Genomic DNA, 72,089 nt, shown 5'->3' with positions numbered 1-72,089 from the left:
CCATCAGTGTCGAGCAAAAATCACAGGAGCCACCACGAGGAGTATGCACAGATAGCTCCCCCTTCCCAGAAGGAGCGTCACTTGACCCCATGGGGAAGGAGGAACAGGAAGCTGTCAAGAATGCACTCCAGATCTCCAGAGCTATGCGGGCACAACTCATGACGTCTCTTAACAAACGTGTGCTGACCTTTATCCTGTTCCAGGACTGCACTAGGGCCACAGAGAGACACCCTCCTGGTTTTCCAAGAGCCAAGAGTCAAGGAAGATCTGTTAGTAAGTTTTGTGTTTCTGTGATGAATACCTGAGAAAAGCAACCGAGAGGAGGAAAGATGTATGCAGACCACTATTCAGAGGTTTACGTCCACGTCAGCTGACTGCACTGCTCTGGGCCTGAGGTGAGGCAGGACACCATGGCAGAAGGGCACAACTCAGCTCATGACAGTCGGGAGCAAAGAGAAACAGAGAGAAAGAAAGGGACTGGTGACAAGAAATCCCCTGTCAGGGCCCGCCCCCAGCAACCTACTTCCTCCGTTGTTATCCCACCACCTACGATTTTCACCACCACCTCGCGATGACCCATTCTGCTGCCAGTGGATTAATCCATTGAGCCCTCATGAGCTCATCCCTCCCAAAAGCCCTACCTGTGGACATCGCTGAAACTGAGACCAAGCCTTCAACACATGAGCCTCTGAGGGAATGCCAAATCCAAACCAAAACAGAAGAGGGCAAACCATGGAACATCAGCTTACAGAATTCTTGGAATTCTTCCCTGGGCCCTGCGGGAAGTTGGAATGACTCCAGGTGGGCCAAGATAGGCCTACGTGATGGGGAGACAGAAACTTCCCTGAAGGCCCACCCTCTTACAGGATGAGACCTCACCAAGTAGAGGAGGAAAAAGTAGGTTTGTCATAGAAGTAGAAAACATGGGTTGAGGCTCCAATGGAAGAAAAATCATGTTTAGGCTGACAAAGGGCTGGAAGTTACTGGCCCTGGCTGGAGATCCAGTGGGTCCCAGGAGAAACTGCCTTTGAGAAGAAAGAAACGCAAGGAGGAGGTTTCTGAGAAACTCATTTTCAAACTTGGCCGTGAGCCACAGTAAGAGATGTATTTTGTGTCAAAACCGGGTCTGTGTACATGCTTCCACATGTACAGAAAACATAGCATAAATTTCCTGAGATGGTAGGTCTGCTTAGACCTACTTAGAATGCATTCTACAATTTCCCATTTCAGTTTGTCGTAGTTTTTATAAGTTGCTGGTCTTAACCCACGAAACTTGTTTTGTGTCCCACATCACTGTCACTCATGGCATTTTGATTAACACTATTCAAGATATACTCAGATTTTTAAATTTGATCTTGAGGGTACAGGAGAGTTACAGTCATGCATCATTTCACAATAGGCAGATGTCCTAAGAAATGTGTCATTAGGCAATTTTGTCACTGTGCCAATGACATAGAGTCTCTTCCCTCCCTGGAAGAGCATCTTTTGACCCAATATGGGGGATAAAAAACAGCAAATTGTCACAAAGTGTTCTTAAACTAGGACAGCTACAACCTCAGTAGGTGATATGGAACATCTTGTGGGACCACCATCCTCCAGGTGGTCTGTCATGCCACGTGTAACCGTAGTGTCCATTTGAAACTGGATGGCCACATACAATCTTATCAAGATCCTGTGGTAAGGGTTAGGGAGTGGAGCAGAGACACACACCCAGAGTACCCTTAGAAATGCTCTAGGATTAAGAGGGTAGAATACTCAAGACCAGGAGACAGAAGACAGGCAGAGAGGGAGGGGAACATTAAGGAGACTAGTTTTCCGATGGACAAGACGTGGGAAGATGAGATCTGGTGGAGGAGGTCAGCAGCCTGGGACACGCTGGGCAACCATGGACATCCTAATGGAAGTGGCAATAGGGTGAGGGTGCTGGGGAGAGGTCGTGCATTGGACACCCCCAAAACCAGACAAGAGCATGGGTGTATGCCAGCTCCCCCAGAAAATTCAGAGAGGGGAATCAAGGGAAGAAGCTCTGAAAAATTAACGTATCTGATATTTTGCTTATACTGGTCCTCCACCCAGGGCAGCTGTTCTCAAAGTACAGTTTAGTGAACTCTGAGTATCCCTTTGAGGGTCCGTAAGAACCTTTTAGGTGGCTTAGAAAAGAAAACTTATTTTCATCCTAATGCTAGGGCGTCATTGTCTTTTTCACTCTAATTCTTTCATAAATATGCAATGGAGTTTTCCGGAGAGTTCATAATGTGTGTTATCACAATAGATCGGTTACAGAAACAGATGTGAGTAACTGGTTGGCTGCTTTTAAGTTAGACACTAAAGAGATTTGTCATCATGTAAAGTGGGGCCACTCTTCTCACCTAAATTTTGTGTTTTTGGAAAGTGTGTTTATTTTTCACAAAATACTATATTATTGATGACCACAGGTAATGCGTCTGTTATGTTTAAGTGAACTAAGAAATATTTTTAAAACACAAGTGTTCTCAGTTCTACCTTCGGATACAGTAAATATCCGTTGATAAAACACATGAAATCAAAAGCTCTCTGGAGTTCTCAATCATATTTATGAGTATAAAGAATTCCTGGAACCCAAAAAAATTGAAATTTACTGGTCGAGATTATCCCCTCCCGCCATGTCCTCTTACCAGACACAGCTACCATTGACCTAAATCCTCCTCCTCCTGCCAGGTCAAGTTCAGGTGTCTTCCCTGTTAAAACTTCGCTAAGCCCATCAGGCATCATTAATTACTATCTCTTGTGTGCTCATCAAATTTTGTCTGTAAACTTCTACAGAATTCTGCCATTTAAAAAAAAAAGTATTTGTTGTTTTAAAAGTTTTTAGTTGTTTTATTTTAAATTGAAACAGTAATTTTACAAATGTGTGGGGTATAATACGATGTTTCAGCACATGCAAACACTATAATGATTATATCAGGGTAATTAGTATATTCATCACCTCAAATGCTTACTACTTCTTTGTGGTGAAAAATTTGAAATCCTCTCTTGAGTTTTCTGAAATACACAAAGTATTACTGACCATAGTGGCTCTCCTGTGCAACAGAATATCAGAACTTATTCTTCCTACCTAACTGTAACTTTGTAGCCATTGGCTGAACTATCTCCATCTTCTAACTCTTCCAGCCCCTGGTAACCACTATCTTATTATCTATTTTTATGAGATTAACTTTTGTAGTTGGGGATGTAGCTCAGGAGTTGAGCACTTTGCTAACACGTTTGACAACCTGGGCTTCAGTTTCTAGCACCACTAAAATAAAATATAATAAAATAAAATAATAAATCAGATAAAATAGTCCTCTGTGTGTCATTACATGATTTAGCCTTCAAATGAGGAAGGCTTTTCCAGTAGATACACCTTTTATTTTTTCCAATTATAAATTCTCTCAACATTGGAAACCAGAAGTACTATGTCAGAGTCAAATAATATCTTACTAGTCCCAAAATGGTGAGACTCTATCTCATAATTAAAAGATTATTCATTTTGACCAACTACCATAGCATTAATGTCTGTGGATTTTGCTTAAGATAAGCTTATGGTTCTGAGACTATCATTAGTTGCAAGAAAAGTACCTATTGCTGTTCAATTTATTTTCAAAGACCTATCTAGGAATTCAATATTCGACCTCAACATTTGGAAAATCAGTGTGCAGTGTCAGCTAGTTCCACTTAGGCAAAGTCAATTACTTTTCCAAGAACAAAATGACTTTCTGGTTTGTTCTAAACTTCAAATTGAGAAATTAAAAGATACAAGCTTATTTAGGTGGTGCACACACCCAGTGGCTCGAGAGGCTGAGGCAGGAGGATGGCAAGTTGAAAGCCAACCTCAGCAATGGTGAGGCACTAGGCAACTCAGTGAGACCCTGTCTCTAAATAAAATTCAAAACAGGACTGGGGATATGGCTCAGTGGTTGAGTGCCCCTGAGTTCAATCCCCAATACCAAAAAAAAAAAAAAAGATACAAGCTTATTTAAAGCATATTATGTATTATTGTTCTTAGTTACATCTTAAAGTCCTGAAAGACCCTCAGTGTAGCATCATAGAGCAAGGAAGGAAATAATGTATTCAAGATGTATGCAAGTGCCAACAAGCTTCCAAACTGATCATCCACGACAGGCAGGGACAGTTGGACAGTGGAACAAGGGGGCAGCCCACTCCATATACCAGGACACTAAAGTATAACTTCAGAAATAACACTCTACTGATTCTCTTCATAAATATCCTAAGTCCTAAAGTTTTCAGGCAAGTTCCAACACCTTTCCTGAAAATATAGGTATCCCTCAGTATCTATCTGCAGGAGATTAATTCCAGGATTCCATATTGATACCAGAATCCATGGATGGGCAAGTCCTTCATGTAAAATGGCAGAGTTTTTGCATAGAACCCACACACAACCTCCCATATACTTTAAATCAGCTCTATGACCTATAGGACCTATCATAAGTAAATTCTCTCTGTATTAGTCAGCTTTTTATCACTGTGACAAAAAGCCTGAGAAAAGCAACTTAAAAGAGATTTATTTTACAGTTTCAGAGATTTCAGTCCAGAGTCAGGTGGCTCCATTGATTCTGGGGACATCATCGGGGAAGGGTGTGTCAGAGCAAAGTGGCTCACCTCGTGGAAGTAGGGAAGCAAAGAAACAGAGGAAAAGGGCTGAACACAGGGTAAACCTTTCCAAGGCACTGCTTCAGGGAGCTGCTTCCCCAACCAGGCCCCACCTCCCACAGTTCCCATGGCCTCCCAAGAGACCCCACAATTACGACCCCAACATGGGTCAATCCACTGATGAGATCAGAGCCCCTGTGACCAATCACTTCCCAAAGTCCTACCTCTCGACATTGCTGCACTGGGGACCAAGCCTTCAAAAATGAGCCTTTGGGGGACAATCCAGATCCAAAACACAATAGTATGTAAATAGTTATTATAGTGTATCATTTAGAGAATAAGGCCAAGATAAACCATCTGTAAATGTTCAGGAGGGTGGGTACTGGGGATTGGATTCAGGGGTAATCTAACACCAGCAATCCCAGCCCTTTCTATTTTTTTTTTAATATATTGACACAGGATCTACCAGCAATCCCAGCCCTTTCTATTTTTTTTTTTATATTGACAAAAAGGTCTTTCTAAGTTGTTGAGGCTGGCCTCAAACTTGCAATCCTCCTTTCTCAACCTCCTGAGTCAGAGATTACACACATGTGCTGCCATGCCTGGCTAAGATACCACACCTTTTTTTCAAATATTTTTGACCCTCAGTTAATTAAATCTTCAGATGGTGGAACCTATGGGTACAAAAGTTCAATTATAATTAATTATGTAACTAAATGCTGTTTAATGTCCGTAGTTTTATGACATTTCATGTAAATAAACTTATAAATCTGAAAAATAAATTTATATCAGACTATAAGTCTCAGCGTGGGTTCCTAAAAAATGTGATCGGCATTGATATAAAAGGACCCTCAACCTCATGAGTTGGAACCCATCTTCAATACAAGTGCTGTAGGAAGGTCCCACCTGCTAACATCTTCCTATAGGCTTTTTGGGGTGTTATCTACTCAAAACAAAAAGAGCAGTTTGCCATTCCTGTTGCAGTAAATAGGCTGGGGGTGGAGCTCATGCTAAGGAGCAAGCTCAGCTTGTACAAGGCCCTCAGTTGAATTTCCAGCATCAGTTTAAACAAACAAACAAAAATGTTGTAGTAAGAAAGTGACATATTTCCTATCGAATGTTCTCACCCTTTCCGCTTGAGCTCATCAGAAGATTCTGGATCAGGAATGGACAGATGACACCCCACAGATCAGTCCAAGCTAATCCCCTTCCTTTGTAGGTAGCCTGAAAGATAAAAAAGCAGTTTTTACATTCTCAAATAGTTGTCAATCTTCTTGAATTTCATGACACATAAATCTTAAAACTTCAGATTGTCCTGTCCACGGTGAAGTTTCATTGGACTATTGCAGAGAACACACAGCCTCACAACCTCCAGTGTTTACAACCTGAACTTGGATTGAAGAGGGTCCAGCTCCTGTGCTACACAATTCTACGACTGAGTTACTTAAGCCTTCCTCACTCATGCTTCTGAATATTGGGAGGGTGTGTGAAGGTACTCCATAAAATCTCATTTAAAAAATGCTCTCCACAGTAACCAAGATACTCTACACCCTGACAGATACCACCTTCTGCCTCTTTTGCATGACATTTACATTGTCCAATTTTTAAAAAACAGTCTGATGTTCATAGACAGTAATAACCCATATGAGTCATAAATGGAAGAGCACAAGCTTTCTGTTATGTCTCTCTTCTTTTAGAGCATTTTAGTTTAGAGTTTGACACCTTAAGAGATAGGTAGAAGGTTGGAGAAGACTCAGAGGATATATGGGGACGACTGAGTAATTAATAAATCGGACAATCCCTACATTAATAAGGACCAGGAGAGTTCATGTGAAAGTCTATGCAGAGTGGGATGTTTACTAAGGATATAAAAATCTCTTCGGCAAGCAAAGCATGTGACTTATCTCTTAAAACATAAAAACCAGATTGAAACAAAACTAGGGATCCAGGCAGAGTGAGAGACAGACTCCAAGGGACAGAATCTCCCGAGAGTGACAAATGTTGAAACAGGATCTAGCGTCTCTCTGTTGGTTTCTTTCACGGGGAGAAGTCTTTCTGTTCTCAAGAGCTGACCTGAAGGCAGGGAGACAGGGTAGGAGCTCGCTTCCTGCACAGGCTGGACCCTGATTTTAGGATGAAGACTGGGATGGGTTCTTTTCTTTGGGTTGGTCCCAGACATGGTTCTGACACCTCCCCAGGAGGGGTGGAGAGGAAATGCAGTGAGGAGCACACAGGCAGGCTGTTGTGGGAAAGAAAATGAGACTGTTCCTCTGCTTCCCGTATGCTGTCCCTGCTGGATATATTTAACCTCGGCTGAGAACACCCTCCTCCTCCTCTAGAACGGGTGTCTGTGGTGACTCAGAAGACAGGAAGTGCACATGAAGAAAGTGATGTTTGTCTTCTTCCTCTGAAACCCAGAGGTATGACTTCTTCTCAAATCTGCGCTTCGGCTCATGCTTTGAGACCATTATCAAAATCTGTGGAAGGGATAGGAAAACTGGATTCTCTAATCCAGGTGAGGGTAGAAAAACCAGAAGGGAAATGGAATGAGGGAACATTGACCATGAGTTGATGACCATTGCAGCTTGAAGAAAGTTTCACCAGGCTGGTCCTAGACCCGTTTCTACCGCTAATAACACAGCACCACAGATAGTGGGGTGGTATGGAAAAGAATTCATGATCTGTGGTTCTGTTCCGAGGTCGAGGGGCTGTATCTGGTGATGGTCTCTAATCAGTAGAGTTCCCAGGAGGCTCAGGGCACCACCTGGCCAGAGGCAGGAAGCATGTAGTAGAGACCTAACTAAACTGACTTTCAGAGCAGACCCATGCTCAAGATAACCCATCAACCCGCTAATACAATAATCGCATTAACGGGCTAAATAATTCATGAAGGGAAAGACCTAATGACCTCTTAAAAGTCTCCACCTGGTTTCACCTCTTCATCCATCATACTGGTGATTCAATTTCAAAATGAGTTTCAGGGACTACAAACCATGTCCAAGCCACAGTAAGGTTCATTACTGTTCTCTTCACTCTGCTATGTCTTGGTGCACCATAGAGTCAGTCATCTCCTGATTCCAAAACACTTCTTTTATCAGATGATTTTTTTCCACCCCAATGCTCAGACCTTCACACACTTGAGCAGAATTTGATATTCATGTTTCAGTTTCATTGGCTCTTAAAAATAGCAAAATGTAAGGTTTCTCTTTAAGAGTTATTAGATGTCCCAGATGGCTTGGCTCAGACTGACTAAATCCTCCTTCTTAGAAGCAGGAAATCACAGCCGCCAACCTCATGTGAGTTGGAACTCTCAGATCCAGGAGATGCTTCTGGAGCCCACAGCCATTGCAAGATCATGCAATACCCAGCTTGTGCAGGTAAAATACAGCAAAGGCAAAATTCACAAAGTGTTCAACTTGTCTTCCAGACCCACAGAAAAAAGAGTGAACATTGTGCCAACATCTTCACAAGAGAAGTGTGTCCAACTGATAAGCCAGTGAATTCTCACCTGTTTGTGTTTCTGGTCCTTTCTGCTCTTGGACTCTCCGAACATGGGTGCCCACCTGCATCAGATCTCAGGTCAGCAATGTGCATCATTTATAATCAAGATGTTCAGGACAGTCATACTTTTTGGATTTCTGTGCACCATGAAGACTTTATATTAATTTTTATTATAAAGATATTCCAGTTGTACACTTGTCATTTCCAAATAATCCAGGGTGATTTAGTGTTGTCACTCCCTGGCTCCCTGTGATTTCTGAGTTACCACCAGCTCTTCCATACCACAAGAGAGTGGTCAACACAGGCATCCACTCTCAGGTGTTGAGAAGCTGTTTAAAGACCGAGGTCAGATATCTGTACACCCCTCCTAAAACACTTTCTATAGTTTCCATTAAAATGCTTCAACCTTAAAAAAAAAACAGATCAGGGAAGATTTGGATCATGTCTATATGGTGCATCACCTATTTGGGCACATAATTGCCCAGATTTATTATCTCACATTCTCAGGTGTTAACTGTCAAGGCAAAGCCTAGCTGCGTCCTGTGCTCAGAGGGTACAAATAAGGTGTCAGTGGTCCCATCTCAAGTTCAAATTTTCTTGGTCAAATTTGTTTCCTGGCATCTATAGAACCCCTACCAGCTTTCTCAAGACTAACAGGAGAGAAACTTCTGCTCATTGACTATTTTATAAAGGGCCTAATTAGGTGAGGTCTATCGAGAATACTCTCCCTTTGATTAACTCCAAATTACTATAACATTGAAAAATTTGTCTGCTATATATGGAAAGGAAGGAGTTAAAAATATGTTCCTCTGAAACACACCACTCTGAGACTTTAGCCATTTGAGTCAAAGGCATTTAAAAATCAGCAGGTACAAAAAAAAAAATATCACTCTGATCTTCCTTTTCTTTCATAAAAGCAGAAAATGCATTTTGGTGCAAAAGCTGTTTCCCCTGTGCCAGAAGGAAAGTGTCATTCTTAACATCAAGGATGAGAAGTTGAGCTGAAGGAAAATCAGTACAAGCAATCCCTATTAGACAATCGGGTCCTCCTAGCCATTTCTCCACCCAGTTAGCAACCCCAGCTGAAGTCCTTCTGCCTCCTCATGCTTTCCCAGTTTATTACTTTTTATCTAATCCAGGATGTAATTTTTCATCTCCAACTACATTTTTGGTTCTTCACGTCTTCATGTGTATCCCATGCCATTTGAAGCTGTGTTGGATGTGTATGTTTTTCTCCTGTTGATCTGCCTAATGCCCAGTGAATTCTTGGGCTCAACCAAAAAAACAAAACAAACCTTGAAGAGGGAAAATTTTTGCCTGCCCACTAATTCAGCTGAAGATGATACTAGCAGGTCCTCCCACACCCAAGAGGAGGGCACGGTACAGGGGAGTCCATAAGGTGGTGGGTGATCTTGAGGGTCATTCAGATTTCTCGTTCCATCGTAAAACACTTCCAAGAGGCTCTAAGCTCTTGGACTATGAATTAAGAGAAGTAGAATGGAACAGGTTCTATCTGGAGACGGGCCAAGACCAGTAGTTGTAAATCCTAACTTCTCCTCCTCTGCAGGTAGCCACGAATATGATAATCATGGGGTCTAGACCTTTACAGTTTGGTAAATGCATAATAAATCACATTTTTCCAAAACCTATCTCAGGTGACACTGAGAAAGGCCATCAGTTGGGAAAAATAATTCTTCATGCTACATTTTTATTTTAAGACAAAGAGATGTAACTCAGATTTCGTCAAGGTCACGGAGCAGCTTAGTAAAACAGCCAGATGGACATTCACCTCTCGGTATTCAGAGGCTGTGTGACCTTGGGGAAATTGCTGACTCTCTCTCCTCCTCGGTCTCCTAGTCCGTAAAATGAGGTCACTATGCTGCATAGTTCGTCGCCTCATTGAGAAGAGTGAGCGGCTTTGACGAAATAGTGGTTTGAGCCCCCGGCGGATGGGAACGTGCACTAGCCAGAGTGCAGGAGAGAAGGAGAACAAGCACCCTCGGGAAGTCCAGAACCGGTGGCCTATCTTCAGAATTCGAATTAGGGACTAGACTAGATTTAACTTGAGAACAGATTGAAAGCTATCAGGTACTTTTTTTTTTTTTTTTAAATTAGGGTTGGTTCTCGGCAAAGGTTGAAATTGAATGAGTCTTGGCATCCAGCCTTCCCTGGTGTGCCTTTTAGTCCCCTCTGGGGTGCCTCTTTTTCACCCCTTCCCACTGCATGTTTACGTCTGCACCTCACTGCTTCCTCTGATGATTGATGGTCTACATCATCCACGCTGGCCCCCAGGCTCCCTTTCCCTGCACTTCTTCTGTAGGCCATCACTGGATTTAAATATCACTTACATAACTAGTGTTTGGATCATTCCCATCTTGAAGCTCTAGTCCTGGGTTTTCGATTTCATGCAGGATGCTGTCCCTCAGTCTGCCAGCATCTCAAACTCCATGCCTGAGGTCTCCCTGTGCCCTTCTCAGCCACCTGCTCTCTCTCTCTCTCCTGGAGGCTAAGCCCAGCCTCCGGAGTCGACCTGGAATCATCCCCCTTCCCACCCAGCGTACCACTGGGGTGCCAGCTCCGTGGAGTCTTTCAAAATCAGTTCCCATCTCCTCCCTCCCCAAGGCTGATGCCAATTTAGATATTCAGTGAATCTCTGAAGTGCCACCTGTAGTCCTTGGCCCCATTCACTGCCACAAGTTGCCTTTCTGAAATATGAATGCGGTTGTTTACTTCCCTCTTTTGAAGGCTTACTTGAGACTCTCATGGCTCATTCCACGCTTTCGGTTCTCTATAGGATGATGGGACATAATGGGTTGTGCAGATACTTCTTCCTCTGGAAGATTTCCACAGCCCAGTCCTCAGAGTGAGTTAGCACCCCTCGCTGTGTTCCCAACCTCCTGGGCGCAGCACTATTACCACCCTGACCTTCACTCCATGCTTGAATTCTGCCTCCTCTATTAGGCTGCAAGCTACTTGAGGACAAGCAGTGTACGCTGCTGAGAATAGGACCTGCCTATAATAAAGATGCAGGGAATACTTGCTAAATTTATGACACTCTAAGACCAAACTTCTCCTTGGGGTATCTGTGTTTCAAGCCCTAATCTTCAAAGGTAATGACATATATCGACTACTGAGCTCCAGACTGAATTAAATACCCGCATCTGTTCTGCAGTAAGATACCACTGTCTACAGATGGTCCTTGACTTGTGACATTTAGGCTTCTTGTTGGTGCAAAAGCTCGCCCATACACCATGCTGTTTTTCATTTTCAGTATAGTATTCAACAAATTACATGGGATTTTCAAATTATAAGACAGGCTTTGGGTTAGATGGGTTTGCCCCGTTGTAAGCTGGTGTAAGAGCTTTCAGCCTGTGTAAGGTAGGCGAAGCTGAGCTGCCACAGTCAGTAGGTTAGGTGTGTTAAATGCATTTTCCAGTTGTTTTCAACTCACAACAGACCACTCCGGTAATATTGTCTCAATTATTTGTAAAAGTCTTCAAGGCCATTATTGCTATGGCTGTTTAACATCTGGTGAAATTAGGGACTTGTGGATCATGGCTCTTGGAGGAAGGAAGTGGCTCCCACCATGATAGAACCAGAGAACAGAAAGCCAAGGTCCGTCGCTGGCTCACCTGGTGTTGACAAAGAGAAGAGCCCATGGCAGGGCACCTTCACCCTAACAGAAGGCCAGTGAGCACCAAAGCGTTTCATCCCGTTATGTTTCCTCCCATTGAAAATGAGTAAAAAAAATTGTTTTGATCATTTTTTAAAAATCCCTTGAAAAACATCTAGCTTTGTTTTTGGAACCCCGGGGGAGGTGAGGGAAGGGGTGGACGTGTCTGGGAGAACAGGAAAGATGCAAAGCTCCCTTTTATAGTGATCCATCGCACCCAGTCCACTGCCTCGCACAGTGAGATTCTGCAGAGGCAGGTGACTACGATTCTGCCATCTGGCCGCGTCTCTCCATCCTGAGTGCTTTCGGATATAGAGCAGGTTTCCGAAAATAAGTGCCCTAGATATTTCAGGGCTGGTGACTCTGCTGACAGCTGCAGAGCATCTGGGCAGGCACTGAAGAGGTGAAAACAGCAGCAGTGTCCTGTCAGTGGCCTGAGTAGCTTAGCAGCTCCAATTTCTGCATTCTTCCAGTTTCTTACCTACTTACTGAGCAGTTCATTAGGAGTCGAGGTGGGCGGGGTGCAGGGTGCGGGGTGCGGGGCGGGTATGGGCAGGATCGCTCTGTAACATAAATCCTACCACCACATATTTGCCTATTGTGGTTCACCCCAGCAAGTAGAATCACTTCCAAAGGCTTCTCTGCAGGCACCTGCCAGGGGCATCTTCTGGCGGTCAGTCTCACCCGAGGGCCAGGTGAGGGCTTTCTGTTTGGGGTGTCCTGAGGGAACATCTCTTTCCTATTAATCTCCAATTAGCTAACAGTATCCAAAAAAAAAAATCACTTTGGATAGAAAGAAATATGACAAAGGATATGAGAAGGAAGTCAAGGAGGGAGATTACTCGGGAGCCTGAGGCTTCCCGCTACAGGCCTGGTCCACAGGTGGGCTCTGGACACCCAGAATGACTTCAGGAAGGACCGGAAACGACTTTCCCCTGACGTCGTCTCTCTGGATCTGCTCATCCCAAGGCCCAGCGCAGAGCCATTTGTCTTCGTTCTGACTTGTATTGTCTTCCATTTGAAGCCACCCCCCCCCCAGGAGACTCGAATTTCCTGCAGATGTCGATGTGCCCGTACCTGCAGTGACAAATAAGCTAGTAACTTATTTTTAAGGATCCTGTGTTCACACTGCAAGAAGTGACTTTTTTAAAGAGGGAAATAAATTACAAACTCGCTCCTAGTCATCTCCCTCGACTGTGCAGTGTCAAAAACGTGTGATTTATTGCCTTGTTTCTCTCCCACTCTATTATATCTCCTTGAGCCTCCCCCCAGAGCTGCTTGGGGCTGGATTAGCCCACAGCATCACTGCAAAGTACCTCGGGTTGAAGCAGTTCCTAGGTACCCCTGGGCTCCACCGGGGAGCCTCAGGGCCTCTGGGAGCTGAGGAGGAATCTGAGAAACAGAAGCTGCTTCAGTGACGGTCACAACCCCATAAACAGCCCCCCTCCCCTCTGGGTCCTTTTTCTGCGTCCACTGACCTGGGCCTTCCCTTTGCAAGCCCAAGGAGCGTGGGTACTAAAGAAAACCCAAGGTCTGTGGTTGAGTGGTCTTCTAGTGGAGAAGGCACTCTGGACAGCTAGCTCCAGAAATCTTCAGAGGAGCCCTTTAATTGAATAAAAATAAATCTGCGTGAGCCCTTGGCAGCTCTACTGTATTTCCAGAGCCTAGAATAGTGTCTGGCTCACCCACGGCGTAAGAATCACTATCATGGATGTTCATTGGTTGCCTGCTCTACGTCGTGCATTATCATTATGGAAATGATGACTACACATGGCCCTTCATCCCTTCTCTTATTTTTTTTCCCATTCATTCAATAAATATTTATTGAGCATCCTTTTGAAGCACCAGTTTTTGGTTAAGTCACAGGGTCTCTGATGATGAATGAGATCTGGTCCCCAAGTTACTCACAGATTTGTGGGAGATGCAGATGTGAATGAATATGAATCATGTGCAGAATCCTGAACAGTATTATGCAGAAAATGTTTCAGGAGTGGCTGGATAAAGAATGACTAACTTCCAACAAGAGACATTTTACAAAGAGAAAAATATTTAAATTGGGCTATGGCTAGTGTATTAGTTCGGATTCTTCCGAGAAGAGAGGGATCTATTATAAGGAAATTGGCTCACTCCATTCTAGGGGTTGGCAAACCCCAAATCTTCAGGCTACCAGACTAGGATCCCCTGGAAGAGTAACACTCTAAATCCAGTCTTCTGACACAATTCCATCTTTCTAGGGATATTTCATTCTTTCTCTTAAAGTCTTCAACTAATGAATGAGGCTTATCCATATTATAAAGGATCATCTGTTTATTCAAAGTCCACTGATAATTCCATCCAAAAATAAAAGGCCTTCATGGAAACATCTAAAATAGAATTTGGACAAATAACCAGGCATGATGATCCAGCCAAGTTGACACACAAAATTGTGTCTATCTTTGACACACTTCAAAGATAGAGATAAGAGTTCCAAAGTCAGAGAAGGGAAATCTGGACTTAAAAGTACCTTCACCATCCCTCTAGTCATCCAAAGAACCTCCAAATTCCTTGAAAAAAGCAGTTGTCTTTGCCTATTTTCTGTTGCTATAATAAAATCCCTGAGGCTGGGAACTTTATAAAGAAAAGAAATTTGTTTAGTTCACAATTTTGGAGGTAGAATATCCAAGGTCAGGCAACCCTTTAGTTCAGGTTGTGATGAAGGCCTCTTTGCAAAGATGGTGTCATTGTCAGAGTACAGGTGACAGGAAGGGATCACATGTGCCAGGCAGAAAGGGAGATCCTCAGAGTTCCCACTTTTACAACAATCTCTTCTTAAAGGAGCTAGTCAGTCCCACAGCATCTACAGTAGAAGACAACACCCCCAGCAATCTAATTGTCTTGCTCTAACCAATCTCATAAAGGTTCTACCATCTCTGACCATCAAGCCTGCAGAATATAATTCTTGGGGAGCACATCCAACCATGGTAGCAGTCAAGGTCAATACTGGAAAGCTCCTCCGATGAATGCTCCAGCCACACATTTCCCAGTTCCACATGTTGGATACACACACTGGCCAAAGCCACTGCCTGTCATTCCCCAAAGGGGCCTGAGCCTTTGTACCACATGGGAGCCCTGTGCACGGCCAGCCCAGCCCCATCAGCCTGGATAACTCCTGGGTCCTGTGCAATGAGAACCCCACCTTCAGGAGGTTGACCCTGCTCCCAGCCAAGTCCTGACCTTAAATCAGGCATTTAACTGCCAGACTGCAGCATTTCAACTTGATCTCTGGTCCAAGGGAGCCATTAAAGATTTTTAAACAGACCAGATTTTTAACTCCGATCAGGACTGACTTTCTGAGAAACTCACTGCGGCCATCCAACTGAGATGGATTAGAAGAAGAAGAGGCAGGTTCCGCTAGAGGCAGAAACCAAGTAGGAGGGTAAATGATCCCAGAATGTCTCCGGGAAGATAAAAAGATGATTAACCAAGTAGAAAAAAAATATATAAAGGTCAGAGTTAAGATCACAGATTTATACCAACAGAGATTTGATGAGAGAAAAGAAAATGAGCAATTATTGAAACCCTACTATGGGCAAGAATCTCACACTTCTTATTTTATCCTCATCATAACCCTTTCATGCAGTGCAGTTCTCAACCTTTAACTCCTAAGAAACCAAGTCTAGAGAAGAATTACTCTCAATCCCATGCTAGAGTAGATCCAATTTCTAGGATTGTACAATGTGTAGGCATTATAATAATATGATACAAAATCATAATATAAAACCATAACTGCATACATAGATGTGACAGTGAATATTTATTTACAATTAGAAAAATTACAAATTTTTAAAAGCAAACATGAAAACATCCTAAAATCCAGTAAACTGACACATTTTCCTGACAACTTTCGCAATGCTTTCCCCCAATATTTTTATCCGAATCTTCTTTGACCTCCCCTTCCTATCACCATAGTTTCATAATTCTTTCTTTCAAAATAATACAGAATTTAATATAGTTCTCTATATTCTTCACAGCTTGATCGATCAAATTTATTTTTATCATGGATGGTTTTAGAAAATTTCTTTCACCTTCATGACTCAATATTGGTAATGTCACGTAAAGTTTTGAAGCTAGTCATCAAATTCAGGGAAACTTTTATCAAGTTACTTTTTTAAGTTTTTTGAGTTTTCATAGTCAGTGATTAATCTTAGATTCTCTTTGAACTGTGCATGGTTGGTGCTTCTGGCTCTGCTTTTGCATATTTTCTAAGCCAGACTCCCTAGACTCTTTTTGACTGATCCTGTTCTTACCCCTCCCGTTACTTGTATCTTGTGACATGAGTCATCCCAGAGAGCACTCCTCAGAGTCAGTCCTATATGGGGATGGTTAGCAGCTGAACAATAAGCACAAAACTGACTGTAAAAGCACATGAACATATCCCTCTAAAACTAAATTAAACATATGCCTCATTCAACTTCTTGTCTGCCTCTCCACACTGCCTTCTGCCTCTCCAATGTCATTTGATCTGAGTGAAAGTATAACAGAGGGAAAATTAAAAGACGAAAATAGCCTCATCGACTGAGATGAAAACAGGTTATTTTGCAAAATTTTAAAAGCATATGACATGGTAAACACATTGCTAGAGCCTCTCCCAGAACCTTAGAAGTGTCCTGTCCAGTAAAGGGGCACCAATCAAAGTCAAAGCAGAGAATTAAATGTCAAACCGAGATCCAGTAACACAAAAATCCATTCTATAAGATTCTGAATAAGCCTCAAAGGTACCTTTATAAATTTTACCATTTTAGCCATTTTTAAAGCACAATTCAATGGCATTAAGCCTATTGATAATGTTGAGCAAATATCACCAACATCTGTCTCATTCTTCACCTACCCATTCTCCACCACCCTCTGTTCCTGGTCATCTCCATTCTAGTTTCTCTATATAATCTCTATGTAAATTTGACTATTCTAGAGATGCCCTGCAAGTGGAATCATACAATATTTACCCTTTTTTCTGGCTTATTCCACACAGTGTTTCAAGGTCCCTCCATGCTGTGCAATGTCAGACTTCTTCAGACTGAACAATGGTTTGTTGCAAGTATAGGCCACACATTACTTATCCATCCATCCAGCAGTGGTCACTTGGCTTGTTTCTCATTTTGGAAACTGTGAATAATTCTGCTACTAACATGACTATATGAATACTTCTAGTACCTGCTTCAGTTCCTTTGTATAAACTACCCAGAATCCAAACTACCAGATCATATGGTAATTGTGTGTTTAATTCACTGAAAGTTCCAGTGACTCATTTTGCAGAGTCTGTATAGTCTTTTACATTCCTACCAGTACTATACACAAGAGTTCCAATTTCTCCACATCCTTGCCAATACTTGTGGTTTTCTATATTTTTATTTTGTTGGGGTTTGATAATAACCATTCCAATGGGCATGAGTTGATATCTCATTATGGCTCAGATTTGCATTTCCCTAGTGATTAATGATCAACATTTTCTGTCATCCTTTATTGACCTCAAAGCCATTTTACTAGAATTATCCTATTAGTTAAATTAAAGTTCTCATTAGAAAAACTTTTTTCTTACTCATTTGTGGGTTTTTTTGCATTTAATAAAATAGGTATAACTAACTTTCAATGGGTCATACAATAGAAGATTCACCTGGAGTAAGAAGGATGGTTTTTTTTTTTAAAGAGAGAGAATTTTAATATTTGTTTTTTAATTATCGGCAGACACAACATCTTTGTTTATATGTGATCGAACCCAGGCCGCACGTATGCCAGGTGAGAGCGCGCTACCGCTTGAGCCACATCCCCAGCCCAGAAGGATGGGTTTTAATCAACAAAAACAGAGTCCTAAAATTGGCAGAAGTCCAGAGGGTGTCTAGACTGCAGGCACACAATTCAGGCCAGACTGTCAGTGTGCTCCTGGGTTTCCACCCTCAGGGGTATTTCAGAAAGGGGGAAATGCCTGCTATCTCAAAATTTTCACAACTAGAGTTTTAAAATCTCTAGATCATTCTGGCTTGTTCTAGAATCTTTCCAATCAGAACAGTTTATAAATCCTCCTGTAAATACGTTTGGTTAGCTTTAAATAATTCTATCATCTCTTTTATGAACGTGGGCCAGGTTGGACAACCTTTGCTGTGAGGAAGTGTTAGGCCAAAGATGTTTATATTAGTCCTCTTCCAAACATGGCGTAAAGCCAGGGGCAGGTCACAGTTCCCATTGACATCTTTTGATAGAAAACACATACTTATGGTCATGTTTTAGTAGCAGTCATCTGTAGACCTCCTCTGTTTCCAGCAGCTTCACAGAATGAATCAGACACCAGATGGGAAACTGTGTAAATTAATTCAATCTGACCTGATGTCTAGCCATCCATTTGGCAGACAGGATCAGTGTCTGGACTAGTTTTGCCTCTAATAGTGTCACAAAGGAAGAGTATAATAGGCAATTGCTGATGCTGTGACAATGGGTACAACTTCCTAATTAGCCTATAAATTACTTTATACACCTAAAAAGTGGAAACTCTTACTCAGTCAATAACTTCAAATAGCCTAATGGAAATAGTGCAACTTAACCTTGAATGTCTGCAACAAGTTAATTGACAACATTTAGGCAATGAGATACCACATAGATCAGCTGCCAATATGATGGTCAATGTAAAATTCAGAGAATATTGCTATTCTGGGGGCAAGGGGAATGGTTTACTTTCTTCCGGAGAAGGTGTGCACATTTAACACAAAAGTTGCAAATTGAATGCTGAACTTGGGTTCAGGAATATAAGGCCTGCCAGAGTATTCTAAATCCTCTAACAAGATTTACTAATGGAGCTGTGAGACACCAGAGCTTGTTATATATGGCAGGATCTTGTTGATGACTGGCTGTTAAAGTTGAGTTACTGTGGTGCTTATTCCAACTACCACTTTGAAAAGAATTATTTCTCAGTCCATTTGTGACACTCAGAACCAATCCTGTTCATGGCCACAGCTGGAAAATAATTTTATTTATAATTTTTAAAATTGCCTTATTCAATATTAAAAGAGGGTGCCTACAAAGAGTCAAGTTTTAAGTAATTTCAGAAGAAACCTCAAAAAAGTTTTACTTAATGTAACGTATTACACTTTAATACAATTGCTGATTTTAAATATCTATTTTTAATATTGAAAACAGTTACAAATTTGCTAACATTAGCAGTTGCATAAATGTCAAGTAATGTCAATTCAAAGAAATGAACATCACTATGATTGGAGATTATTATAAACTCAAAACGTGCTACTGATTCTTATGGCAGTTTTTGAGACATACTCATGGATTTATAGCAAGAAATGAATCCTTTTTAGCTGAATGTTTCATTTGAAGTGATTTCTCCAATATTCATAATTAATAATAATAGCTACTGTCTTGGAGAAGCAGCCAATGACTTTGCCATCTTGGCCTTTGGTTCTTGAACACTAAGATAGAAGTAAACCACATGTTATGGTTTGCATAGGAGATGTCTCCCCAAAAGCTCACTTGTGAGACGATGCAAGAACATTCAGGGATTCAATGATTGAATTATGAAAGTCGTAACCCAATCAGTGCATTAATCCCCTGAAGTGAATTAACTGGGCAGTAGCAGAAGAAAGATAGGGTGTGGCTGGAGGAGGTAGATCACTGGGGGTGTGCCTTTGGGGTTTATATTTTGCCCCATGTAAGCAGAGGTTTCTCCCCTCCCCCTTTTCCCCTCCCCCCACCCCCCCTTCCTGATTGTCAAGTCCTGAGCTGCTGCTTTCCTTCCCGCCATGAGGTTCTGCTTCATTTTGGGTGCATCAGCCATCTGTGCACTGAGACCTCTGAAACCTCAAGGACCAGATAACCTTTTCCTCTATGTTGTTCCTCTTGGGTCTTTACTGGTGGAAAAGCTGACTACCCCGTGCTACTTTGTGTTAAATGAAAAAATGCTGATGGTGTTCATACTTCCTGCAGTACAAATTCACTGAATCCTCCAAAACACAAGACATGCAACCAAACGAAAAAGACGGTATGCTTTGTCTGAATTTCCCAATCACACATTCCTGGGCTCAAGTATTTCGGATAATAATCTTGTCACCTTGCAAAACTGGACAAGACCTGAACTCCAGTGGAAAATGGGTGACTTAATTTTGTTTTCACCTCCTTGATCAATAAATCAAAAACTTACATGTCCAGTATAGTTCAATTGAAGATAAATCCTACAATTCTCCTACTTACCCCTGATTATTATAAAGATAGTTCAGATCTCTTAGGTTAACACGCCAACATGTTAAAATTGGAGGAAGAAGAGCTCATACCAGGAATAGGAAGAGCAAGGCTTTGAGCCTAGGATTCAATCAGCAATCTGCTCTTATTTAAAATTCCCTGTGGTGGAGAAGGTGAAAGCAAACTTCCTTATGCAGATCTTTCTCAGCAAGACTCCGCTAGTTAAAATGGGAGCAGTGAATAAAAATGGGAATGATGGGGGAGCAAGTCAAAATCACAAAACTGTCTTTGCAATTCTTTAGAAATGCAGGCAGAACTTTCCCTTTGAATTAGCAGACACCATGGAATCCCAGCAGAGAGACAGCCAAACCTTCTGTACTTTTGAAATCCATGGGGTATCTTTGACCACCTTCCACCTGAATCCTGACAGGTAGAACCAGTTGCTCCTAATGACCTGAGATGGGGTAAACAAGAGATGTGCCACTTTACTTGCCTTCCAGTTCCATCTGGTAGAAATGAATGATTTCCAGAAAGCCACTCCTTGCCTCGTCTTAAAAGAGTATTTGAGGTGAAGAGAGGTGACCACCGCTGCTCACCTGAGCTCTGGTATATGTTTTCCTGCCTTTCCTTATTGCCTGCCTAGTACCCCAAGCCATGTTACAGATTATTCCTTCCTATTCCTTTACTCCAGTCCAATCTTATGCCTTCTGCAATTTTTATTATAGACCAATACTCTTAGCTCTGTCCAGTGGACATGATTCCAACGGCTACCTGGCCCTGCTGCTGATAGCTGCAGGCACTTGTCCCAGGACCTGGTCTTTTTCTGGATAGTCTCGCTAATGGCTCAAGAAAACCTTACACTTCAGAGATCTCTCAGCCTCAAGAGTTCAGGTTTAACAGGTTTTGAGATCACAGACTCTCAACACTTAGTACTGTTGTGGTTATTTCTTATGCCCTATTTTAGGTTCTGTCCTGTGACGGGCATTCCACAACAATGACTTCATTTAATTTTCACCCAATAATTTTTAACAAAAAAAGAGCAAAGTACTCTATTCTAATTTTTATAAAAGAGGAGATTGCAGCCGAGATGGCAGAACCAGTATTGAAACCCAGTCTGCCTCCAAACCCCATCATTACCCTTTTCCATTCCTCCAGAAGGGTTCAGAATTAAAGTGATTTAGGAGAGAAATGTCTTTGGTTCTGGTCAAAACCTCCTTAACTCTTCTCATCTGCCTAATGAGGTGGGTGGATTAGTATTACATTTTTATGAGGGTTGTGGGGAAGTTACCTGGATATTCTGCCTGAATATGGAAATTTATATAGAAAAGAAAAATGTTTGAGCTCTTTATTTGCCACTAGCTCACTAAACTTGGGTTTTCTACTAAATTTAGTATTTGTTACAGTTTCCCCAAACTCAATGATGTCAACTTTTCTCTCTGGCCCTGGATTTTAATTGTATTGCCCAAAGTTGTCATTCCTTTTATATTCTGCAGTTGAATGTGGCTTCCAGCTGGCATCTGAGCCCAATTACAAGCATTAACTCTGATCTCCAAGCTACATACTTCCATTCCCTGAAATATCTTCAAAGCACGATCTAGAAACCAATCACGGGAGCAGTCACCCAGCTCACACAAAGAGGGCCAAGGTAATCTTGGGATTCCCATTTTAACAATGTATTTGTCTGATCTGAATTTGAGAAATTAAATCCAACTGCCAGAGAGTAAAGAATTGCTCTGGAGAAACCAAATTTAAAATATCCTGCATCAAAAATTCTCAAATCCAAATCATGGTCTGCGTATGTCCAAGAGTGCTATAACTCTGTGCCTTCCACCAGGAAGGAATTGATACCCACTCAGTAACTAACATTGATGCGTGTATGGCAGGGGCTTCATACACCAGAGACAAGTACAGAAAGTGATTGAGACGCCTCTGATAAAGAGCACATTCTTCCACAGGAGCCACAGAGAGGAAAAAGAAACTAGGACAATGCCATACACACCACTGTACAGTATGTTACTGACATTTATTCAACTCCTATTTTCTCCAAGACCATTTGCATACTTTTCAGATAATATGCACATCCCTAAATCACAAAATACAAAAAAGATGCCATAAATTGCTTACCATGTTAGTCAAAGCAGAGTTGGTTTTTTTAAAGTCCCACTGAACCATTTCCCCTTGTGTTTATTATGCAATAAAAAAAGAAGTTAAACCAACAATGGCATTAAAAGGCATTAAAACTCATAAAACAAAACGGATTCTAGAAAGCTTTCAAGTTTTGCCCTAGGTGGCGTATCTATGAGGATCCATCCTCCATCTGGTTTGCCAGTATCCCCAGATGTTCTATTTGAAAAACACTGCCATTAACATCATCTCATAGATAATTTTTTAAAGGCAATGATACTACCACTAAATATGTTTTAGGCAGGAAACGGAATTTTAAATCTAAAGTGTCAATGACTATATAAAACCAGCTATGATTTGGGATTCCAAATTGTTACCTAATAGGGAGAATGTATTCTCTGATTGTATCTGTTTGTACTTATATGAGAATAGGTTAAATATCATTTTTGAAATATTATTTTTAAAACAAAAAATCCACATGAAATGAATAATCAAAATCCAGATCTGCTTAAAAGAGGAAGACAAGGAAAAATAAGAGGGTAAAGAGCACCTCACTCGCCATCTTCTTCACCTAGTCAGAGGTAAACCTTTTTGAACAGACAAACCTTAGAAAAATTATATAATTTTTATCTGTTAAAAGGCTTAAAATAAGTAGACATGGTGGCATATGCCTGTAACCCTACCTGCTCGGGAGGCTGAGGAGGAGGATGGTGAGTTCAAAGCCAGCCTCAGCAAAAAGCAAGGCTCTAAGCAACTCCATGAGACCCTGTCTCTAAATAAAATACAAAATAGGGCTGGGGACGTGACTTGGTGGCTGAGTGCCCTTGAGTTCAATCCCTGGTACCCCATGCCCCCTGAAAAAGAGGATTGAAATACAAAATTCCTGGCCTTGATGAAGGACAGATGTGACTGGACACATGGAATTTTCAGGAAGTGGGTTTATTAGTCGCAGTGGTCCAGATCAGCTATCACCTAAAAAAAGAACATCTGGACCCTGAGTGCAGGAATTCATTGAACTTTATACAGTGGGAAGAGGGGTTTGAAGCTTTACATGAAAATTGCTTTTTGTTCCGATTTTTTTAGACTAAATAGAGGTTTCACACATCTTTACCACAGAAAGCAGAAGTAACGGTTCTTATATACCATCAAGTTAGCAGGCAAATTCAGCTTTTGCAAGACAGAGCAACTCAGCCCTTACCAAAAAAAAAAAAAAAACAGGAAGTCTCAAGCTACATTGAGTTCTTTGTAGAAACTTTTGCTGACAATAAGAAGAATTGTGTCGAGGGTCTCTGGGGAAGCTTAATTAAGACTCTTTGGTGGGGGAGGGGCTCTGCTACCGCCTGGCATTCAAAGATCTCCACCGTCCATTGTATCTGATCTCGCCAACGCCCTGTCTCACTGTGAAACTCCTTCGCCATTGTCCAGCTACATCTTGGTGATTTTGCATTTCTCCAAAAAGATTTTGTTCTCATTTCCACCCTGCATTTCCTTCAGTGTAGAAGGCTTTTGTGAAAAGTCAGCTCATGGATCTCTTCTGCCTTCTTTTCCTCTTTTTTTTTTTTTTAACTTTTTCCAATTCCCATCTGTAGTGTTAGGTAATATGTATTTGGTCTTTGTTCTCAGTTCCTGGCAGATGGCTCCTAAAATACTTGAAATTCATATTATACGTGATATGGTATGCTCAGGAGTTGACTGGTGGCCCAAAGTATAGGGGCTGGTCACGGAAAGACCACTGTGAGACTAGAGGGTGGAGACTTTCAGCCCCATTTCCCCCAACTTCCTGGAAGGGGAGAAGAGTTGAAGATCATCACCGATAGCCAATGGCTTCATGAAGCCTCCATAAGAACCCAGTGGGAGAGAATTCCCAGAGAATTCCCTGAGAATTCCCAGCGAAGCCCAGGGAAGATCTTGGAGAGGACAAGGCAGCCTGCTCCCCTTCCCACTGACCTCCTGTGTGCATCTCTTCGTCTGTTTCTTTTGTGGTCTCCCTTGTAATTCCCTTTTAATAACACAGTAAATGTGTTCCCTGACTTTCATGAGCTAGTAAATTAGTCAGACCCCAGGAGGAAGTGTGGGACCCCAATTTACGCCTGGCCTGTCAGAATGCTGAAGGCTGAGACCTGCAACAGGCATCGGCAGTGGGGGGCAGCCTTGTAGAGCTGAGGGCCTCACCTCTGGAATCTGATGTGACCACCAAGTAGCCAGTGTCAGACAGCCGTGTCCACCGCCACACCATCGCTTGCTTCCTAGATGGGAACATCCCTACACATCTGGAGGGAGGAATATATTGTAAGAACCGAGGGAGAAAAACTGAGTTGGATTTTTTCCTCTTTCATAACCCCTTCACGAAATTTCCCCTTCTAAATCCTCACAAATCATTTGTGATTTTCCTCTGAGAGTCTGTCACTTTGCCGTGCCCCGTCACAGATGTTACTTTGGTTGTTTACATATCATTATCAACTCCCTTGAACTGTGAGCCTCCGGGGACAGGAGCAGGAGATGTCCAGTATCACCCTGGGATCCCCAGAGTCTAAGATGAACTCAGCGTACCACCTGCGTTCAGGAACTCATGAAAAATGAATGAGGAGAGATAGAAGGCAGAAGAGATCGATGAGCTAACTTTTCACAAACACTGATCCAAAGAACTTTCTCTCAAAGAAAAGTTGTGTCAAAAAAAATAATTTAGAACCATAGTTATTGATACTCGTAGTTTTAATATCAATAATGCATGAGCTTTGAATGCCAAAGGACATATTGTATTGAGCTTTAATTCAACATATACATCTGTAGTGACAGTCAGAATGCCTTAGATTATAAGCAAAAAAAAGTGACTTAAACAATACAGAAATGAATGGCTATTTCAGGAATGGGTTCACTGAAGTCATCAAAGACCCAGTTTCTTTCCTCCTTCAGCTCTGCCATTAGTTACTATTCTTTTCCATTAGGCACCATCCTCCACGGTTTCAATCGGGCTGCAGAATTTCCAGCGTCATAATGAAATGTCACATCATTCTCAGTTTTTCACGGAAAGTCTCTTGCAATGGGAATCCTCTCAGTCCTGGTAGAACAGCAAGGTTGCGTACTCTACAGTAAACTCAAGACCAATGACAAGTCTTCCCACACAAGTCTTACAAGCTCAGAAAGTACCTATTGTGGGAAAGGAATCAACCACATGTTTTCCTCTCATTTCAAAGAATGCCTCGTGTGTTAGTCAGCTTTCTGTCACTGGAACAAAACACTTGAGAAAAACAACTTAAAAGGGGGAAAGGATTTATTTTGGCTCACAGTTTTAGAAATTTCCGTTCGTGGCCACTTGGCTCTGTTGTTTCTGGGCCTGAAGTGAGGCAGAACGTTGTGGAAAAGAGGGCACAGAGGAGAAAAGCTGCCCACTTCATGGCAGCCAGAAACAGAGACAGGAGAAGGAGGCCAGGAACAAGACACACCCTTGAAGGACATATCCCCCGTGACCAACTTCCTCCAACAAGGTCTTACCTCTTGAGGTCACCACCTCTCAATAGCATCACCAGATTAGGGGGGTCAGGGAAGAAGGGTCTTTACAGTGAAAAACACTGGCAAATACTACTTTCGCCAGGTGGTCAGGGTCAACATCATCAATCGTCAATAAATGTTGAAAAGCAGACACTTTTGTCACAGTGTGGTAAAAATGGCTCTTTACCTCTGTAGTCATTTCCTTAAAAATCCGTAAGTCCAATCAAATGAGAAAAAAAATTATTAAATGAAAATTAAAGGAAAGTCTACAGAGTGTCTCAGCAGCTCTCCTCAAAACTGTCAAGGTCAGCAGAAGCCAGGAAAGTCAGAAAAATCATCACCCGTACTTACCATATGACCCAGTGATGGGTCCCTTAGGCATTTCATCAAAGAAATGGAAACTCAGGTTCACACAAAAACGCAAACACATTGTTCACAGCAGCTTTGTTAGTAATTGTCCAAAACTGGCAACAACTCAAATATCTCTCCTTGGGTGAATGTCTCAATAAGCTGTGGTACATCCATACCATGAAATATTTAGCAATAAAAAGGAATGAACCATTGATACACATAGTAGATGGCTCTCCAGAGAATCATGCTGAGGTTATTTTAAAAAGCCAGTTGCAAAAGGTTATGTGATGTATGGTTCTATTTATATAGCATTTTAGAAGTGAAAAAATTATACAGATGGAAAACAGATTAGTGGTTGCCAAAGAGTCAGGTGAGGGAGGAGGAGGGGAGAGCTAAGTCATAGCTTAGTCATGGCTAAGATTGGGGGGAGGGACCCTGGAATGGTAACACAGGAGATCCTCGCCATGGAACGGTTCTGCAAGTTGACTGTGGTGGTGATCTCATGAATGAATAGATGTGGTTAATTCCAATAGAACTAAATACACAGGTAAACAAGTGAGTACATGTAAAGCTGGTGAAATCTGAATGCAGTTGATCAACTGTGTCCATATCAGTTCCCTGATTGTGACATTGTAGTATGATTACATAAAATCTATCAATTGAGGAAATCGTGTGAACACTATCAAAAGGAGATGAGGGATAGGTGCAGAATTTGGGTTTTGCACCACTGTGAGAACCTGAGTTTGGAACGTGAGTGAAATTCTAGATAGGGAAGAGGGGTGGGAGGGAAAGGAAGGAGGCAGGGGATTAGCAAGGATGGTGGAATGTGATGGACATCATTATCCAAATTACATGTATGAAGACATGAATTAGTGTCAACCTACTTTATATACAGAGATATGAAAAATTGTGGTATATACATTATATACCACAATTTATTTATATATATATATATATATGAATTTTAATGCAAAACAGTACATGTATAAATACATGAATTGGGCTGTATAACCAATGTGATCCTGCATTCTGTACACGTGGGAAAAATAAGAATTCATACCCCATTTGAATCAAATGTATGATATATGATATGTCAACATCATTGTGATGTTTTGAGCAACTAATAAAAAAAGAAGAAATAATAACTGGACAAAACAGGGAAAAAAAGACATGAATTGGCGTGAACATACTTTATATTCAAAGATCTGGAAAATTGTGCTCTGTATGTGTAATAATTGTAATGCATTCTGCTGTTATGTATTTAAAAAAATAAAATCAATTAAATAAAAAAGAAAGAAATACTTAAAACAAAAGTTCCCTCTGTCTTACTTCTTACTCTTACAATTGCATGTACATTTACACTGATATGAACAATCAGAGTTTAAAAAGCAATGTAAACAGCATAAGGGAAAACACCAATATAGGGCTACTTTGACAGATAACCTTTTTTCCCTTTTTTAGTTTTGAAATATCTAAATCATCACAAAATAATTTTGTTTAAATGATTCAGGAAAAAAAATACAATTGTCCTAAAATGGAGTCGCTATATAACTAGTTGCTTCTGTCACGTCACGTCGTATCAGTATGATCAAGAGACCACAGGCTCAGCAAAGGATAGCTCTGTTATCCAAGAAGCCAGGACCAGCATTTGTACACAGTCATTCTGCTGCTGTCTTGCAGTAAGAGCCATAAGGAAGACATTTTCTACTTAACTCCAGGTAGGACAGAGCCAGAATCCTATGCCACAGCTCAAATTTCCTGTAAGCTGATGTGGATTGATTAACTTCTACTCTACAGGCAAAATTGTTGAACTAGTTATAAATTTGCCTATTGTTGAATACACTTTTTCCTCTCTAGTTGCAAGCATATCCTGTTTCAGAATTTTAAATGTCTCACTGAAATCAAGATATTCTCCATCGACAGCATTCATACCCTAATCTATATTCATCATATAGAAAACTTTCTAAGACAGAAAATGTGATTAATCTGGCAGAGCCTAGTCTTATATAATCCACTCTAACTTGACAAGATTCCTCTCTTTCTTTGACATCCTCTAGGGGAACACTTTTCTAATCTATAAGCTAAGGATTTGCCTTTATTGTATAGTTTGATGATTGGAACAATGGTAAGAGCCTTTCTATGCTAGCAGTCCAGAAGGATGGAGAGACAGAAATAGAAATGTACCCAGGGGAAGACGAGAAAGAGCAATACTTTTACCCTGATTTAGAGAGCTGACTATTTTAGGCTTCACAGTACAGGTGAGTTTTAAGACATTCTAAAAAATAAAAATTGTTTAATATACAGCTGTTGCATGAATGACAAGTATAAAAATAAATAGGAAAATAAACCTGTATTTGATAAAAAAAAATGTATATGCAAGTGTGTTCTTTATAACAGAAATAAATTCTAACATTTAAAGAACATTTAAGAGTAATGGGTTAAATAAGGCCTTCAGCATATACTTTATGCTATGTTAAATAAAGGAAATAAGCTTGATGAATTAATATGGAAAAATGCCCATAGTTAGGATAAAATGGTAAAGATATATACATATAATTGCGCACACACACACGCACACACACACGCGTGAATATATATAGCCAGATACCACATAGCAATGTTTAAGTCCTTAATAAACAACATGTATGATGGCAGTCCCATAAGGTTGTAATGGAGCTGAAAAATTCCCATCATCTTATATTGTAGTGTACCTTTTCTACGTTTAGATTCACAGATACTTGCCATTGTTATAACTGCCTACAATTTTGATACAGGAAATACCATACAGTGTTGCAGTTTAGGAGCAACAGGCTATAGCACACAGCTTAGGTAAAATAGGGTATATCATCTCAGTTTATAAGTACATTCTATGATGTTTATATAATGAATAAATTTTCTAACGATGCATTTCTTAGAATGTGCCTTCATCCTTAAGCAACTAACTCACATCTGTATACAATGTCATTTTTAAAATACAATAACAATAATCGTTGGCATACACATATAAATATAAAATAGACCACAAATTGTTAATAATTGTCTAGGTAGAGAAGATAAACAGATGTCTCTATATTTGATTAATTTCTGTAATGTTTGATTTCTTGACATAGCATCATACAGAATGAAAAAAGGATCTAAAGGCAAGTAGTCCCCAGAACAGCTTCTTGAGAATCACGTAGGGTCTACCACGTCTCTGAACACATCTCAGGTACAGAGTAAGAGCTGGAGGCTGAAGAAGGAGTCCCAATTAAATCTCAGTGTGAATAATTCCTACAGAGAATGGGATTTTAAGAGAGGATAATATCATCAGGCCTGCATCTCAAAAGACAGTTCACTCATCATTTTCATACTTTAGTGGGATTTCTTCACTCATCTGGAGATGGTACTTTGAAGTCGCTTGAACCAGGCTCATTTTTTAATCTTTGTCTTCTTCATATTTATTTTTTGTCATTTTTACTTTCCCTCCCATTGTCTTTCTTTTGTATATTCTCTCCTTCAGCCGCCACCTCTCTGCCCATTTCTTCTCTGCTCCTCATCTGGAATTGTGCAGGGAGAACCCTGATTCTGAGAGCCACACAGTCGTCCCTCTCGGGCCCTGTTCCGTCTGAGTGCTGGGACTATCCCTTTTTCTCCAAATATTTTTAAATCTTTATCTTCGTTGAGTTTGCAGGGCCCCTCTTCGCTCTGCTTCTGCAGTTTCTACGGTAACATAATCACTTTCCCATTTTCTATTATGTAGACATCTCGAACCAGTTTGTGCTCATCATCCAAAGTCACTCCAAAGTAGGTTTTCATTGATTTCGCCAGTTCCCAAGGACTCGCCCCTTGACTGAGGACACTGATGCCCCACACGAGCCTGTGCCCAGGCTCAAGGTCCAGGGCCAGAACTGGCGTACGGCACCTTGCTCTGACTCTCAATTTGGCGTCTCTGCTACGGTGAATGATGCTCAAGGGAGGAAGCTGGTGGAGGGCAGAAGGAGGCTAAGAAGAAGTTTTCTTCTTTGAAAGGCTGCTTTTCTCCAACCTAGGGGTATCATTATAGAAGGTGAATGTGAATGTAGAAAAGTAATCATTTCTTATTTTTTTAATTAATTTAACTCCTAGGTACACTCTCTCCCTGTCTTTGCCTTTGATTCTAATCCTCGAAAGAGACCTAGTTAATATCTTGTTACAACACAATAGGAGACTCAGTATTTTAATAGGCCTCAACTTAAGTGTCTAAATCCTACCAGTCTTGTTTTTTGAGCTTTATTTTTCTACCCTGAAAAACATAAACTGAGGAAGATCTGCCTTGGAATATTTCTCCCTACTCTCATCTGCCTGTCTTCCAGTGCCCAGCAATAGTTGACTTCCTCATATGCCATCACCACTGTCATCGCTGAAATATTAAGACTTTTACAGGGAAATAGCAGTAAAAACCAATTTTGCCCACACGCACGCACTTGGGTTGTATTAATGCCTTCAGAAAACTCAGCTTTGCCCCATGCAGTTTAGAAAATGAGTAGAAATCTATGAAGCATGCCTGAAACTTGGAGGTGGAGTTTTTACCAGCACGAGGGCTGTGTGCTCTCACAACCTGCAGCCTCACCAGGTCATAATGAGGTCGTAGAAGAAACCATCAGCTGGGAGAGGGAGCCTGAGAATCCATTGTCTGTCATGCAGGGCTCTTTACGTCCTGCCTGAAGAAGACATCAGTTGCTGAGGGCAAAGTCCCCGACCGCACAGAAAGTCCCGGCAGGTGCTAATGATGTTTGTGCAACAAGGACAGCCAGGAGACCTGTTGTTGCCTTTTGGATTAAATGTACTTTGAGTCACAAATGGCCTTGATGCAGAACACTTCAGAGAACAGAGTAGCTCTCAAACCACCTGGATATATTCTAGTTTGGAAAGTCTTGCAGGTAAATAAGTATCTCACCAGCCCCCAATGTCACATGGTCTGTCTTCTTGACCATAGGACACAGATGATGTGGTCATTTAAATACCATTCTTCCTATTTACCTGAAAGAGATTATTTCTTTCCTTTGAAGAAACATGCAATGTTATTACTGGAAACTCAGTGAAAGCCAGTGCCCGTAATTCCACGGCACACAAGTAGGAGTGTGGAACCCTAGTATCCCAAATCCTGAGAAGCCTGGCATTCCACTGCATCCTCTCCACACGTCACCTCCGAATTCCAGCATCTCTTCTCAGCGCTCTGATCAGGAGCTGTGACTTCTACCATCAGGCTCTTTGTAGCAATTTTCACCTATTTACTGCCTGAAATTTCGACTGTCACCCTTACCGAACAACCTCAAGTTCACCCTCCCCGGAAGAGTTCCCAGAAACCCAGACACATGTAGGCAAAGTTGCTTCTGGACTTTACTGGGTTTTGTATATATCTTTATTATGACACATAAAACACAGCACGCTAGCTATCTATTTACCTGCATTTGGTGCATATTTTGTTATGACATAAAACACCATATCATATTTATTTATTTACCTGTCTTTCTCTTCTCCCAACTCCCATAAAATAAAACAACCCCCCCCCAAGGTTCTAACTTATTTGAGGGCCAGGACTTTCTCCCATACATTTTTTAAATCATGGGTGGAAGCAGATGATTAAAGGATAAAGAGAAGGGAAGATTTACGTTATAATGAAATCAGGGTAGATGTAAGCAATTATGTCTGTATACACACATGGGAACTGATTCTTTATACACTTATCTTTGGCATGCTTTTATGTGGGTAGATGTTATTACATGATTAGGGTTGTTATTTTCAGACCTTCACAATACTGTTTAAATAGGGACTTATAAAAGAACAGGGAGGTTTTTTTTAATTCTCTCTTAATCACTGCAAAATAAAAGAGGAAAGGTAATCATGTGGTTTTACTGAAAAGGCTTCTCTGCTTCTGCAGCGTTTGGTCTAACACGGCTCCTGAGAAGGGCTCGCTGGCCCTGCCTCTCCCTTCTTGTGACTTCAATCCTCAAACACACATGAAAATCACGATCCCAGATCCCCCCAAGTCCCTGAATATGCAGCCCCGAGGACGGGCCACCCACGTTTGATGCTTGAGCCATCTGTATCCTGGTCTTCCTCAGTCCTGCTGCCTTCCACCCACCCCCAGTGACACCGAGTGTCCCTCCCCTTCCTCACGGAGCCAGTGCCTGAAGCTGTCTGCTGTGGGATCCCTGCAAGGCGAAAGGATGCTGCTGGAACTGGCTGGAATCAAAGAGCAATGGAAGCAGCTCAGAGACGGAGGTGCAGGAAGCTGGGTCCCAGAGCCGTATGTACGCGCTCAGCTCTCCTCTCTCCTGCCTCTCCCCTCTCTCCTGACAGGCACCTCCTGCAGGACTGAGGAGCCCTGACGCTCAGTCCAAAATCTTTTTGATGTCTCTTACAAAAGGAGATTTTTCTTACGACAGAAGACTGCGTTACAAGCAAGAATTACAGAGTTTTCAAATAACTAGTTTTAATGACAAAATTTTATAATATATATAAAGCAACATGTTAAGTGAAACAAGCTAGGAGTATATAATACAATCAACTTATTCAGAATATTATCATAGAAGAAATAGTGGGACTCTTTACAATAATTATTTGCTAAAAGGTGATAGTATTAGGAATCATTTTTACTTTTTTTTATTTTTTAATTCCCACATTTCCTAAACTTCTGAGTATACTCATATATCACCCTTGCAAAACAAAAATAAGCCAAATTTGTTTAGCATCCCACTTTTCTTTTAATCTCCACTTTGCTTTGACTTCCACCTTCATTTTCCACCAGGGCGAGAGAGAGAGAAGAGTGACTAAGCGTTCACAAAGTCTCTTACCCTCTTTGATTCATTAGCTTTCCATCTGTTTCTCATTACTATTGCATCTATTATCATCTTACCCACATTTGGAGGCTTATGAAAATTATGTAAGAATTTCAATTTGTTTAACCTGTTATCACTAAGTAAGAATCGATTTGCCTTTCTGCTTTAGCATGTGCAGTGACCTGGGGTGAAAGTGCTTCAGTGAATGGAAAGTTGCTTAGTAATGGAATCACAGTAAGATTTATAAGGACTAGAAATATAAATGTCTGGGCAGAATTACTGTCAGTTCTACATGTTTCTCTATATCTCTTGTAATTGCTACCTTAGAATTCCTCTGTGGTAGAAATATGCTGTGCTTCCTGTACAAACATATGAAGATAGAGACATTGTTAGTATGCCATTATAAAACCTGCCATCAACTCTTCTAATCCTTTTCTCTCACTCCTGACAGGTGGGTTTTTCTAAAGAAAGAATGCAATCATGTGAATTCCCTAGTGTGAGATTCTTTTAGTGGATGCTGTGCTGTGCTCCCCAGGAACTTCAAGACTAAGCATTTCTAACTCTAGCTGCTGGCAGTGTTGGGGGCTCATGGCTCTGTACAGAGTGAACCCCCAGGAGTTGCCCCAGGCCAAACAGTGGCCTCACCCAAGGCCACACCCTCTCCCTGGAACAGCCAGGGCCTTGTTTCTAGTAAGAACGAATCTGAAGGACCATCCTGGCTTCACAGCTCCCTGTAGGATCTGCTCTGAAGGTCATTCCGTTCCTCTGTCCACTTCTACTTATTTCATTTCTCAACACATGTCACCTCCACAAATATTTCTTCATAAATACCTGCCTGCAGGTAATAAATCTGTCTCTGTGTCTGCTTCCTGGAGAATCCCAGTGAAGACTTGGTCCCAGGAGTGGTGTGGGGAAGCTGACGTTTGGATAAGGATGATTCCAGCCAGCTGGCTCTAAACAGCCTTGTCACTGCCACCAAGTAGGGCATGAATGGCCACAGGCACCCTGTGGGCCAACTTGTGGAAACTTTCCCCAGAGGGGAACTGGGACAGGAGTACCCTGGGGTGAGATTCATCTCAGTGCTCAAGGAGTTGGAAAGCAGGGATCACAAAACTGTGGGATGCCGCAGAGATATGTGGATGCAATCAATGCACTAAAGAAAAACAGTGAAATGTTCAAAGTGATCAACTAACTAGTTTAAGAGGCAGAGGTCTTCTTTTGTATGACATAGAGTGAGTCCCATCTTCCATAGCTAAAAAGCAAAACAAAAAAATTAAAAAATCTTAAAAAGCCTAGAATCAAGCCAGGAACAGGTTTATTAAAGTAGCAGAGCTTCGGAGAATGTTGGATTCTCAACCCCTGCAAGTCTTCTATCCCAAAATCAGGGCCTTCGGGAAGGAGTGGGGCCATGAGTCATGGGATGGGAATATCTAAGTGGAAATCCCAGAAAATGAGGTCTCTCTGAAATTTCTGAGCCTGCCAAAATAGCTTTCGCTGTCCTGTAGAGGCCCTCCCCCTTTCTTAAAGACAATGAGCAAGCCTCTGCCTGGCACGACACAGGTACCTCCTCTAGTGCCTGTCCCCACATCTCCTCTTTGACATAGACCAATAACTAGGAGAGAAGTCATAATGTCAACTTACCAAGAAGGCACTACACTGACTAAGAGAAGAAAGAACTATTCCTCACAGAAGCTGCAGGGCTATCCCACAGAAAGAGCTGATCTATCGGACTGTGTCCAGAAGGTACGAGATCAAGGAAGGCAGAAAAGTTGTATAGGAGAATATTCACCGATATGGACGTGCTCTCCCATGACGCAGGACTTAGCACCCCCGCTAAGATCTCAGAAGCCAGGAACACTGAAGAAAACAATGACTCATGTACATGAAGCCAATATAACAGAAGGACCATGGTAGACAATGCATTCGGAGATCAAAGGCCCAGGAAATGGGTAGGGGAACGGGAATGTTCACAATGGCAGAAGCCCACTTACATGTTCTGTGAGCAGCATGGAGGATACTATTTACCAAAGCAGAAGAGGTGAGACGGGCCATGGCCTACTGAGAATCTCAGAAATGACCATGTTCTGCAGCTCAGCCTGAAAGCAGATGTTGCTACAGAAGTGGGCTCACTGACTGCCGATAGGATGATAAAATCCCAAATAGCAGAGGTTGAGAGGTGGACTTAAATATCAGAAGCAATAGGGTTTCCTTTTCATAACAAATGCAGGACGGTTACAGTAGCCAAAAATCCCCAGAGGCAATAGAACATGCTGTGGGGATGAGGCAGATGGCTAGACAACCAAGGTGATGTTCACTCTATACAACCAACATGCATCAAAGTTGGATGACCAAAGGAAGGAGGAGAGCTGTTCCAACAAAACATCACAATTACTTTTCCAGTTCCTAGACCTCAGCGTGAAGACTTAGACACTTAGGACTGCAGGAAAGCTCAGGTTCACGGGAAGAAGAACCCCGCAACACTATGGCCACTAGGTTCACTGGTGCTATCTCCAGTGCTTTTCTCAAAGTATAAAGCAGCCTTTACTGGAGAATCGTACAGTGGGAAAATATTTCCATGACTATGATACACATTATCCAAGTTGTCAAGAGACCGAGAGACTGGAGGCCTCCCTGTTAGAGTGGGGGTATATGAGGACCAAGTAATCAACGTGGTTCTGGGTCAGAGCTGACCTCCAGGAGGTCCAGTGGACCCCTGACCCAAACAGCAGTCATGAGGATGTTTATGAGAGCTGGCACACGTTGGCCTTTGAAATACAGTGCACAAGGCCAGATGAAAACCTCTGACTCACTCTCCTGCCACCAATAGCAAAAGCGTTCTGCACTGTTACGGTTTGAATGTGAGTTGTCCTCCAAAAGCTCACGTGTGAAGCGATGTGAGAGGGTTCAGAGAACCTTAACCCAATCAGTGAATTAACTTAGCGTGAATGTAGGTAGGTGGGGTGTGGCTAGAGGAGTGGGCCATTGGGCGCCTGGCTTGGGGGCATATATTTGCATTTGACAATCTCTCTCTCTCCCTCTCTCCCTCCCTCTCTCTGTCTCTCTGTCTGTCTCTCTCTCTCTCTCCCTCTCCCTCTCTCTCTCTCTCCTTCCAGATCATCCTGTAAGTTGCTTCCCTCCTCCACTCTCTTCTCCCACAATGTGCAGCCTTGCCTCCAGCCCAGAAGAATGGAGTCTGCTGTTTATGAATGGAGACCTCTGAATCCGTGAGCCTGTAAATAAACCTTTCTTCCTCTACAGTCGTTCTGGTTGGGCCTTTCAGTCACAGCAGTGAAAAAGCTGACTAAAACATTCTGGGAGAATTTGAGACATGTACTACCCTTAGAAACATAAGATGTAGCAGGGATGACCTCACTATGGCCCTATTAATTGCCAGCTTAAACCCACAAACTCCAAATGGCCATACCAAATATGGCCATTGTCTATACACAAACTCAGCCACCCAATTGCCATCTGAGGCATCTTTGCTAGAGCAGGGCAACACTCTTGTGAGTCTATGTTAGGCAACTATTGACCCAACAAATGCATGGTTTGCCTCCCTCTTCATAAGGAAAATGAGACAGTTTGCATTCTTCTGTGGCATACAACAGCGTACACATACAGCCTGGCTCCAGGGCTATTAACTCATGTTCTGAGGAGACCTGACCATCTGGATATCCCTCCCACCTTCCTGATGACATTGTATTGATCATATCGCAGAAGGAAAAGATGGCAACCGCGTTGGAGACCTGGAGTGGATGAATCATATCATTCCAAAGGATGGAAAACAAATCTCATGAAGATTCAGGGGCTCAGCACCTTAGTAATATAGTCTGTCTGGACATGCTGAGCCCCTCATGGTAGATGGAAATTGCTGCATCTCATACTTCTTCTCAGAAGACAGGAAGCTCAATGCTTAGGGAGCCCCTTCAGGCCTTGAGAATGGCCATACATGGGTTCAACTCACTGACCAGGTGTACAGTCAAGGTTCTTCAGATAAACAGAATCGTGTGTGTGTGTGTGTGTGTGTGTGTGTGTGTGTGTGAAGAGAGAGTTGTTTTAAGGAATTGGCTCCTGTGATAATGGAGCCTGGTAAGCATGCAGGCTCCAGACCCAGAGAAAGCCTGACGCTCCAGTTCAAGTCTGAAGACTGTAATGGTAGAATTCCTTCTTGCCTGAGGCAGTTCAGTCTTTGTTCTATGTAAACCTTCACATGATTGGATGAGACCACCCATATTATGTAAGGAGATCTGCTTGAAACACTTCACTCTCATCCTAAAATAAAATGCTCATAGACATTCAAAATTACCTTTGACCAAGTATCTGGGCATCATGGCCCAGCCACATGGACCCATAAAATTACCACAATCACACATGGTAACACAAAAATGTTGTCTGCTTTCACAGGGGCCCAAGCAGGAAGTCCAAACTGAAGAGCAAGAAATCCTGCCCCATAATCTTCCAGACGGGCAGTGGTCCTTAAAGGTAACGGTGTTAGGGAAAGAGGTGCCCAAACATGGGAACCAAGTGACACTGCAGATAGAAAACTTTCCAAAATGACCTGGGTCCTGTAAGACTCCCAAAGTCATCATATCAGGGCACAGCAGAAGAACCCTCGTAAAATGAAAGTGATACTTGTGGGTTCAGGCCTAGGCGGGGCTAGAAGATACAAATAATCTGCATGAAGAAGCGTTCCCAACCCCGGTGTGACCACCCCTGTTGCACTGATGCATATCCTCCAGCTCAAAGTTACGGCCACATAGAATATTCCATATGACTCACACAGCAGGAGAGGGTCAGTTTTGTTTTATGGATGAATTCATTCCATCTGTGAGAATGAGTAAGAAACTGACCGCTAGGACTCCGTTTCCACTGAGAGAGGTTCTGGAAGGGGAAAGTAAGGGAAACCCCTCCCAAGGGCCAGAGCGTAGGGATAGCTCTGTGGGGAAAGAGAGTAGCTTAAGGTAAGAATGTGCATAAACACCTAGGAGGTGCCAGAGAGCTTGGCTGGTTATTGGCGCCTAGAAGGGAAAAAAAAAAAAAAAGATGGAAGACAAAGAAATCCAAAGAAAAATCACATGTGGCGAGATGAATGGCAAGCAAGAACACAGAGCTCTCCTGCCCTGTCCTCTTGGACGGGCGTACTACTCTCTCAGCACTTGAAGTGTTCGGGAACCAGAAAGCTGGGGTTTATCATGTGGGTGTGATCGACTGAATTGTTTGTCATTTGTGTGAGTTCAAGCTCAGTCCCTCTCTCCTCCCTGGAGATGGGGCTGGCCCCATGTTCTAAGCCTCTAATCACACAGTTGGTGCTATGATGTGGATATGGTGTATGTGCTGAATGCTGGGTGCCTCTAGAACCGTGTAAAGATGCTGAAAGTTGTGGGGATCGTTAGGAGGTGGCACCTAGTAGGATGTGATAAAAGCATCACTACCATTTTGGAGGGATTAATACTGGTCACTCAGAAGTTCTCCCAGGAGTGGATGAGCACCCAAGGGCAGCTAATTATAAAAAATTTAAAAAAAAAAAAAAAAAACGTGAGCCAGGGGTCTTCTTGGTCTCTTGCTTCCTCTCTCTCTCTGGCATCCACATGGCACATCGGCCATATGGATGTTATCCTCAGATGAGACTCTCACCAGGGCTGATATCAGCATTATATTCTTGATATTCTAGCATTATCAACTAAATAAACTTTTTTTCTGTACCAAATTCCCAGTCTCAAGTATTTCATTACAGCAACACAAGATAGATGGATTAAGACAACTGGATTTTCAGGTGACTAGCACCCATCCTGAAGCTGTCTGGGGGACCACCAAGAATCACTTCATTAGCATAACAAGACTTTCCTATCATTCCTATCTTTTTTAGAGGCATCAAATAAATTTTGGCACACGTTGTGCAAAACTGGTTAGCTGATGATAAATTGCTGTCATAGCTGGAAACACCAGTAGTATTCCTGACGGTGTTGCAAAGAGAATCAGTTTCGATGACATTGACACATGCACTATTGATTCCTAATTCCAAGAGTTTGAAACTCTTTGCCAGAAAACAAGAACAAACACCTGAAATAGTCATCGTACCACCCAACATAACTGCCCCTGCTTGAGGGCAGCATCCTCTAACCACTGGCCAGTGTAAAAGTCAGGAGTTTGGTGTTAAAGTGTGACTCCTGGATCCATAGATCCTCTGAGATGAACTGTGGCTTCAGTTTAAGTTCTCCCTTCAATCCCCAACAAATACTGGTCCTCTAAAGCAGCCCTCAAGAGACGTTCTCCATGCCTGCCTCTCATGAGTCTACTCCCGGGCAATCTAACCAGATCTATTTTTAATAGCTGCCAGGACAAAATTCAGACATCTAAACAGGCAAGGTCATTCGCCTGCTGACTACCCTGTTCTTTATCATCAATTTGTACCGTCTCTGAACTTTATGTTCTACCATATTGAATTTCACTGTAAAGGCCTTGAATTCCTTCATTTTGCTGATGGGTTGGATTAACTGTTGCAGGGGATTAACTGCCACTTCCCAGCCCTCTGTAGTTCCTGCTGACTTTGCTGCCTGCTCATCAGGAAGTCCACAGAACTGCTCTTCCCCGATTGTGTTAGTGATTATCTCCAGATATGCTAATGCTCCTTGTCATTGCTGCAGTATAATTTAATTAAAAACTATATACATCAGAAAAATGTGCAGGCAAAAAAAATGTGTTTTCTGTGACAGCTAAATTCTATGCTTTGAAAAGACATGAAAAAGGTGAGTTTTCAATTATGGCTCTCTAATTTGGATGAAACCATAGGAGAAGATTGAGAGGGGAGGGAAATCCCTAGAAATTTTCTCAAGAAGACTGTTCCCAAGCAACTTCAATTTCTCACCCCACTTGAAAGAGAAACAAGAATTGGGAGGACACATTAAGGGTGCATCTTATGCAAGAAGGAAAACATGGAACCATATGTCACCAAGAAAAGGCATTGGCCTTTTATTTTAAAAAAAATGGGCAAAGGTAAGTGCATCTCCATGTTTTAATGTAAAATGAAATGCTTAAAGTGCATGTGGTTCTTTTTTATAGTAACCTGTATTAATCAGCTTTCTACACCTGCCAATCACCAATCTGGTTCACATCACAAGATCACATCTCCCGTGGGTATTGGTTCCCTTGCTGTGCCCATGACTCTTCCTTTCTTCCTTCCTTCTGTAAATGTCTTGATTTACAAAGACATACTAGGGCCATAATGATCCTCATTTTCCAGTTGTTTATACTCAAATTCATATAATTGCCCTTTATCGATTAAGGAAGCAAATTATACTTTGTTAGGAAGGTAGCTAGCTGATCACTGCCCTCGGAAAGAGAGGTGCGATAGATTTGTGAATTACTGTGACACTAGGAGCAAATTGCATTAATTAATCTACCTTCCACACACATCATTTCACTCCTCCTAGGGGCATCAAATGAATCTTGGCGCACGTGGTGCAAAACTGGTTAGCTGATGATAAATGGCTGTCATAGCTGGAAACACCAGTAGGACTCCTGACGGCCTTGTAAAGAGCATCGGTTCCGATGACATGGTGCCCTCTGGGTTTCAACTGGAAGTTTACCCGAGACTTCTATCCTTGGGACTCCTTGTTTGCTATCGACAGATCCCACCCGGCTGTGCTCCTCCCCTCTGCCAGCAGGAGCTCCCCACTGCAGAGGCTCTGAGCAACATCCCACCAGCTACCTGTTCTCGTCTGTTGATGAGAGTCCCAGGTGGCAGCTGTATCCAGCACTTAGTGCAGAGAACAGCATCATAGGGTTTCTTAGAGTCTGAGAGAAATGCTCAGAAGCCTTCTGTGTTTTCATCCTAGAGTTTCCAGTGTGAAGAATCGATGGAGATTTGCAGCAGAAGCAGCCTGTCCCTTTAGTGTTACCTTCCCCTGCCTCTCCCTCCACGGCTGGCCTCTGTCCTCCCAGGAGCGGCTGCCTTAGGGGCCACCAGACTCACTTTGCCCTTGGAGGGAAAGTCAAAGAACCTGGGAATTTGGAGAACAGCTCCTCAGAAAGACTGAGGGTTCCAGAAGCATAAATAACCAGCCTCTTGTTGGGCTCGGTGACACACAACCCTGACCCCAGCCGCTGTGGAGACTGAGGCAGGAGGGTCATGAGATCAAAGCCAGCCTCAGCAATTTAGTGAGGCCCAAAGCAACGTAGCAAGTCCCTGTCTCTAAATGAGATATAAAAGGAACTGGGGATGTGCCTCAGAGGTTGAGTGCCCCTGGGTTCGATTCCCGGCAGGTACCCCAGATACACAAATCAATAAGCAGCCTCTTCATCCCGCAGGGCCAAGCCAGCCACCGTCCCATAGACCTTGTTAGTGGCACATGTTGGTTGCTCTCCTGCCCTTCTCTCAGCTGGGTGACCAGCCACCGCTTGCCAGGACCGTCCTGATTTTCACACTGAGCGTCTCACATTCCAGAAACCTCTGAGTCCTGGACTGAATGGGAAAATCCCCACCTTCCACTGCTGGGAGTTCCCGAAATACTCCCCAATCAATCACCTTCACGTGAACCCTCCTCTCGGGGATCTGCCTCTGGAAAATCCAAGCCGAGGTAATAGATCTTAAAACCACGGGCTGCCTAAGGAGTCTCTCTGACCTTTCACTTGTCCGCCAAGGCTAAAGCAGGCCACTTGGACAGGTCGGCCCTGGGAACACTAGGAGGTGAGACGGCTTTCACGGCGCTCCTACACCCGCACTGCTGCCTCCCCCTGAGCCAGTTCCGCCCCTCCCCACGGAGGGGGAAGCCACAAGTAGCCTCCTCCCATGTCTCCTCCCTCCATCCCTTCATTGATTCTCAGAGCGATTCAGTTACGATATGAACCAGGCCAAAACCCCTACAGCCAATCTCCACCTCACTCAGAACAGAAACAGAGGTCTCCACCATGACCCCAAGCCTCCATGATGGCCAGTGCTGACTTCTCCCGTCCTCCTGTCTCACGCTGGCCCCTCTCTCTGTGCTAGCTGGACCAGAGAGTTGGCTCTCTCATTGGTCTGCACGATGACTCACTTCCTTCAGGTCTTGACTCAAAGTCCTCCCCTCAGCGAGCCTTGCTCTGGTGTCCCCTGGGAGAGGCGAAGATCTCCAGGCCACAGGCACCCTGTCCTGGCTTCTCCCCCATTTCTCACAGTTCCGCAGCCCAAGCTGCACGGCAGAGCTCCAGGAGGGCAGAGGACAGGCCTGGTCCAGGGCGTCTCCGACAGTGCTGGCTCCAGGAGTCTCCACCCCCGACTTGCATGCAGCCTCCTGAGACCAGGACCAGGTATCGGAGTCCCCATTATGCTACTCACCGGTGACCTGTCACTTGGCCGATGGCACCCCATCTCCTCAAGACTTACCCCTCCCTGGGGAAAGGTATTGGGAGAAAAACCACCTGTTGGAGCTGCTCCCATTCTTTCTCTTTATTGGGACGGTAAACGGATGCCCTTTGGTGTCTTGGTACTGTGGCTGCTGCTGTCTCCCCGGTTGCAGACAATCTGACAACCCAGGGAACCCACGGGCTGCTCTCCAGACACCCCGCTCCTATCCAAGATGACTGGGCTCACCCTTTTATCTTGGGACTATAGTTAGGAAACAATAACCCAATAAAACAATATCTGATGAGAGAGAACAAAGCCTAGTGTTGGACCCCTTCAGGAATAAGACTGCCTCCCTTCGCAGTTCCCAAAGTGGGGTGCCCAGAACAACAATGCCAACGCCAACGGGGACTTGCTCTTGCAGCTTATCGTCCCTAGACCTACTGAATCAGAAACTCTGGGGGTGGGCCCAGCCACACGTGTCTTAGAAAGAGACCCAGAAGGTCCTGCCACACGATCTCTGAGGACTTCTGACCTTCTTTTACCTAGAAACATTCTGCTGCGAATCGTTTCATTGGAATTCCTTGGACCAAGGCTTCTTAATCTTGGCACTATGGGCATTTTGATAATATTTTTGGTTGTAGAGAACTGCCCTGTATCTTGGGATACTTAGCAGCATTCTCGGCTTCTAGGCACTAAATGTCAATACTTTCCCCTCTCATCTATCAGTTATGAGCAGGAAAAATATCTCCGGGCATTGCCAAATGTCCCTTGGAGGACAAATTTGCCCTTGCTTGAGAATCACTCCCCTGGACAATTCCTGGAAGGCCAGAACAGCCTCGTATTGCAACAAAGCCGAGCCCACCAGCCTTACAATTGGACGACTGCCTCCTATTTTCCACAGTTGGATCTTAGAGCGTCTGTGGCAGGCGGGGGTCCCTGAGAATAGACTTTGGTTCCGTGTGCAAGAGGTTTATAGAGGCCTAACTACAGGAACAACTCCTGTGGTGAGGTAGGCAAGCAAGAACAGGCAAAAGAAGAGGCTGAGCTGCAGCACAGTTGACACGGAACATCCACAACTCTTAAGCAAAAGCTCTGACAGCCATCTCCCACTCTAGTTGATCACTGTGGCTCCTTCAAGTGAAGTGAATCTCTTCACTGAGTCAATTCCCAGAGAGGAACTGCTATGGTTTGAATGTGCTCTGTCCCCCCGCAAAACTCAGGGACTCAGTGGGAGGTATTTGGGGCTTGGGCAGGTACCCTCCTGCATGAAGTAGTGCCTTTCTGATATTAGTTCTCAGTCTCATGGAACCAGATTCTTTATCAAGAGAATAGGGTGTTATAAAAGTCAGTCCACCCCTCACCTTTGTTTCTTTCCCTCATGCGCCACTTGCCCTTCTGCTTTCCATCATGCGTTGAGGTAGCCCAAAGCCCTTACCCAATGAACTTGGACTTCCCAGCCTCCCAACCATGAGCCAAAATAAACCTCATTCCTTTATAAATTTTCCAGCCTCAAGCATTCTGTTTCATCAACAGAAAACACACTAGGAACTGAACTGTGAGCTACCAGAATCCAGCACTCAGGAATAAGCACACAGGTCTTGAGTGCTGACCACAGAATCCACTCACGACAGTATCTCCACGACAGTATCCTATGTTTTCACAGAACCAGGACCTTAAATTAACAGAAATCCTGTGATTCCAGGCATGCGCTTAAGTGTTCAAGTTCAAACTTGAGTTCAAAAAGTTATCTACACACTTGAACTAAGAACAGTTATTGAGTCAAGTGATATCCTAAGACATTCTGTGAATGGACCCACAATCCTCACTGTCCATCTCTGTTCTACTGGAGCACCATTTGTTCACACACACACAAAAGTGCTCTTTGGAGTTGTCCTTCTGCATCTTTACAAGAAGCCAGTGGGAATCAGGCCAAGAGATGGGTCATCTGCCTCTGATATGATTTTTCTCAGGAGGATCTGATTATAGACGAGGAGAAGGTTCTGGGGGTGTGCCAAGGCTCATCTTCTCTTTGGTTTCTGCTCAGAATGACAAATAGGAATTCTCTAGCACTTGTCAGTTTCTACCAGCTCTGTGGAGCGTCTCAGCCTGCAGAGCCAGCACTGCCTGTCTTCAAGTCCATCAGGACTGACCCCACAGTGTCCTGAAATGTGTCTGATCTGTTGCCTTAACCCAGATCTCTGCAGACAAGTCCTAGGGTGACCTGTCCATCAAACCATCACCTTGCATTCATTTAGTATTTCTGTAATTCCAATCAGGACTCACCTTGAAGGCTGTCCAGCACCTCTCTCTTATCCCCAGGCCTGTCTGATGGGAGGGCCTAGTCAACTCCTCAGCAAACAGATCTACCTCACAGGTGAGTCCTCTGGTTGCTAAATATCTGGCTTGGAAACTTCATGGTAGACTCTTCAAAATCACCTTATTTCCAGGACTTATGATCCTAAAAGGAGTGATATCAGTAGAAATACTAGAAAGAAAAATGTCAAATGTTTCAAATTTGAAGTCTGACTCTCATGAATCATCTGTAAGTAAAAATGTATATAAATCAAAGCTGACATAACTGTGCGAAGGAAGAAACATCTTTTAACAGATTCTTTTTGACCTTTAAGAATTTGCTACACACACACACACACACACACACACACACACACACACACACACACACATCTGTTCACTAAGCACCATTGAATGGAATGATGAGTTCATATGAACTTTATCCCTGGCTGTAACTAACTGAAGGGCAGAAGCCACACTAACCATACTATCTCAGGAATTGTGCCCAGGAGCTGGGGAGGACCACAGGCTGAGAGGAAGGAGGACAAGGAATGCCACGTCCATCCTCTGTCTAAGACTTCATCAGAGAGCTACAATGAAAACAGACTGAAGCAAAGTGTTTTGTCAGACCGTGTGTCCGTGGATGCTCCTACTTAGAGTTCAGAAACAGGATAACATCTTTACAGCAGGGAAAACAGGAGTGACACCTTGTACTTAAAGTCTTGTCTTCGGGAATGTGTTCGTAGAGACCATGACTCTGTACACGACTTGGTGAATCAGACTTGTTCCCCTCCCCATCACCACACCCACTGAACTTAACAAACTCTTTACACACTCTTACGGGATTCATCAACTTTGAATTTCCCATCCACCCTCGTGCCCAGGGAAAGAATTCTGAGGTCCAGAGAGGAGTGGCATCTTCAGCCCTTTCCCTGGCAGACAAGCGACTTGGCTTTTTCTTTTTTTTAAATTTGTTCCTTTTAGATATACATGACTTTCTCAGAGGCGTGCAAGAAGATTGGATCTTCATCCACTTTGCCGTATGGCTGCATAAAGTTAACACCAAGACACATTCTGTGGGGGAGTGAGAGCATTTGAGTGTGACATAGGACTTCCATCACTCAGCCCTCAGCCTGCATCTATTTTTGCCTCAGCAATATTTGTCAGAGCAATGGCCCGTAAGCGTATTTAGGTGCATGATCATTGGGTTTCACAAACTATCAGTTTCATGTGTCCATTTTCAGAACATAGGATGTGTTATTATAAAAAAAATTTACAGGTGGCTTCCTCCCAATAATATGCATTTTAAGAAGTAAAAATGTAGAGAAAATAAGCATTAATTCATCAGGAATGAATGATGATACACTATTAACAGTATCTACGTAACCAATCACATTTCTAAGATTCATATGACAATATCTGATACCTAGTCTCTCTTTTTGTGTGTATGGGGGCAGTACCCAGGATTGAACTCAAGGGCACTTACCACTGAGCCACATCCCAGCCCTATTTTTTGTATTTTATTTAGAAACAGGATCTCACTGAGTTGCTTAGCACCTTGCTTTTGCTAAGGCTGGCTTTGAACTCGTGATCCTCCTGCCTCAGCCTCCCAACCTACTAGGATTACAGGCATGCCCACCATGCCTGGCTTATAGTCTCTTTATAATTCAGTATTATTGATCTATTGTTGCTGTTTGGTCCTGGGGATTGAACTCAGACCTAGTACATGCTAAGCACATGCTCTACCACTGAGCTACATCTCCAGTTCAGGTCTTATTGATTTTTCATTGTTAGAATAAAAATGGAAGGAAACTTTGACTTGAACTCAGGACTTGACACTTGGTTCTGGCTCATATATCTTATGAGATGGTTCTTCATGTCTAAGGACGATTGTTTAGAGAATAAGTCATAGGAGATTATTTTTACTAGGCTCATTACTTAGGAAACTCTTCAACATTACCCTCACTATTCCCTATTCATGATATCTCTGTTATAGGGAATAGTGAGGGTAATGTTCTTTAAGTCTTGCTTTTATACTTTTAATGGCAACTTTGTTACTTTTAGTGACAATGTTGCCTGTGAAGAGTTGAGTTGTTTTTCAGGGATAGTGTAAGTTCAACTGCTTCCAGGAAGCCATCCAGAAATACGCAACCCATATATCACTCTATCTTTCTTTAAAATTCTCATGGTATTCAGCTGGGAATAGTGGCACAACCTGTAATCCCAGGGACTTAGGAGGTTGATGCAGAAAGTTAGCAAGTTCAAGGCCAGCCTCAGTAATTTAACAAGGCCCTAAGCAACTTAGTGAGACCCCACCTCAAAATAAAAAATAAAAGGGCTGGGGATGTGGCTGAAAGGTCGAATGCCCCTGAGTTCAATCCTGGAAACCAAATATATAAATAAATAAATAGGCTGGGGATGTAGCTCAGTGTTATAGTGCCCCTGGTACCAAAAACCAAACCAAAACAAACAAACAAACAAAAAACAATGTTATAATAGTCAGACTTCATTCCACTCCTTTAAACACGAGATTTTATGTAACTTGGTTTCAACTATGGGTACCAAAGCCTAGCTCATTTGCCTATTTTCTAAAGACCAAACTCCCAGCTTTAGAACTTACTCTTCATAAATTTACTGCTCCTGAACAAGTCCATTAATCCTCTGAACTTAATACCTATGGAATTTTCAGGAATATCTTAATAACCATGAAACAATTTCTGACCATGGAGAAATCTACCAAGAATGAAGAGTTTTTGGTGCAGAATCCAAGATGGCGGGCCACAGGGAGGCAGCATTCTGTGTCGCTCCTTGACCAGGACTCAAGTAGTGAGAACAGTGCTTCTCTGTGAGCCATATTCCTGCTCCAGCGCAGGAATCACGTCCACCATGCCCGTCCAGGGCTCCAGACCTCAGGGTCAGAGGAGGTCTCCCAACTTCTTGCCCACCCAGGATTACTGGGTACCCGAGTGGGACCATCAGCATCAGCACCATGCGGAACTTTGGGCCACCCATCCAAGCCGAAATCATGTGATCCACTGCCACACAGGACACCTGGAAGCTTCCCACAGGCAGGAACTCTGGCTGCCATTGCTGTGTGGAACCCCTCTACCAATGTGGGGCTCCCCCAGTTGCAGCCTTATCGGGACTCTGCAGCCACAGAGATAGTCCCCTGTGTGCAGTAGCCTGCCTGCACCTGAGAACCTCACCCGGGCTCTGAAGTCACCCCACAGCCACACACTGCACGCCACAGAACTCCTCTCTGAACCCATCATCCAACACCATCGCCTGGCCCCCCCTACCAGACCCAACAGCCCGTCACTGAAAGCAGGTGCCTCCATCGTGGGTCACCTTCATAACCATCTTCAGTGGGGGCAACTCCCAGTGTGGAACTCTGGCTAGCCAGCTACCAGTTTCTAATTCTCCCCTCTCTCCAGCAGCGGCTACCCCGACCCGTGACACCCTGGTTACCTTCACCATCCTGAGGGCAGAGATACCAGCTAACAACAGACAACCCCACCTGTTGCATGAGAATGGAAGCAGAAAAGACACTGATCTCCAACCAAAACAAGCCTTGTTTCTTCCTTCAAGATTATTTTTCCTTCTTCTCTCTTTCTATTCTCCCACCCTCACATCCCCAACATATGTGAAACCAAGTACTTAGCATGAATTAGGATTCTGAGGACTGGACATCTGAATAGTATATTACAGTTGTGTTGCATATTCTTTGTTTGTTTGTTTTTTCTCTTTTAATTTTTTTCTTTTTTCCACCAATTTCTACTATTTTAACTTTTTTAAATTTTTTCTTAATGTATATGTGTTTTTGTTTTATGTACTTTACTGTCTTCCCACTTGTCTACCCAAAATTACTTCCTTTCTCCTCTCCTGCTACAAATCTTCCTCTCTAGATTCCTCTTTCACACTTCCTAAGATATAATAACTCTATATCCTCACCTCCTACCTCCTCAGCATACCATCCTACTCTTCAATCTGGCTCTTTGTCCACCATCAGAAACTGTAAACCCTTTTATAAACCTACTGATTACATTGTAGAGAATAATTGAATTCACCATTTCTTTACCTTGTGACCAAACTATAAACATCTTAATAGCAAACATTTGTTTTGGGGGTGTATATTATTTATATTGGGGTCTGTTAACATTCTTCTTCACCTCAAAGGAGAGGTATTAGAACCCTACTGTAGGGCATGATGTGACATGAGGGGCATGTTGCGTCAGAAAGGAGGAAACCTAACTTGCTAACTTGCTACCCGCTTCCCGGTCTTGGGGCAGCACACGAGGCTAAGATAGCACCTGAGGATCAGCCAGGAGGCGGTGCTGTGGGTGGTGACGGAAAAGGCCGACCACCTCCAGGATAGGTCCAGGACTCTCCCGCCCTCGTGGACAGCTCGTGCCTTCCCTTACAGACTACGGGATGGGTGTACACGTGGACTCGCTCCACCCCTCTGACCTTTATCCCGATTGGCTCCTGCGCATTATATTAGCTGTGTGTACTTCCTCAATAAACGAACTCCTGCTTTGACTGGTCTCCGTGGCACATCTGATCGTCCTCCGAGAAGGGAGGGCTAGGTGCAGGTGACCAGTCGACCTTTGCCTTTCTTGGCTGGTCCTGATTGGGGCATGCTTTCCCCAACTCTCCCGCAGTTCAAGAAGAAATGGGGGGAGATGGGGGGGCTAAAAACCCCAACACCCTACCAGCACCGTAAGCCTATAGGGTAAATGGTAGCGCCTCGGATCCACAGTGCTAGAAGAATAAAGAGTTTTCTTCTAGGCCACACTGAGGTCCTATGTGTAGTCTGTTTCTATACCAGGACCTTGAAGAGATGATGATGTTGGGTACCGAAGGAGTGGATGAATTCATAGTGAAGACTTACCAGAACTTATTTCACTGATCAAGCGCAAAAGTTTGGGGTTTTCATTTGTTTTTGTTTTTTTTTTCTATTCTTTTTTTCAGATAGTTAAATTCAAAATGGGGCTCAAGGTATCTGTTTCATCTACACCAGAGAAGGCAGACTGCGGGGTTAACCATTTGTTGATCTTGAATTAGAAGATTAAATCAAATAGTCTGAAAGGAAAGATAAATCGTGGGACACAGATTAGTTGGAGTTTCAAGTAAAATCATATTGAGGTGGACTGGGTGTTGAAATATATTGGTCCAAGTAGTCCCAACATGGCCAATGATGGCTTTGTACAGCGTGGAGGACTCCTGATTGGGTGTAGCAAGACAGAGAGTGACCAGTCCTCCTCAGGGTTGAAAATCCTGCCAAATGGGATAACATGGCCAGTGCACTTCCGAGGGAGGAATATGGGGCAGGGCTACATGCAGTTTGCTTCATCAGAAACTAGTTAAATATTTTCACAGAAAATAGTTGAAAAAGCGCAGGGCATGTGGCTAGTGAAATCTTTAAGAGCAAGTGAGCTGAAGGTAGAACTCATGATCCACTGCAGAAGCTCATTCCATTCAGCAGCCAGATCTGCAGGACAAACGTGGGGCTGGCCGAGGTATGACAGCATCAACAGAGGAGCTGGCTTTGAGAGAATGAGGCCTGGTGTTCATGGTGGAGGCTCTGGAGGCTACGGTGATTATAATGGCTTAATTACAACTAAGAGATTTGAAAGGGGCTTCCATTACTATTTTTTCAGAGCGAGGGAACATTTTGTCCATATGTGGGGATTTTGTTAGAGTTACTTAGAATGGCATGTATCTTCCCCTCCCCCACTGCCAAAACCTATGACAGCACTAATTGAGGTTGGTCCTGAGGGTAGAGAGACAGGTGAAGCAGAAGTCAAGTTTGCAACTCATGAACATGCTCTGTAGAGATGTCAAAAGACAAAGCAAAGTGCAATACAGCAAGCAGTGGTGCGTATGGTAGCCAAATGATCGTGGCATGGGTGGGTTTGCCAAACCAGTCCAATTATGGTGGCCTGGGCAGCCAACCGCTGAGTGATGGTTATGGGGGCAGCTATAATGGCCAGAGCGGCGTGAGTGGATACAACCAAGTATTACAGCCAAACTCCAGTGATTTCCAATCAAACATGGCATGGATAGCCAAAGAGCAAGGATGAGCAGCTACTATAAACATTGAAGGAGAATAGCTATGGGCAGGACAAGAAAGGGAGCTATGTCTAGTATGCCCAGTACCAGGGGTGAATGGGGAAGGTGATCTTCATCACTGGCTATTCATCATCTTTTTAAAAGAAAAAAAAATTCAGTCTATTTTTTTTTTCAACATAAGCTGACAATTTGTGCTTACTCTATAAGTAGAAGTCAGGATTGTTTTAAAGACTTGAGGCTCAGTATTTTCTAACAGAACAAACTAGATCTAGGATGTAATGGTGAAGCTGAATAACTATCACTATAAACAATTCTCACTTTTCTCAAGCTATGTTACAGGGTGTGTCTGAGCAGTAAGCATAGTCAGGGTAAAGTAGTCGAATCACGTTAAATGTTGCTCTTATTCCATGTTACATGAAACACTGGTTAGATGCATGCTGAATGACATGCTTTTGTTTAAAACTCAACACAGGAGCTATATCTACAATCAAAGGTGAAACCCTGGCATGTGTGTTAATTCTAGTTTGGTTTGTTTGTTGTTTGTTTTTGTAATAGCCTGTAAGACACATAAGTTTTTTTTTTTAAGTTATTAGGGAAATTTTGAAATGGAATAAAGATATTTGGGGATTTTGCTTTTGGTGTTTGTAGAAAATTATAAGACCTTGATTTAAATACTTCATTGAATTCTGATTTCTTCCTTAAAAAAAAAAAAAAAAACTGGAAAAGAAGAAAGGAGAAAAGGGAGGAAGACCGGAAGGAGAAGAGTTCAAAAGAGAAAAAGAAAGGGTGACAAATAAGATTCACAAGGCTACCAATTCATTTTATGAACAATAATAGTACTGGCCAAAGTAAGATTACTGTTTTATATAAAACTATTATTTTGGTGTGATTCAGTAAACGATTGTGACCATCAGCTGTCCATAACTGTACCTTAGCTAATCAACCCGTAAATAGAAGAGGTTTATTTAGGCTCTCAGTGGGGGAGGTTCAAGATCACTTGGCTCTGTGACCTGTGGCAAGGCAGCACATCAGGCCAAGAGTGCATGGCACAGCAACACTGCTCACCTCCCGGCAAGAGGGAAGAGGCGAAGGAGAGATGATTCTTTTCAAGAATGATCCTGCGACTTCAGCACCTTCCACTGGACCCCGGCTTCCTAGAGACCTCACCACTCCCCACAGTGCCACTGTGGGAAACGAGTCTTCAACACATAGCCTTTGGGGACATTTAAAATCAGTGGCACACACCTGTAATTTCAGCAGCTTGGGAGGCTGAGGCAGGAGGATAAAAAGTGAGGCCGTAAGCAACTCACTGAGACCCTGTCTCTAAGTAAAATACAAAATAGGGCTGGGGATGTGGCTCAGTGGTCGAGTACCCCTGAGTTCAATCCCTGGCACCCCAAAATAAATAAAATAAAATCCAAACTCTGGCACAAAATATGCATTTATATAGGCATCCTGGTAAACACATGCTAAAGAAATGACTACGTTCTGTGTTTGACAGCCTACTGAGAATTAGTCATTATTTATTTAGCATTCTGGAAAGTTCCTTCTTCATATTTTAAAGATACTGAAACAAACCACTAATAAGCAAACTAATAAAAATTTAATAGGGGCTGGGGTTATAGCTCAGCGGTAGAGCACTTGCCTTGTACTTGTGAGGTCCTGGGTTCAATCCTCAGCACCACATAAAAAATAAATCAATAAAATAAATAAAGATATTGTGTCCATCTTTTAAAAAAAATCTTTAAAAAATAAAGATATAATGTTTTTTAAATTTTCTAATGTGAACTGTAATAAACAGATTGAGCTGATATATATATGTATAAAGATACTTGTCAAGTACACATAAAATTAAAACCTGGAAACATCAAAAATTTCTAAGACATAGAGTCTGTACAATCTACCGTTACAAACCCATTAAAGAGCATTTTAGGTGGGGTAGGGGCATTTAATGTAGCTCATTGGTAGAGCACTTGCCTTGCATTTGTGAGGAACTGGGTTCAATTGTAAGTAATGTGTACAAATAAATTAAATAAAGGTCCACTGACAATCAAATATGAAAAGAAAAAAATCAAAAAAGAGCATTTTAGGTAATTTTTTATAAATATCTTAATAATATAAGTATTTTAAAATACATTAATTTAAAAAGTAGATGATTATGTAAATCTGGGTTTTTTATTTTAATATATAAAATCCAAAGAAAAAATTATGGATAAGTGGGGGGGGGGAGAGCTACAATGAGCAGCACTTGATAATGAGGAGTTTATTATTTGTATCTTTCTGGATTTTAAAATGTTTCCACAATGTGCACACTAGTTTTAAAAACAGAAAAGAAATAAACAAGCTTTTTTTTCAAAAAACATGATATATTGTAAATATAACTTTTAAATAAAAGTTGCAATGGTGAAGCATGATTTCTAAAAACAAGAAAAATGGTAAGCAAAAAAAAGTTTTCTCCAATATTTTATAAAGAGATTGCACCCAGATGTTCTTTTCTGTAACATGCCAGAGAGCAAGGATATGGTCAAAGAAGAGCACAGAGGCCACATCAGAATAATAAAATACTTACAGAAATGATTTTAATCCATAGAATGAAACATGTGCAGCTCACAGTGCATACTGGTACGTAGACGATGAGTGACTGACACATGATAGACAATTAGATTAGTAGATGGACAGGTTGATCAAGGCATAGGTAGGTAGGTAGGTAGATAGATAGATAGATAGATAGATAGATAGATAGATAGATAGATAGATAGATCAATGGATAGATGGATGAAGGGGATAAAAGTTCCTTCTTACTGTAGAATTCCAAATAATTAAACAAGTTTTTAATAACTATTCTGGGCTTCACATAAAATGTCAACTTTTGATGAGGTTAGTTCTAGTTTGGTGAACTTTTTGTAAATTCAAAATTATTTCAAGTTGAAGAGCTTAAAAATTAAGATCATTTAAATAATACAACATTATTTTCCATTATGAAGTTAAATGTTATGGTTGTAGAAAATTGAAAAGAAAAATAATCACCACCCATAGGCACATCATAAAAAAATGATTTCTGTTGTCTGTGCCTCTTATTGGACATTTTTAAATCGACACATTTCAAGGGAAGACTTCATCCACTGAGAAACTCGTGAAGTCTCCTGGGTGTGTTCAGGTCTATGACGCTGAGCTCTTGCATAGGTTGCTAGACAGCACAGTCCTAGCCTCCTGACTTATAGAATTGAATCCACATGTTGGGACCAGGGAGGACAGCAGGGTAGAACCCCGCATGCCAACAGGGGCCTCTATCCTAACACTCAGAGCAGATTTCCGGCCTGGAAACCACCATCAGCCCTTCCCATCTGGACAGCGTTAGCAGGAATTTCTACTGGTAGCATCAGAACTGCCTTAGGAGCCTTTGGGGGTCTGATGACAGCTCCGAGATAGTCACAGCTTTCTCAGAAGCAGAGAAAGAGTGAATGTTAGATGTAGATCATGCAAAGTGGCTCTCCCTACTACGGGATCTTGGTCAAAACATGCAGTGGCCAAAGGAATCACAAGGCATCGATCTGCTCAGATGCTATCACATAACTTCTAAGCAAATAAGCAAGAGGCATAACAAAGGACATACCCTCTGCTCACGTCCTCCAGAACCCTATTTTCTGGTAGGATATTACGCCCTCCACCCCACCCTACCCAGTCCCCAGAAATGGCGGCTTAGAGCTGGACAATGGGAGAAAGCAAGCTTCTACTTCCATTCCTGGGAGCCAGCACAGTGATCCTGTTCTCTCCAGCTGGAATTAGGTTGTTGCTATAGCGACGACCGAATGATGGACAGATTTTTGAATGTGCTGTGGTCTACTGTGTGTGATAAGAGCTTCCAGGATATCCACTCAGTATTTTCAATCCTGCCGAAACGTGCTCAGGGTGTAATGATACTAAATGCCATGTTTCAGGATCAATTTTAAATGCCTTTTGTTTTAAAAATTGAAATGATAGAGTCTGAGCTATTTTTAGTTCTAAATAACCATTTGTGCTAATTTCAGTTTTATTCACTAACGTGTCAAGTCAAAACTTTCATGTTTTGTGCAGCACCCGGTGGCTTTGAGGAAGGCTAAACTGGACTAATGAAAACATACAGTGTCCCCTAGATAACAGTAACTTCTTTCCAAGGTGAATTTAATCACAGGTGTCATGCAGGGTCTAAGAAACTCTCAGAGTAAAAAAACAGTAGGATGCTTTTGACCTTCTTTTGCTATATATGTTAGACTCCCTTTCTTAAGAAAGTACTGTACCATAAAGCAGTTTCATTGTGTAAAGAAATTGTGGATTTAGGAATGAATAATGCCTGAGCTATACCAGCCGTCCGAGGTAATCGAGGTTCAATTCTCCACATTTCATGCAAAATGCCCCTGACTTTGATTCATCTAAAATGATTCTGACACCCAAAACGATGCAATGTGATTGTCGTAGTTCAGATCTTGAATGTCCCCCAAAGGCCATGTATTGAAGACGTGGCCTCCATCCTGTGGCACTGTTGGGAAGTGGGACCTAGATCAAGACAGTTAGGTTGTTGGACATGCTTTTGGGTGGGGATATTGGCACTGAAACCTCTGGAACCATGATCCAAAATAAGTCTATCCTCCTCCAAGTTATTTTTTCTCGGGTATTTGTCACACTGATACAAAGAGAGAGTGTTAACTGACATACTCTCTTTTTACTTGCTGGCCACCATGAGGTGAGCAGTGTCCTCTGCCCTAGGCCACATTCAGGCAAGCCGCTTAGTGAATTCGCATAATCATGGTTTAGTCTCCTCTGATAGAACGCAGGTTGGTTTCACTAAGAGCCATAGGCTCAATGTTATGCATCTAGAGGTAAAGAACTTCAGAGTGGTTTTCTTGAGTGCACTTTTTATTGAAGCATGTTAAATGCAAATAGAGACAAGCACCCATATCGTGTCATCAGCTCAATTTATTTCCACCAAAAGAACATACCTGTGCAATCAGCACCTGGATTAATTCCTGTACAATAGGAAGAGAACCAGGCTCGGCTCTCCCCGTCCCCCAGCAGCCAACGGAGGCCTGATTTCATAGGTGGGTTAGTTCTGCCTGTTTTTTAACTTCCTACAGATGGAATCAGGAGGTTCTGTGTCTGCCTCACTCAACCCACGGTTAGGTTTGTGAGACTTTTCCACGGTGCGCTTTGTGGGGACGGCAGTCGTTACACAGCATCTTATCTACGGCTTTATTGAAAGATGCTCCGGGTAAACTCTAGGACATGGTTACAATTTTCAAAATAACTTGTCCCTGATGCTAAAAATCAACAGAAATAGAGTTGGAAGATGCAAGTGTGTTTTTCTTTGAAATCTGAGTATTCATAATCCTATTTTACTGCTTTGGTGGGGTCTGAGTTAACCACCAGTCTGATCGTCTTGGAGCACCAAAGAGCATAGAGAAATACTAATGTTTTTAAAGTTATCGTAACTTTTTTGTACAAGACAGTTCTAGTCTCAAATTTTTTTGTCCATTTCTTAAGTGTATCCTGAGGTTTAATGAAATCGTTTCTGTGAGGTAGTACATCTCACTTCTCTTTCTTATTCTTCTTTTCCTCCTCCTTTCTTCTTTTCCTTCTTCTTTTAGTTTTGTTTGTGTCTAAGAGGTCTAAAAGGGTTTTTGAAAAAGGAAAAAAACAACATCTGCTAGCAGAGGTGTTTGCAAATGTACAACCAGTCAGAAGAGACAGAATCCCATGCATTTGGACCAGTAGGATATCTTCAGAGATATTCTTATTTATTATTATTATTATTATGGGGATCACTAAGGACAGTTTGCAGAAGCTCCAGGAGATATCATTTTGAGAGCCTGAAACATCTTACCCAAAGCACAACCCTAAATTTAGACTGATTTTTTGGAAATCACTTGTACATATTTTTACCATATTGTCTAAAAGGAGAGAACGTGGTCATAAAATCTTTCAAATACATAACATTCTCAAGTTCATTTCCTGGGAAGCATAATGTGACCTCTGTTTCTAAACACAAAGACTCCAGCTTAGCAGTCAGAACTCATTTCATTGTTTACACTCTGTTACATTAACTGACGAATCGAACATTGGCTATCTTTTCTGCCTAATATAGGAGCTTTAGGAACTAGGCAACTACTTTACTTTTCAAAAGTAAAATCCAAAAGATTTTAAAATAAAGGTCTATTGGTGACGAGGTCAAAACCAGCTGTGAGTCCTCGGGCTCACCCTCCGTTTTCCTTACTTGTAAAGTAAAAGGATTTGACTATCTGGTCTAAGTTACCTTCCAGAACTAACAGGCTTTGATTCATTTGCAGAAATAAGTCAGGTTGTGAGAGCCAGGAATGAGGTCAAAGCAGAGGCCAGGAGCCGAGGCCACCATGGTGAGAGGAAACTGGAGGCGACCCAGCCAACCGACCGCAGGTTAGGAATAAATAATCAGATCTTTGGGGAATTTAGAGGAGGATTCAGGATCCAGGAACAGCAATGAATGGAAAGAAATGAGCCTAATCCTAGTACCTTCTGAATTTCCTGCTTTGTAACATTTCATGCCAGAGACAATAGCAACAAAGAACTGTCTGACCTGTGTGGAAGCAGAATCCCGGGCACATGCATCTCAGGACTGTTCCCCATCAGAGAGGGAACAATCCAGGTGGGACATTGGATTTGGACTTTTCTAGATAAACTTTTAAAATTTTGAGAGCAGTTTCATATTTAGTAAAAATTTGCAAAGGTGATGCAGATTTCCCATGTACCCCCACCCATTTTCCCTTATTATTAACATCAGATATTATTATGGTACATTTGTCACAACTAATGGCCTGATGTTGATACATTATTATTAACTAGAATCTGTACAGTCATCCTGGAACTCTAGTAGATAGCAAAATGTGCAGATGTTAAGTCTTTTACATAAAATAGAATAGTATGTGCATATAACCTATGTGCTTTGCCCCATATACTTTAAGTTATCTCTATTCTACTTATAATATCTAATACAAGTAAATGCCGTGTAAATAGGGTTATAATGGATAGTTTAGGGAATAGTCACAAGGGAAAAAAGACTGCACACATTCACTGCAGCTGCAGTTGTTTTTCACATAGTTTTGATCCGAGGTTGGTTGAACTGGTGGATACAGAACCTCCGGACATGGAGGGCTGACTCTGTTTTATTCAGACCTCCCTAGTTTTCACCTAGTGACCTTTTTTCTGTTGCCTGGAGTCATTACAGCTCCCTCAGCCTGTCCTCATTTGGGGTGGTCTTGAGGGTTGCGAGAAGTACTTTGTAGAGCATCAGCTGGGATCTGTCTTGTGCTTTTCTAAGGATCAGAGTGAAGGGTGGGTTACTGGGAGGAAGACCATACAAGCAAAGCCCTTTCTCCCCCAGGTGCCCACCCTCAGCAGGACTCAGCACTGCTGGTGTTGACCTTGACCGCCGTCAGTTCTCCCTGAAGCTGACCCTTCTCATGTGGTCCTTGGAAGGAAGTCACTGGATGCAGCCCACACACCAGAACGGGGAGTTTGCTCTCCCTCCCCAAAGGGGAAGCATCTGCATCGGTTATTAGAATGCACTTCTCCCATTTATTTATCCAATCACTTACTTAAATCCCTGGGTCCCATGGGCATTGACTTTACACTTGGAATAGAATCCAGTCCAACTTTACTTTCTTGTTCTCATGACTCTCATTTCACCAGTTCTTTAGAGGGCTCTTGGGTCCTCTGACATATCACAGTCATTGTGAGGTTCACTCTTAGTTTGTTTCAGAACTTACCAAATGTATAGATTTATTTATAGGACATAGAATTTGGATTCTGAGAGGCAAAAGAAAGTGGTTTCTTAGGACAGTTTGATCCTGAGCTTCATGTTTTCCTCCTTAGCTTTTGACTCTCATCACCTTTAAAATTATTCAGATAATCTTCACATTTAGATATTTTCAGATTTCATTTAGTTCTCAGGAAACAAATTAGGAGATTTCTTTGTAATTGTCCTAACCCTGGGAAATATTTCCTTTAATTTGTTTGATAAATATCATCTCTACATTTTCTTTGTTTTCTCTTTGTAGAACTCATTAGTTAGATAACCCCCTGGATTGATCCCCTGGAGTCTCAATTTTTTTTATCTTTTTTTGTTTCCTTGTCTTTTTGTTCTACAAAGAGATTATTTTATTCTTATCTTCCCAACACACACACACACACACGCACACACACACGCACACACACACACACTCACACGCACACGCACACACACACGCACACACACACACACTCACACGCACACGCACACACACACAGGCACACACACGCACACACACACACACACAGGCACACACACACACACTCCTCCCTTTTTGTGGCATCCAATCTTTGTTACTTATTTTGTGGACTGAATCTCCTTGGATCGTTCTAGGAAAACTACATTGAGGATTTTGAAAGTCGTCTTTGTTACCCATTTACTTCTTTTAAAAAAAAAAATAGAATCTTTGTTTCCAGATTTTGGACTAATTGGCAATCAGTACTCCTCCCAAGGTCGGGGGCCCTTGATCGTCTGCTCATATTTTAAAATGTGGCAAAACAAAGAACACCTGAAAGCTCATGCTGATGCGGGCCGTTGGACCTTCGCGTTTCCTGAACGGTTTTATGAGTCAGAGCCTCTCACTAGGAGCACTAGCACCCTGACTCCTCCCAGAGAGTCAGCACAGTTCCCCTGGAGAAGGACCGTCTGACTGACTGCACTATGGTGTGAGGCTGCGAGCAAGCGAGGGTGTGAACTGTTACAGAACTCATGGATTCTAGGCCCTCAGCACAAGTCATCATTCCCACCCTCCATTCCCTGTTTAAACAGTGGTGACTGCATCACGGACAACAGACTCTCCAGGAAGGACAGAGCAGTCTTTCTCAGCAGAGAAAGTCTTTCTCAGCTCCTTTACTTCAAAGTGTTTACATTGATTTGTAGGATAAATGCCTAGAAATTGTGTTGTTAGGTCAAAGCATATAGGAGCTTTGTCATTTTGATAGGTACCTACAATTTTGCCTACAACTGGGTGGCTGGAGTTTGCCTTCCCACAGGCTAAAAGATGAGAGCTTCTCCAAAATATTTTCAAAGTTTTGGAAAGTGCTGTCATTTCCCCAGTCTGGTCAACGAAAATAATATTTCAGTGTAGTCTCATTTGCCTTTATCTTATTATGAATGAGGTTGAGCATCATTTGTTGTATATCAGAGCCACTTGAATTCCCTTCCTGTAAACAATCTGATTTTCCCCAAGTATTATGTTTGTTCTTTTCTTATTGAAGTTTAGATACTCTTTATATACTAAGGAGGTCAACATGTAATAAAATATAAATATTTATTATGTTTCAGTTTATTGAACTTATAATTTTTTCTAAGAAAAAGATTTTCAATCTTTTTATTTGTTCTGATTAGTTGTACATGACAGTAGAATGCATTTTGACACATCATATATAAATGGAGTATAACTTCTCATTCTTCTGGTTGTACATTATATAGAATTATACTGGTCATGTAATCATAGACGCACGTAGGGTAATAATATGTATATATGTGGGTATAGAGTCATTCAGTTACCTTTCCTATTCCCATATCCACTTCCTTCCCTTCGCTCCCCTCTGTCTAATTCAAAGTTCCTCTATTCTTCCCTAACCCTTCCCCACTGACTTATTGTGAATTAGCATCTACATACCAGAGAAAACATTCAGCCTTTGGTTCTTTGGGATTGGCTTATTTCACTTAGCATGATATTCTCCAGCTTCATGCATTTACCAGAAAATGCCTTAATTTAATTTTTCTTTATTATATTAATATATATTATTTTAATATATTAATAATATATATTTAATATATTGAGTAATATTCCATTATGCGAGGATGTGAATACACAGTTTCTTTGAAGAGTAAAATGCATCCATTTCTTTAGTGACTTTCAGGGTATGGTTCATAGTTAGAAGAAACTTGCCTTCTCTAAACTAATAAAAGAATTATCAGTTTATCTTATAGAATATTTTATAGTTTAATAGTTGAGTTTTTGTTTTATTTGATATATATCCTAGATTTGGGTGGGAGTTATAAATCTATTGTAATCCCTCTGTCTTTTCTTCATTAGTCTTCTTCAGTAAGAAAAATTTTTTCTATTCATTTATTTATTTATATCAGTAGGGATTGATAGCTTCTCATTTTATTCACCTGATAATATTCTGTTACTATTTTGTGGCTCACATTGTCCCAGAAGTGACCAGTAGGAATTCTTTATAAGTTCTTGGGAACTTCTGACATGACTCCAACATTATTTGATCATTTTCTTACTCTCTAACACAAAAGAATGTCAAATTTTTCATTTTGTATCTACCTGCCACAACCCTAGAATCAAATTTTTTTTTCTCAAAGGAAGCCTTTTTATTAGAGGATAATGCATAGACCCCATATCTGGGTGCTCACAGGCATGCCCAGGCCTGCTCAGTTTGAAGAGCTATGAAACATGTAGAGTGAGTGTGTGTGTGTGTGTGTACATGCATTCATGCATCAGTGTGTGTCATCATGAGTTTATACATACACTTCCACTTCTACTCCAGCAGGCCACAGCATTCGTTTTACTCTCAACCCTCTATATGTGGTCACGTACAGCAGCATTTCAATGACAGATTGCTTATACGATGGTGGTTCCATAACATAATGGGCCTGAGAAATTCCTGTCACCTGGTGACACTGTAGCTGTTGTAATGTCCTAACAGAACCCATTACTCACATGTTCGTGGTGATGCAGCTGTAAACACAGCTACTGCACTGACGGCCCTATAAAAGGATAGCACGTGCAGTTCCTTATAGTAAATAAAAATGTCAAGTTGTTTGTAGGACTCTGACTGCTTTTTGCATTTTCTGTGGTATGCTTTTTATCATTTTTAAGAATATCCTTATAAGAAAGGGTTAACTATAGAAGAGCCTTCAGGAGGGGTTCAAGCAGGAGGCCTTGCTAGCACAGGAGGGGACAGACAGCTCAAGCATGTCATTGCCCTTGAAGAGCTTCCGGTGGGACAAGATGTGGAGGTGGAGGACAGCGAACCTGACCTGTAAAGGTCTGAGCTAAGGTGCATCTGTGTCCTAGTCTTTAACAAATAAATCTAAATAAAATGTAAAACTAGAAAAAAAAAAGCTTAAAGAGTAAGGATGTAAAAAGAGGAAATATTTTTGTGAAGTTGTACAATATATTTGAGTTTAAAGCTGTTTTATTACAAAAAAAAATCAAGAAGTTTAAAAATATTGAAAATTTTATCAAGCAAAAGAGTTACACTAAGGTAAGGTTGATTTATTCCTGGGGAAAAATAATTATTCTATAGTTCAGAGTAGACCAAATTGTCGATGTTTAAAATGTCTGTAGTGGCGGACCGCAGTGTCTAAGCCTTCACATTCACTCATGGCTGATTCACCACCTCACCCAGAGACACTTCCAATCCTGCAAGCTCCTTCACGGTAGGTGCCCTATACTCATGCACCATTTTTTCATCTCTTATAAAACAGTTTTACAACACCTTGTATATTTTTAGATATGAATATTTACCATTGTGCTACCATGGTTTTCAGTGTCTAGCGCATTATCCAACCAGGAGCAATATGAGCTGCACCAATGAGTGTGATCTAGATTCCTGTGAGTACCTTCTCATATCTGGTCCATGCAATTGCCTAACGATGAAGTTCTCATCCGTTTTAGTCAGGCTTTTCAGTGCTGTGACCAAAAGACCAGACAAGAACAAATTTAAAGGAGGAAAGGTTTATCTTGGCTCCTGGCGTCAGAGGTTTGGTCCATGGTTAGCTGACTCCATAGCTCTGGCCCCGAGGTAAAGCAGGGCATCATGGAAGAAGGGTGTGGCAGAGGAAAGCAGCTCAAGACATGGTAACCAGAAAGGAGAGAGAGTGCTCCTCTCCAGGGATGAAATAGAAACCCCAAAGTCATACCCAGTGACCCGCCTCCTCTACCCACAGCCCACCTGCCTACAGTTACCACTTCATTAATCCGTCTCCGTGAATGAATTCACTGATTAACTTACAGATGTCACAGTCCACACATCCCACCTCTGAACGTTCCCATATGGTCTGACGGAACTTCTGGGGGACATTTCATATCTAAACCACAGCAGCCTCCTCGGCATTTGCACGTGACTGTGCTTGTCGCTCAGTTTTTCGGCAGAGGGAGACCTAAGCCCATGTCTTTGATGTGTTCACTTGTTCACTCATTTCTAAAACACCCAGAATGAGTTTCAGAATTCCAAACACACATGACTGGGAAAAACAAAGGTACTAGTTAAAATGGAATAAGTGAGGTTTTTAATGCTTATTCTGAAATACACAGCCCAAATACTATATTCAGAAGTTATTTGGGTTTAGTGTCACTAGTTCGTTGTTTTCCATAAGACACATGTCCCCTGGCTCCTCAGCCTCCATAGGCAACTGCGTCCAGCACAATTGTGGTTTCTGTGCAGTCGATGCTTGATATACCTCATGCTTTTCTTTACTGAGTCACTCTCTCTCCACATTCTCTTTTTTCACAAGTTTTCCTTCAGTATGGAAGCCACAACTTCCAGTTTTACCTTTGTTAGCATTTTTAAAGACTGTGCAGTTGAATTCCGTTGTTGAGAGCCTTTTGTAAAAAGTCGTTACATCTATAACTTTTGTCTCATAAATATTACATTTTCTTAAGCCCCTGACCTCTAAAACATACAGCTGCCTACTGCCAAGAGCCAGTAGCTATTTTCCCAAAGCACTAAATGTATTCAATAGAATCCTTTGAGACAGTGCCAGATATATATTTTATGGATGTGCTTCAGAGTTTCTTAGCCTGGGTACCCAGAGAACAAAGGCCGGGGAATAAGCTTCTGTGGGATCTCATGGGTCAGGGGTCAAGGAAAGAGAGAAGGAAGAAGAGATGAAGAAACTACAGTGCAGAAGTGTGTGAACGAGACTGCCTTCCCTCCGCATCCAGCATGCCAGACTTTTCATTTTTCCCTGATTGTCTTTTGAGAGGCCCTTTTTGTGATCATCTTTGATGACAGCCTGGTCATAGAAGGAAATGGAAAAACAATATTTTGAGATCCCAGTTGATCAAAGATTTACTCCACGGTTGTTAATGTTCTCACTCGTCCAAGTTGCACCTGCAAGGGCAATAATTGAATGTCTGAGTCCCTCCAGAAATGTCTGTTGAAACGTCACCCCAGGGCCACATCATCAAGAAGGGTGCACTTTGGAAGGTGGTCACACGGGCCCTGCCTTCAGCAAGGAATCACTGCTTTGGTGAGATGGCTAAAGGGAACTAGCCAGGACCCTTCTGCTCCTCTGCCATCTGAGAACTCAGCTCTTAATGCACAGGCCTTAGAGGTAGAGAAACTGCCGAAACCCTGAAACCGCTTCCATCATGGCCTTGATCTGGGACTTCACAGCCTTGAGACTATGAGAAATAAATCTGTGTTCTTCATACATTTACCCAGTCTCAGGTCTTTTTTTTATAGCAGCAGTAACTGCCTAAGACAGGCTCCAAGTTGAAACTCCACCCTGACATCTCAGAGTCCACAGGAAAGCCCAGAGGACAGTCCCAGGCGGGCCAGTGGGAGTCTCCATGAGACTGCCGGTGGTCACAGGAAGCAGGTCCTGCAGAGCTGGCCTGGCCCTACACTCTGTGCTCAGTAGAGAACAATGTGATTATGAAACATAGCCCACTTTACTCTAAAAACTCTATCGAATCCTGTGGCAGGTTATAGAGCTGCTTATGAGAGATCTGTCGTGGGAAAGCCAGGAACAATCGGCCGGTCCCCAGAGATTGGTGACCTAGAGACCAGACGTTTAAAACTGACTTCTCTATTTTCCACATTCCAGGACCATCTTTAGCCAGTGATGCACCTACGGGATGAGAACGGCTTTTCCTTTACTCCCAAATTGTAACCCTGGTGTTGTGGGGCCCTCTTCACAACTTGCCTGTGAAACTCTTTAAATAATAACCTAAATATAAAGGCAAAATGCACGGCAGTGAGGTAGGGTGCTGACTGCCATCCCAAAGGAGTTGGGAAGAGATTTATTTTGATGAGATACCCAATTTGAGCTTGGACTGTAGGCTCAACCTATAATTCCAACCAAAATCGACTATCATTTCAACTTAGAAATGATCAACATTTAATGTTGTTTTCATGCTGACCGACATTGTTGAGTTTAATTAACTGCCCCATAATATACTATTACAAAATATCTCTGCTCCAAACTGCTTCAAGAAAATCCAAGTAATTTGGAAACTGTCACAGGGTGCCGAATTCTGCCACATCTGGGAAGGGTATTATCAAGCAGGCCTCGGCTTCCTAAATAATCTCTAAATATTTCCAAGCAATCTAGCCATGGTACTCAAAGTCCTGTTCTGCTCATTGTAATTTTGGCTTCAAAGGTAAAAGTAATTGGATATATTGAAAACTCAACCAAATTCCGTAGGTAAAAATCATCCATTTTAATTATGAAATCTTCAGGACCAATCAATCGGCTGGCCTCTGAAATGCAGATCGTGAGTCATTCCAGCATGAAAATCACAAAGCAAGGGGCAAGGGGTTTTCATCTTCCACAGACTGGAATTTGCATTTCAAAGGGAAAAAAACCCTGTATTTCTAAAAGGTATGGTCACAACACCAGAAAAGAAAAGCAAACCAAGAGAAGCATTGGCTATTAACTGCAAAAAAAGCTATTTGCTAAGGTACAGAGAAAGGAGTTGGGATGGGTCGACCATGAGCCCCTTTAGTTAACAAGGTCAATGCCTTAAAAACAAAACTGGGATCTGAGTCAAGAACAAAATGATTCTAGATAGAACTCTGGAAAAGAAACTAAAAGAGAATATGCTTCCTTTCCCTAATATAAACAGGCACCATTTCCTTGATGATTGCTTTAGTCAGATATTTTGCTGCTGTGACTAAAGGCCCCGACCAGCACAATTGTAGAGGATGAAAAGTGTATTTGAGGGCTCACAGTTTCAGAGGTCCTGTCCACAGAAGGCCGACTCCATTCCTCAGGGCTCAAGATGAGCAGAGCATCATGGAGGAGTGTGTGGCAGAGGGAAGCAGCTCACATTACAGTGATTAGCAAGCAGAGAGAGACTCCCCTCTCCAGATACAAATAGACACCCAAAGCCATGCCGATTCCCACCCCCTCCAGCCACACTCCACCTCTTCAGTTACCCCTCAGTTCATCCCTGTCAGGGGATTAATTCACTGACTGGGTGAAGACTCTTACAACCCAATCATTTCTCCTCTGAACCTTCTTGCCTTGACTCACACATGAGCTTTGAGGGGACGCCACAGCTAAACCATAACATGATCCTATGACATTGTCCAGTAGAAGCTGCATCAACCTAAAAACGAAATTTTGGAGGAAAAAAGGGAATACATTTTTGTGGGGTTTTTTTAAACTAACTATTAGTAGCATACATATCACATACTAAGTCATCATACTTTCCCTCTGTTATGAAAGATTTCTTACTTTTGGAGACTAAAAAATTACTCTAAAAGACTTTTAAGGTGATAGTAACACATAATTTTTCAAAATCCAACTTGTTTGTATTCTTGACATACATAGCAGATTTAGGATTAACAGCATAATTTCTGAAATATTTCAGAAAATATTAGGGTTTCCTCTTAATTCTTATGATTAAACGTATTGCTTTTTTCTGCTTGAATCATATTTTGCTGTGAGTTATATAATGACTCTTGAAAGACAGACATTTTGACAGACATATAGTCACTATTTGAGTGACAGAAATATGAATTAATTATACAAACCATTCCACACTCTCACTATGAGAATTTTGGCAATTTCTACTACCTTTGATTATATTGCCTGGAATGTGACAGACAGGCATTTTTTTTATTATTTTGGCTTTCAAAGTGACTGTTTTTAAAACTATAGTTGTAAAACTATATTTTTAAGTATCTTCAGCAATGAATTATAGGTAGAAAGCTAAGTTAAATTTCAAATGCTTCTACTATTACTATTTCTGTTGGAAGTAAATATATGTAGAGAATCCAAAACACATTGAGGACATAGCCAACCCATGAACAATAAATAATGCCAGTCAATAATAGTTTATAGGACATGTCCACTTCTGGATCTGATGGAGTAGCTTCCAGGAGATCAATACTCCTACAAATTCTGGGTAAAATTTAACAGTTACGTAAAAAATTCATTTAAAGAAATTGGACAGAGACTGAGGCAATTCCAGGTTTTGGAAAAGGGGAAGTTATTGGGGTGCACCTACCTATCTATACGTTGCCTTTATTCTCAAAATAATTTTTGATTCATGGCCCGTAGCATAAGACCGAAAAGCTGGTTAGTGAGTGGCTTCTAGAAAACAAAGAAGTAGGCGAGCTTTAAGCCATAACCCTAATTAAAAAGAGAGAGAGAGAGAGAGACAGAGAGAGAGAGAGAGCAGACCTGCTAAGGTAGGGACCCACGGAAGGTGGCCAGCAGAGGGTTCAGAGAGTCCACATTTGACTTTGTAAGTGTCCCTGGTTACGTGCGTGTTTGATCTGCTCCTACAGTTTGCATCTTGAATGTCCCCCAAAGGCCGATCTGTTGCAGGCTTGGTCCCAGCCTGTGGCACTACTTTAGGAGGCAGGGCCTTGTGGAAGGAGGTTAGTCACTGGGGCTGTGCCCTTGAATAGGGAGACTGGGGGCAAACAGGCCTCCCCTGTCACATGTTCCCGCTACGGCCTTCTCAGCCATCACGGCCCCAGCAACCACAGAAGGAAACTTTTGAAATAGTGAGCTAAAATCAACTCCTCTCCATTTTTAAGTTTCAAATAGTGTCCCAGGAAGGAAAAGTTGGCGAACACACCTGCTTTCTCTGGTGGACAGCAGAGAGTTGGCTCTTGTTTCCTCTCATTGGAAAAGCTCTGCCTTTTAATCGGCATGTTTATACCATTTACATCAGAAGTCATTATTGATCAAGGTGGGTCTTTTTATTTCTTTTCTATTATTCCCACCTGTTTTGTGTTACGCTGGACCTCTTTTCCTACCTCATTCTAACACTTTCTCATTCCCATTCAAAGATAAAGCACTTTAACTCAATAGGCAATACAAGAAACTATTAAAAAAATGATCAAAGGGTTTAAGTGGAACAACCTGTTGAAGTTCTAATGCATTTGCCCAGGGACATCATTTCCCCGAAGCAAGGAGGTGTGTTAACAGAAAGGCAACGGAGAGCTGCCAGGGACTTCTGTGCCTAGGCTTTCTATCCTGTTTGTGGGTCTTTATTCATGACCAAAGTAAAAACTACCTTTTGCGGAAGTTATTGCTATTTAGAAATATCCTGGTTCTTCTTCTCCTAAGCCCACTGTATTCCCCTTGGCCTTTGAAATTAGGTGTGAACATGTTACTTGCTTTAGTCATAAAACATGAATGGATATAAGAATCACTTCTGGGCAGAAGCTCTAAGGGCAAGGATTTGAACTACAGCATTCTCTTCACTTCACCTCTGTGATCACACAAGCTGTGAAACATCCGAGTCTCTGTCAAGCTTGATACCCGAGTGACTGTGGCGAACCCCCTGCCGGGACCAGGCTAGGAAGGCTGTAGAAGAAATACACTGTGTTGTGGTAAGCAAGTGGGTTTGCTTGTTACTGCAGCACAACATAATTCATCCTAAAACTTTTTGGGTGAAATAATGAAGATTTTAGAACTTTGTACACACACAATTTGAGTTTCTTCTTAGCCATGTTTGGTTTCTATTTTATTAATATTCATATTCTCACTTGTACTTTCATTCTCAATTTCATTCAACAGAATTAAATTTTTAACTTTACAAGTTTTATCAAGTTAATGTGTAAGATCACATGCTTTTGGTTATAACGAGTGCCTTCTTTGGGGTCCTATTTTATAACAACTTCCATACTCAGTATTCAATTTAAAAATATCTATTCTTGGAAAAACTTGAACTAATCCATCAAGAGTATCATTAAAGGAAAGTATACTTAATATGTATACTCCTTGCACCATTTTGACATTTCCTCAAACACAAAACACTTACAAAGAAGACATTTTATTGATAAAAAAGTATAAATATTGAGCTCATTAAATAATAGAAGTGGAGTCCATCTTATCTATATTTTTATAAATGATCTATAAATTACAGAATAAAAACTCAGCCTGCAGCACCACTACAATCTGCTAACTAGATAATAAATCTCAAAATCAATGAAAATAGCTTGTATGGAATCATAAAATTATAAACCTTCTTCATTAATTCAACATGTATTTATTTATCATAAATTTTTTAACAACTATTCTAAACCAGGCACTAGGGGATACAGTAGCAAACCAGACATAATTCTTGATCTCATTAATTTGCATTTTTATAAAAGAGTCAGAAAATAACTATTTGTGAAGCATAAAATAAAAATTTTAAAGATGCTCAACAATCTGAGTGTCCACTCTACTCTCCCCTTGCCTCCATTCTCTGGTGATTTGGCTCCTTTCTGAGTCTATATCATTTCCTTCTCTCTGACGGCTGGCTTTCTTCCACTTCTACTCGAATATTCTCTCAACATCATTGCTTTCAATTAGTCAGAATTTTGGCCTTCTCAAAACTTCTCCTTGTCACCAGGTTCTTATTTTATTTTGTGACCTTTCTGAAGCATCTCACTAGTATCAGAGCTCCGTGCAGGCTCCTTACACCACTCCATACTTCTCAACTTAGGTTCCCAAGAGATAGATTGACCTTGTTCCAGCAGCCTTGGGATAGCCATTTAGAAGACATTTAGACCACCCGCACCCCAACCAGTCAGAACCTGGAGAATGACATCTTCTTTCTGTACACAGTGGACTAGGAGCACGTCCTCAGAAAAGTTCTGGAGTGGGGCTACTTCCCTTGAAGACCTGAAGAACAGTAGTCACCACGGTTCAGGACCATTCTGTCCATTGTAAGTAATCAAAGAAGAAAAGAAGTTCTACTTAGGGAAACTTAGACCTGTAGGTTTTTTAAGTACACGTTATATTCAAAATAAAGATGAAGGGCCATTATAGACTTTTAGTGCTACAATGGCAAACGAAACTAAAATAAAATAAAAAAGTTAAGTTAAAAATTGAACATGCCTAGCTCAATATGGTGTTCTATCTAGCAAGACAGATGAAAAAAAATTCTCTTGATATTGAAAAAAAAAAGACAAAAACTTATTATGACCTTGTCTTTCCAGAAACCTATGGAAAATCTGTAGCTGCACTTTCCTTTGCACTTCCAGAAAAGCAGATAACACTCAAGATCATCCAAATAAGAACAACTGAAATGATTGAGGATATGGAGATGAGCTAAACAATTGAAACTACTCACATATGCAGATGGATGGTGGCCAGGCCATGTGGCAAAAGGACACAGACCTACACCCTACAGCAGCCAGCCAACACAACCTCCGCACAAGTCAACCCAGGATGATCAGGAATCGATCAATGACTAGGAGCTTCTCTCCTCTTGGCCCTTGTGTTCAACACAAAACAACTAGAAAGTACCAAATACGATGTATGTCACTCGCATGGGAATCACCATCTATCCTTAGCCCATCTCTAGCTCTCCCAGACCAACAGCCCCCAATCAGGCCAACAACCTTCAATACCTGGAGCTCTTCCTTTTGTTCCACTATAAACTTTAAATCTCTACCAAAAGCAAATGAATGATAGTAAATGATTACCATCCTAGCCCCTTCTGAATAAACAGCCTCTGCTTATTTTTCATCAGTGGTCTTTAGTTATGTTCACAATAAAAAAGTGTTTAGGAGTCAAGATGATAAATATCTGTCAATTCAGGAATCATATGTAGAGAGAAAGGAGAGAATGAATGAATTGTGTTCTTTGAGGAGGCTATAATCAGTTACTCAGTATCTCTTAAATATAAAGGCATGATCAGGAAATGTCCCTGTGAACACTATTACAACAAAGTAAACATCAGATAGTCATGAAGAGACCTGATCTTAAGAAATTATTTATAAAGTTGTATTGCTACAGCTACTATTTGTTCCAAAATAATCCAGCCAAAAAATTTTGATCGAGACACGAATAAGTAATAAATCCACAGGGCAAAGCAGAAACCAGGACAAAAGAGAGTCAATTCCAGTCCAAACCCTTGGTCCCCCATGAAGTGATCCCTATCTTTTCAGTGTTCCCAGGCCTCTACCTGTACACATTGCTCTTACAGACCGTGGTCACCATGATGTTGTTCTAAATGTTCTGTATGACGTCTAACTGCGTGAGAACTCTCCCAAGCCGCTTGCCAGTGTCTCGTGAATGAATATCAAGAACTAAGAACCTGCATTTTTTCCTAAATGTTTTCCAGAAATAATGACACGATTTCACTGACACTTGAATTTGAGTTCGGAGGAAACCACTCTTAGGTGTCCTTGTGATATTGTCATGATTTCCTGACAGCTCTTCCCATAGTGCATTGCATTTACTGATTTTCTTACCTGTGTCTGTCACCAAATAGAAAGTCCTTAGGGTAATGACAGGTGTTTTTGTGGGTTTTTGTTTTTTTTCATCCCCTATATTTAGTAGAATAGCAGGCTCATACTAGAGCTTTGATGTTGAGGGGTGTGTGTGTGTGTGTGTGTGTGTGTGTGTGTGTGTGTGTTTTGGTCACCGTCTACCTGAGAAGGAACTCTAAAGAACTATTTATGAATCTGCAGTGACCTAACCCAGGTTATAGCAGCAAACTTCCCAGGGTTCAGGATACTTTTCCTGATGGCAGATTTTAGGCTTACAGGACAGAGAGGCTCTGTGGCAAACACTCAGCTGTACATCCGTCAGCCAAAGGGGCTCTAGACTATGGCTAACCAATGGTCGCGGCTGTTCATATCACCATCTTCACAAAAGCAGAGAACTGCCTTCGGCCTGTACCCCTGACAGAAGGTCAGCTCTCCAGAGAGAGGTAGGAACTAGAAGTATTCGTCAACTCCAAATTCCAGCAGTACCTGATTACGGCCACAGGCTGGGCCTCCAGGACCCCTCAGCTGATGGGATCCATCGCCGTTATTCATAAGGAAAAGAATTTTTAAACTTCTGTTAGAAGCTAGTAGAAATGAAACTGAAGCCTCACTGAAGAACCCATCTGTAGAAGGAATGGAATATTCCACCCTCCATAATAACATCTTTCATTGAGTTGTTACGTGGGCCAAAGGTTTAATGCCTATCTTCTCACTCAATTCTCAAAGAACACAGTAGATGAGCATTATCATTTCCATTTTATGTATAAAGGAGCAGAGAAGTAAGTTAATGAAATGTCTTTTTTGAGGGCACAAGGCTTATGTGAGAGAAAGACAATGGCAAACCCAGGACTGCCCGCCAGGAGAACCCAGGTACTTTGCAGACTGCGCACCTGCGACAGGTGGGTGAGTAGCCTGTGTCAGGGGAGGGATGTATTTGAAAGCAATGACCTACATTGAGCACACTGCAAACCAACAGCTACATAGCTGCTCCTGAAATAGGCTGCCTGGCTATCTTTTAATGTTTGAAATGTGTCATCCAGAGGTTTGAGGGAAACTCTATATGCTAGACTTACACAGCTGGGGTTTAATTTAAAACTACATTGAAATTTTATTCATTATCTAAGCA

The 72,089-nt window shown here is 42.0% G+C and overlaps 1 pseudogene; it reads left to right on the top strand.

The window, feature by feature from the left end:
- Positions 1-40,262: 40,262 nt before the first annotated feature.
- LOC144368941 (heterogeneous nuclear ribonucleoprotein H-like) lies at positions 40,263-50,092 on the top strand (annotated as a pseudogene).
- Positions 50,093-72,089: the final 21,997 nt, after the last annotated feature.

Source organism: Ictidomys tridecemlineatus, chromosome 12 (assembly GCF_052094955.1).
Source record: "Ictidomys tridecemlineatus isolate mIctTri1 chromosome 12, mIctTri1.hap1, whole genome shotgun sequence".
Classification (NCBI taxonomy): Eukaryota; Metazoa; Chordata; class Mammalia; order Rodentia; family Sciuridae; genus Ictidomys; species Ictidomys tridecemlineatus.
This window is presented reverse-complemented; position numbering and strand designations above follow the sequence as displayed.